The following is a 72,089-nucleotide window of genomic DNA, read 5'->3' as shown; positions in this document are numbered from 1 at the left end:
GTCCGATCATGCCCTCCTCACTCCTGTTTTAGCATCCCTGTGTGCTGTTGATGCTTAGCTGCCCGGCTAATTGAACTAGATCGCGCTAGATCACCAGGAACGCCTCGGTTTGTCCGTTGATCGTGCTGTCACTGTGGGCAGAGAAATTAGGAGCTAGAACCTTGAAAATGATTGAGGGGAAAGGGTCGTTATGGGTAGAATTGGGTGTCAGCCACACCGAAACCCTAGTCATTGCGCTTTCTGGCCGGTCTTGGCTCGTCGGAGCTCGACTTGTCGCCGTCCACCGTCGTGGACCCGGCGTTGTAAAGAAAACGAAAGGCAAGGGTCTCGGTGTAAATGTCAGTGACACAAGTAAATAGTGCGCAAGACTCTTTACGGGTTTTTCAAATCACCAGGGTCCCTGTGAAAATCTGACACTGCGGGCACGCGCGGGCGCGTTTTGCCTGGGTATGGGCTGTATCGGACTGGTTTCAGCCCGTTACTATTCATACTTTCTCTTTTTCTTTTCCTGTTAGGCTTAAGAAATTCATAAGAAATCATAGAAAAACGTGTGACACCCTAGTGTCACCTAGGGTTTCTTCTTAGAGCTGACTCAAAACCATTATCACATGTGAACCAAATTGAGGAATGAACATCAAAAATTAAGAACAAAGGTTTAAGTAAGTCTTTTTCATCTTAAGAAATTCTCCTTAATCATGCCATGCACCTCAAGGTAAGAAGAACTCACAAACCCTAAATAATCCTAAGTGGGCCATTTAAGCACATAAAGGGAATTGGAGAAAAGACTTTGGAAAAATACAATATTTTAATATGAACCAAATATCAAAGTTCTAGTGCACTAAATAACCTACAAAATATAGTAACGAAGTTTGGCCATTTGAATTTTCCAAAATCCCCAAATCAGCCCATGAACTAAGGCACTATGGGAAAATTCAGAAATCAAAAATCTGAATTTCAGAAACCTTTCCCAAGTTCAGATGTGTTCCCTGTCTTCCAGAGCTCGAATCCATAAAGTCCAAATATCAAAGTGGCGCCAAATTTCCTTGAACATGCTCAGGCAAAGTTTGAACTCAAACAAAAACCGTTTGACACAATTTTGGCGCAGTTTGTCATTGGCACTCGGCTGTCTGACACTGGCGACTTGGTGATGTTACTGTGGCGGAACTGCCCGATTTATTCCAACTTAAGTGCCTAAGTCCCGCCTTAGAGGCTAGACCACACTTAAATAGGAATAACCTGTCAATCCCTCGGATCTAGTCCGACGAGGCCACTGACAGGATCAAGTACCACAGTCTCACTCGTTGGTGAGTCACAGAGCAAATACAATAAAGCATAAAACCATACATTAAAGAGTATTAAACTTATTACATCATCATCGGGGTTTTAGCAAAAGTAGTCATCATTGTTCGAAGTGCAGCGGAATAAAACTAACGATAATTAGACAGAGAGATGGGGAAGCATGTCCCATCACTCCTCATGCTCCTCCTCAGCCGAGGCAGGGTCCCACTCGACAGTCCAACCCGGTGGCAAGATGGACGGCCAAGTCACTCCAGCAACCATGTCCTCTAGAGAACCTGTAAAATTATGCCACAAGCAAGGCTGAGTATACTAATACTCAGCTAGACTTACCCGGTGTGAGGAGTCTACTCCTCTACCTCTAGACATGCAGCTGTTTGGCTGTGGGTTTGGTTGCCAAAAGCACTAGCTGAGTTTATAAATCAAGTTTTAGCTTTGTCAAGTTTTAGTGTGACTCTCTTAAGACTAGATGTGTACTATCTACTCATTCATGGTAGCAACAAATTTAGCAATCAACATCTTTTGTCACATCATCACATTTCCACTTGTTACTCAATGTAGCAGCATGGATCAAGCAGTCTCATTAGCTGCGAGAAGCAGACGATTTGAATTGAGTTTTTAAACCTTGCAAGGTAAACCTAAACACACGACGTGGCGAGGCACTCCGTCCCCACACACATCAACCGTCCCCATCGATTCCCTAGCAACAGAAAGGGGCTCACCGCCTTGGCGTACAATGCCTCACTGACCCCGACTTCCGTCGTGCAGTGACCACACTTGTACCCACCATAACCGGAATGGGAGACCACGTCTCAGGTCGCGTGAGGAGGGCAATCTGTGGGCAGGTTCACTCAGGTACTAGGCTTACCAATTTACCATATTTCTCGGCATGTGCTTAGTACGTTCAAACGCTTGACACACGGTACCATACCTTAATCCTTATTCCAATTTTCATCTCGTGGACAACCAATCCCCATGGATTGTTGTCCACAAACCAACATCATTATGATATGAAAGTGGGTACAACCAATTCCTGACCTCGCGCGAGTGCTAGAAAAATCACTCGACTTCTACCAAGATCCCTAATTAGTAAAGCAGCTACTCGACCTAGCATACTAGTATTCATCACAAAAGGATTCATGAGATCATGCATCTAGGGTTTCAAACAACTCCTACACTTAAGTGCACATTCAATCCTACAATCATTAAGTGTAGAAAAATAGCATAATAAACAGGTTATGCATAAAACCGGGGCTTGCCTTCCAAAGCTGGGGTAGGCAGATCCTCTGGGACAGGCTCTGGTGCTGGATCCGGGGCTACCTCCTGAGCAGCTCCTTGCTCAGGCACGAGGACATACTCTCCGTCAGCGAGGTTGCAATCTATCGAATGCAATGAATAAGAATATGTATGCCATGATTATGCAGGATTTAGCAAACATTATGCTAAGTGAAAGAAAACTAAGTTAGTTTAGTAACTTAGGGTTTCTTAGTCATACGTGGCTCTTAGTGGTGTATGCTCATCAATTTAGGTTTGGGTTTTGTTAGGGATAAGCATAGTGGATTGTATTTCCCTTAGATATTTTAGTGGGCAATAAAAGGGGTTTAGCTGGTTGGGTTAGGGTGACATTAATCTCCATTATTAATTTCCCTTTTCTTTTTCTATTTATGCTTTTAGGGTGGGTTTGAACTACAACTGTGATTTAAATTTTTCTAAAACTTCTGTAAAAATTACAGTGGGTTACTATTGATCACTGTAGTCTGTCCTGTAAACTTGGGGTCCAGAAAAATTAGAATATGCCCAGGACAAAAATAACAAAATCTGGGGCAAAGGGGTCACTTTGCACTACCACTCTTATCTAGGGGTGGGTTCTATACTAAGAGTCATTTTTGCCGGTATCTATAGTTAATAACATGCTTCTGTGCCAAAAATCACAAAAGGTTACTTAGTGGTTATTTAGTTATGATTTTCTAAAGTTTAATGCTAAAAAAGCACTTACTATTATCTTGCTATTTGAAAAATGTCAAACAACAGATTTTATATTTTTCCTATGTTCTTAATAACAAAACATAAGTTATCCCAAGGTTTGGGGTGTTTTCTCTTTGGGGTTATCTTTCTAGGGTTTTTCTATGTTCTCCTTGTTTTCCTAAAATAAAATGTATCTCATTTATTTTATACTAAACAAGGGTATAATCAATTTTTCTAGTGAACTATACTGAATAAGTAAACTAACAAAAATGTGGGTGCTCTCTGGTTCTTTATTTAAACTACCTTTACTATTTTCTCTAACTTTAGGCTAAAAATGATTTAAATGGTAAACTCTACCTTAACTTGGTGTACAGAGGGGTTTATTATTTTTCAACAGGTTAGGAAGTGATTAAGTATTTCTCTGAATTTTCTTAACCCCAGTCAAATAGTGTAGCTATTTTTCTTTATTTCTTTTAGCTTTTGACCAGTTAATCATTTAAATCAAAACTTGAAAGTATTCTGTAACACTTAGGGGTTTTATATTTTTTCTAAGTAGTTTACATTATTTAGGATCTGGCAAAATTGGTTTGACTCGATTTGGGTAAACCAAACTGAAGTTATGAATTTTCCAAGTTCTATTTGGAGTTAATTTAGAATAATTTAAAAGGTTTCCTGGAAAACTACTTTGCACCGAAGACCCTGGGTTCTTCCTGAACTAATCCTCTCAGTTATACCCCTGCGCTACTATTCCCCTGAGTCACTGACAGCGCACAAAACCCCCTGACCTTTCCTTCTTCTTCCCCGAGGTCCCTCCCCTTATGCAAACAGTACCCGCGTGAAAGAAAAGAGCGGCGCGGCTTACCAGCGGTGAGAGAGGTCTGGCGAGGGGCAGGGTTGGCTTCTGGAGGTCCTGGCGGTCACAGCGAGGTACGGCTCGACGGCGGTGGTGGCCGGAATCGGCCGGTCCACGTGCGCAGGCGGGTGATCTCGTCGGCGGCGAGCGCTCCGGCTTAACCACGGCGATCTAGTTCAATTAAATGGCACGATGAGCTCCACGGGATGATGTAGAGGCTATGTGCACAAGGAATCAAAGAATGGGGCAGAGATTTACCCGGTCTACGTTCACCGGCGGTCAGGTGAAGTCCGGCGACCATGGACTGGCTTCTCCGGTGAAGCAAAGTCCGATTCCTTGCTCAGGGAGCTTCACCGAGGCATGCACGGTCTCTTCCGAGGGTCGGGCGTGGCTGGGAAGGGCTCTGCTGGCCGGTCTACGGTGGCGGGGGATCGGGTGGCCGCGGGCACGCCGTTTGCAGGGCAACGCCGGTGGTTTCTGGCTCCGGTGAGGTCGAGCGTGCGCGGAGGAGTACGGTCGACGCCTGAGGGGGCTTTATAGGCGCGGGCGCTGGCAGGGGACACAGGCACGGCTCGGCGCGGGGCGCGCGGGGTTGGGCGCGGGCGTGCTCTGGCGCGCTCAGAGCGTGTCGAACACGTGGAAGTGTTCTCCTGCCCGTGTTCAACAGCTCGCCGAGATCGCAAGCGTGCGAATCTTGGCAAAAATCCGGTGCAGGCCTCCTTCTGGCACCTAGGGCTGTCTCTTGTATGTGAGTCCCCATGGCAGATATGCCCTAGGTAGGGAGATATGCGGACGCCAAATCTGGCTTGTCCCTCTGCCCACCTCGCGACAAAAGCCATGCCAAATCATGTCAAACATCTTGGGCTCGGTTTCAACTTTTTCCAGTGGGTGCCTTAGGTGGTATGACACATTTTTGGTATACAACTAAAGTGGTTTTGGTGCCATTTACTAAGTGAACACGGTGGATCTTTAGATTAGGTTCAAAATTTGACTTAGAAAGAATTAAAGAGCTCTAGCTCTCTCTCCACTTAATGAATGGATTTGGGGTTCTTTAAGGGGTCTTTTTGCAATGTTTTCTCTCTGTATTTTGTAGATTATAATGTTACTTAAACTTTGGCTAAATGTTAACTCATGATTTGCACATTTGCTTAACCTTCCCCCCTTTACCAGGGTTTTGGGAGTTAAGAGCTTAAGAAGGGTCTAGGGTTTATTCTTCTCTTACCCAAGGTGATAATTGCATAAATGCTTGGGTAGTGCTTTTGGTCATTAACATTCTTGGTTAATACATGGTTCCCAAGGTGTTATGCTCTTCTTCTCAAGTCTCTCCCACATGTGATCACAATCATTAGTTCATAAATGTGCCATGGCCATGGTAACACCTGGGGTGTTACAGCCCTCCCCCCTTAAAGGAATCTCGCCCCGAGATTTTAGGTAGAGTCCTCTGGAGGGGTGCCATGAAGGCGTGTTGGTGCGTTGTTCCTTCTTTTATTCATGTTTCTCTAGTTAACTGCTCTTCGAATGTCATTCTCTTTGCGACTTCAGAAGGAAGTCCTTTTTAAGTCATTTCTAAAGCTTACACTACCTTTAACATCTAAGTTTTTCTTATATTTAGATTCAAAGGGCAGGTGGGGGTGGGGTTTTGGGTTACGTACCGACTCCTTTGGGTAGAAAGTCGGGGAAGCGAGAGCGTAGAAAATCCTCAGTCTCCCATGTAGCTTCTTCTACTGAATGGTGACTCCACTGAACCTTATACATTCTGATCGACCTTGCCCGCGTTGATCTCTCCTTTTGGTCCAATACCTTTACGGGGTGCTCTTGATAAGACAAGTCTGGTTCTATCTCAATTTCTGGTTCAGGTAGCACTTTAGCGGGTAAGCGGACACATTTCCGCATCTGAGATACATGGAACACATCATGAACAACTGACATGTGTGGTGGCAACTTCAATTGATATGCTACTGGTCCACAAGTTTCCTTGATCTCGTAGGGTCCAATGTAGCGAGGAGCTAACTTACCCTTGATTCCAAATCTCTGAACACCTTTAGTGGGTGACACCTTAAGATAAACATGATCTCCCACTTCAAACTGCAGGGGCTTCCTTCTCTTATCATGATAGCTCTTTTGCCTGGCCTAGGCAGCTTCTAGGTTATTCTTAATAACTCTGACCTTTTCCTCTGCTTCAAGTACCAAGTCTGGTCCAAATATTTCTCTCTCTCCAGCTTGAGACCAATTTAGCGGGGTCCTACACCTTCTCCCATACAAGGCTTCAAAAGGTGCCATTTTCAAACTGGACTTGTAGCTGTTATTATAGGAGAATTCTGCCAATGAAAGACACTTGTCCCAATCCTTTCCATAGTGTAACACACAGGCTCTCAACATGTCTTCCAAAATTTGATTTACCCTTTCTGTCTGGCCATCTGTTTGAGGATGGTATGCTGAGCTTCTTATTACATGGGTCCCAAGTGATTCCTGCAATTGCTCCCAAAATCGTGCCACGAAGGGTGCTCCTCTGTCCGATACTATAGTCCTTGGTATTCCATGCAAACGAACTATCTGGTCGATGTAGATTTCTGCATACTTCTCCGTCCTGTGGGTGGTGTGTACCGGCAAGAAATGAGTTGTCTTGGTCAATCTGTCCACAATGACCCAAATGGAATCATGGTGCCGGGAGGTATTGGGCAATCCCACGATAAAATCCATGCAAATGTCCTCCCATTTCCAAGAGGGTATGGGAAGGTGTTGCAAAGGGCCTGCTACCTTCAAATGACTGGCCTTGATTCTCTGGCAGGTGTCACATTTGGATATGTACTTGGCAATTTCCCTCTTCATTCTGGTCCACCAGTATAAGGATCTGAGATCATGATACATCTTGTTACTGCCAGGGTGCATGGAGAATTTTGAAAGGTGAGCTTCATCTAATATCTTCTTTCTGAGCTCAGGGTCCTTGGGAACAACCAATCGATCTCCAAACCATAGGATTCCTTTGCTGTCCTGCCGGAAGCATTTGTATTTTTCTGCTTTCTGCTTGATCATTTCCTTAATGACTTGAACACCCTTGTCTTCAATCTATGCCCTGACTATTTGCTCTTGTAATGTGGGCTCCACCGAGATATAATTTAAAGCACCTGAAGAAACAACTTCTAGGTTCAGCTTGCACAACTCATCACACAGGGTGGTGACTTTTGCATCCATGCTCATACAATTGCACTGGGCCTTTCTGCTCAAGGCATCTGCCACAACATTGGCTTTGCCAAGATGGTAATGCACCTCCAAGTCATAGTCCTTGATTAGCTCTAACCATCTCCTCTACCTCTTATTAAGATCCGCTTGAGTGAAAATGTATTTGAGGCTCTTATGGCGTGTAAATGTTATAGTGAGCTCCCATCAGGTAATGTCTCCATATCTTGAGAGCATGAACCACAGCTGCAAACTCCAGATCATGCGTGGGGTAGTTCTGCTCATGGGGTCTGAGTGCTCGGGAGGCATAAGCAATTACTCTGTTGTCTTGCATTAAGACACATCCCAATCCAGTACCAGAAGCATCGCAATACACTTCAAAGGGCTTGGTGTTATCAAGTTGAGCTAGCACTGGTGCTGTTGTCAAATGTTGCCTTAGTGTATGAAAGGCATCCTCACACTTCTGGCTCCAATCATACTTGACTCCCTTCTTCAACAGTTCGGTCATTGGTTTAGCAATTCTGGAGAAATCCGGAATGAATCGTCGATAATACCCTGCCAATCCCAGAAAACTCTGAATCTGTCTCACTGTGGTAGGAGGTTTCCAATCCATTACTTCTTGTACCTTCTCAGGATCAACTGATATCCCATCCTGAGAAATTGTGTGACCCAAGAATTTAATTTCCCTCAGCCAGAATTCACACTTAGACAACATAGCATACAACTGATGGTCACGCAGTCTCTGAAGTACAGTATGCAAATGTTTAGTGTGCTCAGCTTCATTCTTGGAATAAACCAGAATATCATCAATGAAAACCACCACGAATTTGTCGAGCTCTAGCATGAATACTGAGTTCATCAGGTACATGAAATAAGCCGGGGCATTGGTCAGCCCAAAAGACATCACCAAGAATTCATAGAGCCCATATCTGGTAGAAAAAGTTGTCTTGGGAATATCGTTGGCACGGATCTTGATCTGATGGTAGCCCGAGCAAAGGTCTATCTTGGAGAACACTTTGGCTCCTACCAACTGATCAAACAAAACATCAATGCGGGGCAGCGAGTATTTGTTCTTGATGGTCACCACATTGAGAGGGCGGTAATCAACACACATTCTCAAACTCTCATCCTTTTTCTTCACAAATAAGGCCGAACATCCCCACAGTGAAGTACTTGGGTGAATGAACCCCTTGTCCAACAACTCTTGCAGTTGCTTCTTCAATTCTGCCAATTTCGCTGGAGGCATCCTATAGGGTCTCTTGGATATAGGAGTAGTTCCGGGTTGCAATTCAATTGCGAACTCAATGTCTCTATCAGGTGGCATCCCTGGCAATTCGTCAGGAAAGTCATTTGGGTAGTCACAGACTACTGGGATTCTTTCAACCGGTGACTCTATCAGAGTGAATGCACAAGAACGGGTACAACCCTGATTAGGCAAATATAAAGTAGTCTCGCCATAAGCAGGGGAGTGAATCTCAATGGCCCTTGCTGCAATATCCAATACTGCCTAATGCCTGGATAACCAATCAGTTCCCAATATGATGTCCACGCTATCCAATCCTAAGATGAGAAGGGTGGTTCTAATCACAAGACTACCCAATTTTATAGGCACTTGCCGGTTGATTTGATAGGTGGCAACCCTGCCTCCTGGTGTTGAAATTGTAATACCCCCATCGGTGTTGTGAAAAGGTAATTGGCACTTGGCACTAAATTTGGCACTGATAAAACTGTGTGATGCACCAGAATAAAAAAGAATAATAGCACGATAATTCAAAACAGAAAAGATACCAGTCATGACGGGTGCTCCCTCTGGAATGTCAGCCATGGTGGTGAAGTTCAATCTGCCTTGCCTCACTTGCACCTTCTGTCTTTTGCCTTGATTCTGGTTGGCATTCTGTCCCTGCCTCTGCTGGTTTCTGGGGCAATTCTTAGCATAATGCCCGGTGTTACCACAAGTGAAACACTTGTTGTCATTGGCCTGGCGGTATTGCTGCTGCTGTTGATTGTTCCTCTGAGTTGGAAACTGGGTGCGATTGGGTGCCTGCTGCTGCTGTTGATTGTTCCTCTGAGTTGGAAACTGGGTGCGATTGGGTGCCTGCTGCTGCTGCTGCTGTGGTCGGATCACCCAACGTCCTTGCTGCTGCTAGGGTCCTCTGTTCTGAGTGTCAGACATGATCCTGAAGCGCTGTGGCTGAGCTGAGGGTCCTGCCACAGGGGTCTTCCTCTTCTTTTCTGCCTGACGAGCTGTGATACAGTCCTCCTGAGAAATGGCCATGTTGACTAACTCATTATAGCTGTTGGCCCTGACTGTGTTGAGACGGTCATGGAGCTTAGTGCTGAGCCCCCTCCTGAACCTGTCCCTCTTCTTCTCGTTGGTGTCTGCATGATATCCTGCATACTGGCACAGGTCATTGAAGGCCTGAGCATACTGTAACACTGTCCGGTTCCCTTGAGTGAGTGCCAAAAACTCGTTGAGCTTGGGGTCCATAATGCCCGCTGGTATATGGTGCCCCTGAAAGCTGCCTTGAACTCTCTCCATTCCACCTCTCGGTCATCTGGTTGCATAGCAAGAAAATGGTCCCACCATGTCCGCGCGGGTCTGCGAAGCTGCTGGGTGGCGAACCTGACCTTAGTCACCTCTGAACAAACTCCATGGAGTAGCGGGAATTTGGATTCCACTACTCTCAACCATACATCAGCATCAAGGGGGTCCTCTGCCCTGGTGAACAATGGTGGCTGGGTACTGAGGAACTCCTGATAAGTGGCTGCTGCGGGGTGATGCTGATGATCACCACCACCATAGTGCTGAGGTGGTGGCTGACACTGAGCTAGCTGTCTCAAGATCTCGTTCTGCTGAGCCATCAGCTCCTACGGAGTAGGAGGCGGTGGCGGTGGTGGAGGAACACGCTCATTTTGACCACGACACGCTCTTCCTGCCATCTGAAAAATCATATATATATTTTCAATATCACAATTCTGAGGTTCAAGGTTCAATTGTGGTGAAAGAGTCAAAAGGGCGAAACCAATATATTTTTGCATAATTATAAAAGATTCCACATTGTCCAAACTTTCCCCCTTAAATTAAGATTGACAGCATTCACCAACCATGCTTCCAAAAGAGTTTATCACGATTACATCAATAGCCCAAAAGACTCAACTCTATCTAGCCTAGTACCCCAAGGGTGCAAAAGCTAAGCTAGCTTCGAGGAGTCCTACCCTCACAGACTTCTAACTCTATCCTTGCGACCTAGTGAGCAAACGAGGCAACACTCGACTCGGGGGAAGGTGGTCTCCCTAAGCCAGCAGTGTCCAAACTGGAGGCAGGCTCCTCGCCTCCCTCGATGTCGACATCCTCGTTGGCCTCCATGTCTTGGATCTCCTGGTGGTGCATATCCAGGTGCTGGTTAGCCTCTGCAAGCTGTTGTTGGGTGTTGACCAACTGATCCTCGAGAACCTCGATGGTGTTCTCCCTCGTTCCCACTAGTTCCTCAAGCTCTTGGATCCCATTTGATAGTTGCTCCACTTGTAAGTCCTTTTCCACCATCTCAGTGGACAAGTCAACCACAAGTTCCTCTCTGTTATCCAAAGTGATCTTGGTCGCCTCCAACAATGCCATCAAATGGGACATTGCCTCACCACGCATCACTTGCAGACGATACAGGGCATTCATGCACCGCACCGTTAAGTGAGCAGTCTGACCTGGGTAGATAGCCCATATATCCTTGGCATGCTCCACTCGATCCTTCCACATTGGGTCATCCTCCTTTTCCGCAGGGAACAAACCAATGGGGTGAGTGGACAGCTCCAAGGGGTGGAATCCGCAGAAGGTGGTCAGTCCGTGAAGAGCAATCGCCTCGATAGTATCCTCAGCCCGGTATCCAAAGGCCTCAGAGTCCAGCGAACGCCAGCCTGGCTGCAGGGGATGAGGTTCTAGGGTCATCCTCACCCTACAGCGGGGCACTCGGTGCTTCTCGAACAACTGCACCGCGTACTGAGGAGGCGTCGTGTAACCAGCTCCCTGAAGTACCTCCAACAAAATACGGGGGAAACCCTCTCGTGCAAGTCCGTCAGTGTGGGACTGTGCATTCCCTTCATCCGAGGATCCGTGAGAAGTCATCTGTGTACGGTTAAGCGTAAGTAAAAGAAAAAGAATTAAAGAAAGAAAAAGGGATCACAACTCAGCCTCTCTATAACTATGACAATGGTACTGGGTACTTAGTTTGCCATCCTTTTGCATCAAAGTTCCTACCCAATTATCCATTAGTTTAATTAAGGATGCATGCATGCTCGTCCTGAACGACCTCACATCAACTTAAAGGGAATAGGGAAGAACTCCCATCCCTTATAGTAGCCGATAGGGCTTACTCAAATAGCCACCTAGCTACCCCTCTATTGTCCTAAGGCTTCACGTCCTAGGTCTATCCTTATCGTCCTGATGATCTATCCAACATTTGTTTCTAATCAGTTTTACCTTGAAAAAGGATGGTGTTTATAGTTTATTGATTCCTCTGTGGTGGTACGAGCTCCGATACCAGCTGTGGCGGAACTGCCCGAATTATTCCAACTTAAGTGCCTAAGTCCCGCCTTAGAGGCTAGACCACACTTAAATGGGAATAACTCGTCAATCCCTCGGATCTAGTCCGACGAGGCCACTGACAGGATCAAGTACCACAATCTCACTCGATGGTGAGTCACAGAGCAAATACAATAAAGCATAAAACCATACATTAAAGAGTATTAAACTTATTACATCATCATCAGGGTTTTAGCAAAAGTAGTCATCATTGTTCGAAGTTCAGCGGAATAAAACTAACGATAATTAGATAGAGAGATGGGGAAGCCTGTCCCATCACTCCTCATGCTCCTCCTCAGCCGAGGCAAGGTCCCACTCGACAGTCCAACCCGGTGGCAAGATGGACGACCAAGTCACTCCAGCAACCATGTCCTCCAGAGAACCTGTAAAATTATGCCACAAGCAAGGCTGAGTATACTAATACTCAGCTAGACTTACCCGGTGTGAGGAGTCTACTCCTCTACCTCTAGACATGCAGCTGTTTGGCTGTGGGTTTGGTTGCCAAAAGCACTAGCTGAGTTTATAAATCAAGTTTTAGATTTGTCAAGTTTTAGTGTGACTCTCTTAAGACTAGATGTGTACTATCTACTCATTCATGGTAGCAACAAATTTAGCAATCAACATCTTTTGTCACATCATCACATTTCCACTTGTTACTCAATGTAGCAGCATGGATCAAGCAGTCTCATTAGCTGCGAGAAGCAGACGATTCTAATCGAGTTTTTAAACCTTACAAGGTAAACCTAAACACACGACGTGGCGAGGCACTCCGTCCCCACACACATCAACCGTCCCCATCGATTCCCTGGCAACAGAAAGGGGCTCACCGCCTTGGTGTACAATGCCTCACTGACCCCGACTGCCGTCGTGCAGTGACCGCACTTGTACCCACCATAACCGGAATGGGAGACCATGTCTCAGGTCACGTGACGAGGGCAATCTACGGGCAGGTTCACTCAGGTACTAGGATTACCAATTTACCATATTTCTCGGCATGTGCTTAGTAGGTTCAAACGCTTGACACACGGTACCACACCTTAATCCTTATTCCAATTTTCATCTCGTGGACAACCAATCCCCATGGATTGTTGTTCACAAACCAACATCATTATGATATGAAAGTGGGTACAACCAATTCCTGACCTCGCGCGAGTGCTAGAAAAATCACTCAACTTCTACCGAGATCCCTAATTAGTAAAGCAGCTACTCGACCTAGCATACTAGTATTCATCACAAAAGGATTCCTGAGATCATGCATCTAGGGTTTCAAACAACTCCTACACTTAAGTGCACATTCAATCCTACAATCATTAAGTGTAGAAAAATAGCATAATAAATAGGTTATGCATAAAACCGGGGCTTGCCTTCCAAAGCTGGGGCAGGCAGATCCTCTGGGACAGGCTCTGGTGCTGGATCCGGGGCTACCTCCTGAGCAGCTCCTTGCTCCGGCACGAGGACGTACTCTCCATCAGCGAGGTTGCAATCTATCGAATGCAATGAATAAGAATATGTATGCCATGATTATGCAGTATTTAGCAAACATTATGCTAAGTGAAAGAAAACTAAGTTAGTTTAGTAACTTAGGGTTTCTTGATCATACGTGGTTGTTAGTGGTGTATGCTCATCAATTTAGGTTTGGGTTTTGTTAGGGATAAGCATAGTGGATTGTATTTCCCTTAGATATTTTAGTGGGCAATAAAAGGGGTTTAGCTGGTTGGGTTAGGGTGACATTAATCTCCATTATTAATTTCCCTTTTCTTTTTCTATTTATGCTTTTAGGGTGGGTTTGAACTACAACTGTGATTTAAATTTTTCTAAAACTTCTGTAAAAATTACAGTGGGTTACTATTCATCACTGTAGTCTGTCCTGTAAATTTGGGGTCCAGAAAAATTAGAATATGCCCTGGACAAAAATAACAAAATCTGGGGCAAAGGGGTCACTTTGCACTACCACTCTTATCTAGGTGTGGGTTCTATACTAAGAGTAATTTTTGCTGGTATCTATAGGTAATAACATGCTTCTGTGCCAAAAATCACAGAAGGTTACTTAGTGCTTATTTAGTTATGATTTTCTAAAGTTTAATGCTAAAAAGGCACTTACTATTATCTTGCTATTTGAAAAATGTCAAACAACAAATTTTATATTTTTCCTATGTTCTTAATAACAAAGCATAAGTTATCCCAAGGTTTGGGGTGTTTTCTCCTTGGGGTTATCTTTCTAGGGTTTTTCTAAGTTCTCCTTGTTTTCCTAAAACAAAATGTATCTCATTTATTTTATACTAAACAAGGGTATAATCAATTTTTCTAGTAAACTATACTGAATAAGTAAACTAACAAAAATGTGGGTGCTCCCTGGTTCTTTACTTAAACTACCATTACTATTTTCTCTAACTTTAGGCTAAAAATGATTTAAATGGTAAACTCTACCTTAACTTGGTGTACAGAGGGGTTTATTATTTTTAAATAGGTTAGGAAGTGATTAAGTATTTCTCTGAATTTTCTTAACCCCAGTCAAATAGTGTAGCTATTTTTCCTTATTTCTTTTAGCTTTTGAACAGTTAATCATTTAAATCAAAACTTGAAAGTATTCTGTAACACTTAGGGGTTTTATATTTTTCCTAAGTAGTTTACATTATTTAGGATCTGGCAAAATTGGTTTGACTCGATTTGGGTAAACCAAACTGAAGTTATGAATTTTCCAAGTTCTATTTGGAGTTAATTCAGAATTATTTAAAAGGTTTCCTGGAAAACTACTTTGCACCGAAGACCCTAGGTTCTTCCTAAACTAATCCTTTCAGTTATACCCCTGCGCTACTATTCCCCTGAGTCACTTACAGCGCACAAAACCCCCTGACCTTTCCTTCTTCTTCTCCGAGGTCCCTCCCCTTGTGCAAACAGTACCCGCGGGAAAGAAAAGGGCGGCGCGGCTTACCGGTGGTGAGAGAGGTCCGGCGAGGGGCGGGGTTGGCTCTGGAGGTCCTGGAGGTCACAGCGAGGTACGGCTCGATAGCGGTGGTGGCCGGAATCGGCCGGTCCACGTGCGCAGGCGGGTGATCTCATCGGCGGCGAGTGCTCCGGCTTAACCACGGCGATCTAGTTCAATTAAACAGCACGATGAGCTCCACGGGATGACGTAGAGGCTATGTGCACAAGGAATCGAAGAATGGGGCAGAGATTTACCCGGTCTACGTTCACCGGTGGTCGGGTGAAGTCCAGCGACCGTGGACTGGCTTCTCCGACGAAGCAAAGTCCGATTCCTTGCTCGGGGAGCTTCACCGAGGCATGCACGGTCTCTTCCGAGGGTCGGGCGTGGCTGGGAAGGGCTCTGCTGGCCGGTCTACGGTGGCGGGGGATTGGGTGGCTGCGGGCACGTCGTTTGCAGGGCAATGCCGGTGGTTTCTGGCTCCGGTGAGGTCGAGCGTGCACGGAGGAGTACGGTCGACACCTGAGGGGGCTTTATAGGTGCGGGCTCTGGTAGGGGACTCGAGCACGGCTCGGCGCGGCGCGGGGCGCGCGGGGTCGGGCGCGGGCGTGCTCTGGCGCGCTTAGAGCGCGTCGAACACGTGGAAGTGTTCTCCTGCCCGTGTTCAACAGCTCGCCGAGATCGCAAGCGTGCGAATTTTGGCAAAAATCCGGCGTAGGCCTCCTCCTGGCACCTAGGGCTGTCTCTTGTATGTGAGTCCCCATGGCAGATATGCCCTAGGTAGGGAGATATGCGGACGCCAAATCTGGCTTGTCCCTCTGTCCACCTCGCGACAAAAGCCATGCCAAATCATGTCAAACGTCTTGGGCTCGGTTTCAACTTTTTCCAGTGGGTGCCTTAGGTGGTATGACACATTTTTGGTATACAACTCAAGTGGTTTTGGTTCCATTTACTAAGTGAACACGGTGGATCTTTAGATTAGGTTCAAAATTTGACTTAGAAAGAATTAGAGAGCTCTAGCTCTCTCTCCACTTAAGGAATGGATATGGGGTTCTTTAAGGGGTCTTTTTGCAATGTTACCTCTCTGTATTTTGTAAATTATAATGTTACTTAAACTTTGGCTAAAGGTTAACTCATGATTTGCGCATTTGCTTAACCTTCCCCCCTTTACCAGGGTTTTGGGAGTTAAGAGCTTAAGAAGGGTCTAGGGTTTATTCTTCTCTTGCCCAAGGTGATAATTGCATAAATGCTTGGGTAGTGCTTTTGGTCATTAACATTCTTGGTTAATACATGGTTCCCAAGGTGTTATGCTCTTCTTCTCAAGTCTCTCCCACATGTGATCACAGTCATTAGTTCATAAATGTGACATGGCCATGGTAACACCTAGGGTGTTACAGTTACAAAGCCCTGTCCCTAGCCTAAAATCGCGCAACATCCACACACAAACGACAAAGCACAGTTAGGGGAACTAATCCTTCACAGCGATCTTGCCCAAATTCGCAAAGATCTGCGCCCAATCGGCGTTAGAACACGGGCAGAAGCAACGGCTCCACGTGTTCGACCACGGCGGACATGCCCGGTTCACGCCAGTTCGCGCACCAGCGCCCAGCCGTGCACGCCCGCTCGCTCTCGCCGGTCCACGCCCGCCCGTGCACCACGTTGTGCCTATAAAGCAGCCCAAGGCCTCGGTCGTACCTCCCCGCGCGCTCTCGGTCCTATCCAAGCCGGAGTTCACCGAACCTCGCCTCGAGCACGCCGCGCCACCGCCTGCCAAGCCACCCGAGCCTCGGCCACCGTGGCTAGCTCAGTCCAGCCACCCCCGGGCTGCGCCAGTCGCTCCGTTAGCTTCGCCAGTGGCCCGTGAAGCTTCCCAAGTCCTCGTACCAGGCAAAGCCTCACTGGAGACCCCGGATCACCCTCGCCGGACTTCGGTCACCCGCCGCCGCGCGTGAACCAAGCTAACCAGTAAGCCATTTTCCAATTCCTCGCACCCACGTCTTCCCTAGCATCCAGTGAAGCTCTCTGACCCGTTCAATTGGACTATCGTGCCGTGAGCAGGCCGGATTCCTCACCGCCGACGAGCTCCCCCGCCTGCGCGAGTGGACCGACCTACTCCGACCACCACCGCCGACGATCCGCACCTCGACGTGATCGCCAGAGACCCCCGGACCTCGCCCGACCCTTCACCGGAGCAATGTCACCGCCGGTAAGCCCCTCCGACCTTTTCTTCCGCCGCGGTCACTGTTCCATTGGGGGAAGGATCGCGGGTTCGATTTATCAGAAACCTAGGGGGTTTTCTACAGAGTCATAGACTCAGGTCAATAGTAAACCAAGGACCTATCTGTAATACACGTAGAACCTTTCGCCAGGGACCCAGATGCAAAACCATTTTCCTTTAAACCATTTCTGTTTATTCTTTTTAAATTAAGCAGAGAACTTAGGAAATTTGTATCTTGAGAAATGTTCAACCAAATTTAGTCAAACCAATTTTACTGGATTTAAAATATTATTAACTATCAAATAAAAATACTGAACTCTGTGCTTTCTGTTTTAAGTTTTAGAGTTTGGAATTAAATAAGGAAACTGCCCAAACCTTATTAAAATAAAGAAAAATAGTTATGCTTCTGTGCTGGACTTAATAAAATTTGTAGAAGTTCAACCCCAACTTAGACACTGTTTAAAAATATTAAGCACCCCAATATTAAAGATTTAATCAGGGTTATCTATTAAAAGCCATGAATGCTCAAAACTTAGGAAAATGAGAAAGGCACTAGAAAATAATGAACAGTGGATGGAAATATTTTTCCTAGTTCACTTAAGTAATGAAGAATCTAGGAAAAATAAAAGGAACCCTAGTCCAGAACAAATTCAAGGTGAAATGTTTTATTAGGCACTAATAAAACTAGAAAGGCCATTATAAAAATATAAGAACAATTCCAAAATTGGTAAGAAAAATTCAGTAGACTCCTAACCACTAGGACACCACTACAAAAATGATAAACACCCCAGTCCATCATCTTAAGTGGGTTGAACAAATAAAACTTGATATTGAGCCATATACTAATTAAATCATAAGTAAGCAAAAAGATGTGCAAAAATGAGCAAATAAATTTTTACCAGATTGTTAATGAAGTAGGCCACCAGAAAAAAATGCAAAACATATTCAAAACTACAAAATAACACCCATTACCCCTACTTCATGAAAAAGGCCAGTTAATTCAAGAAATTCCTACCACCCTTCCCTTAAGCAAAAAGTTACCAAATTCTAGAATAATTGCTCTTGCGCAAAGAAGAAGATAGGAAAAATTAGAAATCCGTTGTTTGATATTTTTTGAAGTATAGTGGTAGTAGAAAGCACCCCTTTGGCTAGAAACTTTAGAAACTCATAGTAAAATAACTAATAAGTATTAGTGGCTGAAAATTTGTACAAATCCATGTTATTACATCTAGATGCCAACAAAAATAAGTCTTACAAAATAACCCACTGTTAAAGGAAGTTGTAGTTCAAAACACCCCCTTTTCCCTAACACTTGATAATTTTGTACAGAGAGAACCCATCACTTTATAAACCCCAAATTTTAAGAGAGAGAGAGTTATACACCAGTGGGAAGCCACTGTAATTTTTGCAAAATTTATGGAAATTTATTAAGCTATCTTGTAGTTCAAACCCACCTTAAAGGCATGAAGGAAAAAGGAAAAGAAGAGATAAATTAGAAGGAATAATGAATCTCACCCCAATGAATTCAGCTAGGAATCTTAATAAACTTTCACTAAGGCATTAAAAGGAAATCAGTGGAACAGTAAAATAAACTTACCAATTAGCTTAACCAAACTTGACCCTAAATTGCTAAGTGTATCACAAAAATATCCAGTAGTAAGATTAAGCTCTACCTTGTTAAATTGATCATCCACCATCAAATTTTAATTGCTAAATTGCATATCATGCCATGGATATATCTTACTCAGTGCATTCATTAGATTGCAATCTCGCTGACGGAGAGTACGTGCTCATCCCTGAGCAAGGAGCTGTCCACGAGGAAGACCAGGAGCAAGCTCCCGAGACTGCCATCAAGGATCTCCCCGCAGCCCCAACATTTGAAGGCAAGCCCCGGTTTTATGCATAACCAAGTTATATATATGCTACTTTACTACACTTAATGTTTGTAGGCTTGTAATGTGCACTTAAGTGTAGGAGTTGCTTGAAACCCTTAGTTGCATGAATTCAGGATTCTTTTTCGAGATGGATACTAGTATGCTAGGTCGAGTAGCTGCTTTGCTAATTAGGATCTCGGTAGAAGTCAAGTGATTTTTCTAGCACTCGCGCGAGATTAGGAATTGATTGTATTCATCTTGATAACGGGATCTATGATGGTCTATGGACTTGGATCCAGGGAGGATGCCTTGTCCTTGAGAAGGGAAAAGGAATTAAGGATTATTGTCTGGATACCTGAGTCAAGCGTTTGAATGTACTAAACACATGTCGGGAAATATGGTAACCAGTAAACCTAGTACCTGAGTGAAGTCGGGCGCGGACTTTACCCCTCACACGACTTGAGACTAGTTCTCCCATGCTAGCTATGGTGGGTACAAGTGCGGTCACTGCACGACAGCAGCCAGGGTCAGTGGAGCATTGTATGCCAAGGCGGTGAGGCCTGGCCGCGAACAGGATATCGATGGGGACGGTTGACATGTGTAGGGACGGAGTGCCCCTACATGTCGTGTGTTTAGGTTTACCTTGCAAGGTTAAAACTCGATTCGGATCGTCTACTTCTTGCAGCTAATGAGACTGCTTGACCCCTTGTACTACATCGAGTAAGAAGTGAAATGAGGCTTTACATGAGATAACTTGTTGATTGTATTAAATGACGGTTACCATGTATGCTTAGAAAGAGCAAACTTAGCTAAAATAATGATACTAGAAATGGAAAAGCTAAAAGTTGACCTTAGATACAGCTAGTGATTTTGGCAAACCAAACCCCTCAGCCAAATAGTTACATGGTCTAGAGGTAGAGGAGTAGATTCCTCACACCGGGTAAGTTTAGCTGAGTATTAGCATACTCAGCCTTGCTTGTGGCATAATTTTTGCAGGTACGCTTCAGGACATGGTTGATGGTGTGACTTGGCCTACCACCCTGCCACCGGGTTGGATGGTCGAGTGGGATGCTGCTCCAGCAGGAGAGGAGCAGGAGGAGTAGTGGGCTAGGCCTTGCACTATTCCTCACTTTCGATGATATCGATTATCCGCTGCAATCTATCTTATGAACTTATTTCAGTTTACTTGAGAAACTCCAATTTATGTAATAACTCCAGTACTTTAATTTGAGGTTTCATGTTTTATTGTATTACCTCTTTGACTCACCTTCGAGTGGGTTAGTGGTATTTGATCCTGGATAAGTGGCTTTATCAGACTAGATCTGAGGGACTGACGGGTTATTCCGATTTAAGTGTGTTGCGGCCTTTAAGGCGTGACATGGGCACTTAAGATGGAATAATTCAGGTGGTTCTGCCACAGCTGGTATCAGAGTAAATACCACCACAAAGAAGAGCAATAAACCATGAATGCCAACTTTCAAAAATCTAAAACTTGCTTAGAAACTAGTGTGAATCGGCAGGACTAGAACGCTAGACCTAGGACGAAAGGCCTTAGGAATAGTGGGAGAAATAGGTGGCTAATTAAGCAGACCCTGTGGGCCAGTCCTTAGATTTTTAAAAGGATGCCCTAAGAGCACCCTTTTATTCGGATAGGAGACGTTATTTTCAGCAAACATGCATTATAAAAAACTAAAAGGATTAGAACCTAAAGAAGTAAAAATTTGAGCTAACCCGCTTCCTTTTAAACCACCTAGGCTCTTTTATTTTCTTTTTTCCACCATAATCTTTACATCTGATACCCTTCCACAGATGACTTCACCTACCCCCGCCAATGGAGGAGACACTCGTTTCAGCTCTGATTTCCTTTCTCACGATGGTTTTCCTTCCATCTTGTGGGAAGTGCTTAACTCCACCGGTTACCCTAGGCCCCCTTTGTACACAGTGTAGTTGTACGAGGAGCATCGGGTACCACGTTGCCGAGTCTGGCTGACTCTGGAGGCTTATCCCCTTCAGCCGGGTTGGCGTTCCCTTGACTCCGAGACGATTGGATTCAGGACGGACGACACCACCGAAGCGGCAACTATGAAGACCATCACATGTTTTTGTGGCTACCATCCCATGGAGATGGTGATGCACCCACTGGGACTCTTCCCTGCTGAGAAGAAGGATGACCCCATGTGGTGCAACCGTGTGAGCCATGTAAAGGACGTATGGGCCATGTATCCTGACTTGGTTGGGAGGGTCACTGTCCAGTGCATGAGCGCACTGTACCGCCTTCAGGCCCTACAGAGCAACGCTATGGCACATCTTGCTAACCTCGCTCAAACCACCAAGCTCACCCTTGACAGTCGAGAAGACTTCATGGTCGACTTGTCCTCAGAGTTGGTGGAGAAGGACCTACAGGTGGAACGATTGAGCCAGCGCATCACCACCTTGGAGCAGCAGGTGGAGATCCAGGACAACACCATTTATGTCTTGGAAAAACAGCTCCACGATGTGCAGCAGGAGCTCGAGGAAGCTAATGACCACCTGGACATGCACCACCTAGAGATGGAGGCCAATGAGGCCGGAAGCGAGGGAGAAGAGGATCCCGAGGAGTTAGGACCAGCCCTTGGTGCCAATGTGACTACCTCCGAGATGCCCCCTTCACCCGTATCCAGTGTCGCTTCCACTACTCAGGGTTGATGAGTCGTTTTGACATTTTAGGAGGATAGAAACCTACGCGAGCTTAGTTAATGCCAGATTTTGGACTAGGCTTACGGGTACTTTCCCCTAATTGATGTAACCCATGAGAACTTTTGAGATCCGTGGAATGTTTATAACCATGTTATCCTCGTTCGAAATTAATGTTCTGATTATGGAAATTTCCTTCCATATGAGATAATAGCATGTTGTTCGAAATTGTGATGTGGGATAACAATGGCAGCAATCTCTTTTTTAGATGGCAGCCAGGCAGCGCCGCGGGTGTAACGAGCAAGTTCCCCCGCCGCCTCCCCCAGCTCCCACGGTGCAAGAACTGATGGCTCAGCAGAACGAAATTCTGCGACAGCTCTTGCAGCGCCAGCCCCACCCTCAGCAGTATGGTGGAGGCCAGCCACAGCGACCTCCGGCCGCGGAAACCTACCAGGAGTTCCTGAGTACGCAGCCGCCCTTGTTCACCAAGGTAGAGGATCCGTTGGACGCTGACGTGTGGTTACGCGTCGTGGAGTCCAAGTTTCCCCTCCTCATGAGAGACTGCCCTGATGACACCAAGGCTCGCTTCGCCGCGCAGCAGCTTCGCATACCTACTCGGACTTGGTGGGACCAAGTCCACGCCATGCTACCTACTGATCATGAAGTTTCTTGGGAGGAATTCAAGACTGGTTTCAGAGGGCACCACATCCCAGCTGGAATTCTTGATCGCAAGCTGAATGAATTCCTAGCACTTAATCAAGGAACCCACATTGTATTGCAGTATGCTTAGGCCTTCAACGACCTGTGCCAGTACGCAGGTTATCATGTTGATTCCGATGAGAAGAAGAGAGACCGCTTCCGTAGGGGTCTCAACACCAAGTTGCGTGAGCGTCTCAACACTCTCCGGGCTGATAGCTTCAATGAGTTGGTCAACCTGGCCATCTCCCAGGAGGATTGTATCGTAGCTCACCGGGTAGAGAAGAAGAGGAAGGCACCAATGGCAGCACCCTCCGCTCAGACCCAGAGGTTCAGGATTGTTTCCCACAATCAGAGCAAGGGATTTCAACAGTAGGCAGGCAGATGGGTGATCAGGCCACCTCAGCAGCAGCAGTCAGCACCCACTCGTTTTCCAGCTCCCGCTCCAAGGAACAATCAACCTCCGCAGCAGCAGCAGTTCCACCAGGGAAATGGGAACAAGTGCTTCACTTGTGGCAATGTGGGCCACTATGCCAAAAATTGCCCAAGAAATCAGCAGAGGCAAATGCCAGCACCAAATCAAGACAAGGGGAGAAAGCAGAAGGTGCAAGTCAGGCAAGGGAAGCTCAACTTCACTACTCTGGAAGAGTTACCTGAAGGAGCCCCCATCATGACTGGTATCTTTTTAGTTTATAATCAACCTGCATTAATTTTGTTTGATTTTGGTGCATCTCATAGTTTCATTAGCCAAAAGTTCAGTGCTAAGTGTCAACTGCCTTTCTATCATACAAAAGGGTCCTTCATGATAGCCACACCTGGGGGTAAAATTGCAACCAACCAATTAAGTCAAAGTGTGCCTATTCAACTGGGAAGCCACATTATCAAAACCACCCTCCTTGTTCTAGGATTGGAGAATGTGGATATTATTCTGGGAGCCAAATGGATGACTCGACACCAAGTAGTGCTTGATGTAGCTAGCCGCATCGTCGAAATCAAATCCCCAATCTGTGGGAGTTTCACCTTACTTCTACCCAGCCAATATTCTACACAATCATGTGCTTTTTCTATGATGGAGTTACCCCTAAGAAGATTCCATTAGTCTATGAGTATGCGGATGTTTTCCTGGATGAATTACGAGGAATGCCACTAGACCGGGATATTGAATTCGCCATCGAGTTGCAACCGGGAATGGCACCTATTTCCAAGAGGCCTTACTGGATGCCACCCGCTGAGTTGGCAGAATTGAAGAAGCAATTGCAAGAATTTCTGGACAAAGGTTTTATCCGCCCAAGTACTTCGCCTTGGGGATGTCCAGCCTTGTTTGTGAAGAAGAAAGATGAAAGCTTGATGTTGTGCATAGATTACCGCCCACTTAATGCGGTGACTATCAAGAACAAGTATCCTTTGCCTCATATTGATGTTCTTTTCGATCAGTTGGTCGGAGCCAAAGTGTTTTCCAAGATAGACCTTCGCTCTAGCTATCATCAGATCAAGATACGAGCAAGTGATATTCCAAAGACTGCCTTCTCAACCAGATATGGGCTATATGAATTTTTGGTGATGTCATTTGGCTAACTAATGCACCAGCATACTTCATGTATCTGATGAATTCTGTTTTCATGCCTGAACTGGACAAGTTCGTAGTGGTTTTCATCGATGATATCTTGGTGTACTCAAAGAACGAAGAAGAGCATGTCGGTCATTGCATGTAGTGCTTCAACGTCTGCGAGAGCACCGTCTTTATGCCAAATTGTCAAAATGTGATTTTTGGCTAAAGGAAATCAAATTCTTGGGTCACACTATCTCTCAGGCAGGCATAGCTGTTGATCCCGATAAGGTGCAAGAGGTGATGAACTGGAAGCCGCCAATGACTGTCCATCAGATTCGAAGTTTTCTAGGATTGGCTGGTTATTATCGAAGATTCATTCCAGATTTCTCTCAAATTGTGAAACCCATAACTGAATTGTTGAAGAAAGAAGCCAAGTTTGTTTGGGGTCAGAAGTGCGAAGATGCCTTCCATACATTGAGGCAACATCTGACCACAGCACCGGTGTTAGCGCAACCCGATAGCAGCAAGCCATTTGATGTGTACTATGATACCTCTAGCACTAGACTAGGTTGTGTTTTGATGCAAGACAACCGAGTCATTGCTTACGCATCAAGAGCACTCAGACCTCATGAGCAAAATTATCCCACTCATGACTTGGAGTTAGCAGCCGTGGTCCATGCATTGAAAATGTGGAGACACTATTTGATGGAACCCACTGCAACATCTTCACAGATCATAAGAGCCTTAGGTACATCTTTACTCAGGCTGATCTCAACATGAGGCAGAGAAGATGGCTAGAGCTGATCAAGGACTATGACCTGGAGGTACATTATCAACTAGGGAAAGCTAATGTGGTAGCAGATGCCTTGAGTCGGAAGTTGCAATGCAACTATGTTATGATGGATTCTCACATCAACACCCTATGTGATGAGTTGAGTAAAATGAAGATTGAAGTGATTCCTTCTGGTGCTTTGTCTCACATTTCTGTTGAGCCAACTTTGCAAGACCAGATCATTATGGCCCAACTCAGTGACAAGGGAGTGCAAATTATTAAGGAGAACCTCCATCAGAAGACAGAGAAGTATAAATGTTTCCGTCAAGATGGAAAGGGTATATTGTGGTTTGAAAGCAGATTGGTAGTTCCTAAAAATAAGGATCTCAAGAAGAAAATCTTGGATGAGGCCCATATCTCCAAATTCTCCATGCATCCAGGAAGCACCAAAATGTACCATGATCTGAAGCCCTTGTATTGGTGGACCAGAATGAAGAGGGAGATAGCCCAATATGTATGAAAATGTGACACATGTCAGAGGATAAAGGCAAGCCACTTGAAATCAGCTGGAGCCTTGCAACCCCTATCTATACCTTCATAGAAATGGGATGACATCAGCATGGATTTTATTGTGGGTCTGCCCAACACCTCTTGTTATCATGATTCAATTTGGGTCATTGTGGACCGATTGACGAAAGTGGCACATTTTCTCCAAGTGCACACCACTGATAAGGCTCAGAAGTATGCAGAGTTGTACATTGACCGAATCGTGTGTTTGCACGGATTGCCCCAGACTATTGTCTCTGACCGAGGAGCCCAATTTGTTGCCAGATTCTCGGAACAACTGCAAGAGTCTTTGGGAACCAAGCTAATCAGAAGTTCAGCTTACCACCCGCAAACTGATGGTCAGACCTAGAGGGTAAATCAAATCCTGGAAGATATGCTAAGGGCTTGTGCGATCGATTGTGGCAAGAACTGGGATAAACACCTCTCCTAGGCAGAGTTTGCTTATAACAACAGTTATCAATCCAGCCTAAAGATGGCACCTTTCGAAGCCCTATATGGGAGAAGGTGTCGGACACCCCTCAATTTGTCTCAGCCTGGAGAAAGCGAAATTTTTGGACCTGACTCAGTTACTGAAGCCGAAAGGAAGGTCAAACTAATCAGGAAGAATCTAGAGGCTGCTCAGGCCAGGCAGAAGAGTTACCATGATAAGAGAATGAAAACTCTCCAGTTCGAGGTGGGAGATTTCGTATATTTGAAAGTATCACCCACCAAGGGAGTGCATAGGTTTGGGATCAAAGGCAAGTTAGCCCCTCGTTACATTGAACCTTATGAGATCATAGAAGCATGTGCTATGACATACAAATTGAAGTTAACTCCAAAAATGTCTGCCATCCACAATGTATTTCATGTATCCCAACTGAAGAAGTGTGTTCGATTGTCGACTGAGATCATAGCAAAACCAGAATTGGAGATAGCACCAGATCTATCATACCAAGAGTACCCTTCCAAGGTTCTGGATTGCAAAGAAAGATCAACTCGGGCTAAATCCATCAAGATGTATAAGATCTAATGGAGTAATCACTCAGAAGAAGAGGCTACTTGGGAGACTGAGGAATTTCTACGTTCCAACTTCCCCGATTGTCTACCTAAGGAAATTGGTACGTAACTATGCCCAACCCCTCCCCCTGCCCTTTGAATCAAAACATAAGAAAAATGATCTTAATATAGAAAGAGTTAATTATAAGACTAAAGTTAAAAGGACTTCCTTCTGAAGTTGCAAAGAGGATGACATTCGAAGAGCAGTTTGCCAAGAAGAACCTTAATGAATAAACCACCCACTTCAAGCAAGCCTTAACCTTCACTTCACCCCGGGAGGAATCTGACCCGAATCTCGGGACGAGATTCCTTTAAGGGAGGAAGGCTATGACACCCCAGTGTCACCTAGGGTTTCTTCTTAGAGCTGACTCAAAACCATTATCACATGTGAACCAAATTGAGGAATGAACATAAAAAATTAAGAACAAAGGTTTAAGTAAATCTTTTTCATCTTAAGAAATTCACCTTAATCATGCCATGCACCTCAAGGTAAGAAGAACTCACAAACCCTAAATAATCCTAAGTGGGCCATTTAAACACATAAAGGGAATTGGAGAAAAGACTTGGGAAAAATACAATATTTTGATATGAACCAAATAACAAAGTTCTAGTGCACTAAATAACCTACAAAATATAGTAAGGAAGTGTGGCCATTTGAATTTTCCAAAATCCCCAAATCAGCCCATGAACTAAGGCCCTATGGGAAAATTGAGAAATCAGAAATCTGAATTTCAGAACCCTTTCCCAAGTTCAGATGTATTCCCTATCTTCCAGAGCTCGAATCCATAAAGTACAAATATCAAAGTGGTGCCAAATTTCCTTGAACATGCTCTGGTTAAGTTTGAACTCCAACAAAAACTGTTTGACATGATTTTGGTGTTGTTTGTTCTCGGGACTCGGCTGTCTGACACTAGTGACTTGGCGACGTTACAACTCCCTGTCCCTAGCCTAAAACCGCGCAACATCCACACACAAACGACAAAGCACAGTCAGGGGAACAAATCCTTCACAGTGATCTTGCCCAAATTCGCAAAGATCTGTGCCCAATCGGCGTTAGAACACGGGCAGAAGCAATGGCTCCACGTGTTCGACCGCGGCTGACACGCCTGGTTCACGCCAGTTCGCGCACCCGCGCCCACCCGTGCACGCCCGCGTGCCCTCGCCGGTCCACGCCCGCCCGTGCACCGTGCCGTGCCTATAAAGCATCCCAAGGCCTCGGTCGTACCTCCCCGCGCGCTCTCGGTCCTACCCAAGCCGGAGTTCACTGGACCTCGCCTCGAGCACGCCGCGCCACCGCCCGCCAAGCCACCCGAGCCTCGGCAACCACGACCAGCTCACTCCAGCCACCCTCGGGCTACGCCAATCGCTCGGTTAGCTTCGCAAGAGGCCCGTGAAGCTTCCCAAGTCCTCGTACCCGGCAAAGCCTCACCGGAGATCCCAGATCACCCTCGCCGGACTTCAGTCACCCGGCGCCGCGCGTGAACCAAGCTAACCAGTAAGCAATTTTCCAATTCCTCGCATCCACTTCTTCCCTAGCATCCAGTGAAGCTCTCTGACCCATTCAATTGGACTATCACGCCGTGAGCAGGCTGGATTCCTCGCTCCCGACGAGCTCCCCCGCCTGCGCGCGTGGATCAACCTACTCCGACCACCACCGCCGACGATCCGCACCTCGACGTGATCGCCAGAGACCCCCGGACCTCGCCCGACCCTTCACCGAAGCAACCTCACCGCCGGTAAGCCCCTCCGCCCTTTTTTTCCGCCGCGGTCACTATTCCATTAGGGGAAGGATCACGGGTTCGATTTATCAGAAACCTAGGGGGTTTTCTGCAGAGTCATAGACTCAGGTGAATAGTAAACTGAGGACCTGTCTGTAATGCACTTAGAACCTTTCGCCAGGGACCCAGATGCAAAACCATTTTCCTTAAAACCATTTCTCTTTATTCTTTTTAAATTAAGCAGAGAACTTAAAAAATTTGTATCTTGAGAAATGTTCAACCAAATTTAGTCAAACCAATTTTACTGGATTCAAAATATTATGAACTATCAAATAAAAATACAGAACCTTGTGTTTTCTGTTTTAAATTTTAGAGTTTCGAATTAAATAAGGAAACTGCCCAAACCTTATTAAAATGAAGAAAAATAGTTATGCTTCTGTGCTAGACTTAAGAAAATTTTTAGAAGTCCAAACCCAACTTAGACACTATTTAAAAATATTAAGCACCCTAGTATTAAAGATTTAATCAGGGTTATTTATTAAAAGCCATAATTGCTTAAAACTTAGGAAAATGAGAAAGGCACTAGAAAATAATAAACAGTGGATGAAAATATTTTTCCTAGTTCACTTAATTAATGAAGAATCTAGGAAAAATAAAAGGAACCCTAGTCTAGAACAAATTCAAGGTGAAATGTTTTATTAGGCACTAATAAAACTAGAAAGGCCATTATTAAAAATATAACAATAATTCCAAAATTGGTAAAAAAAATTCAGTAGACTCCTAACCACTAGGTCACCACTACAAAAATGATAAACACCCCAGCCCATCATCTTAAGTGGGTTGAACAAATAAAACTTGATATTGAGCCATATTTTAATTAAATCATAAGTAAGCAAAAATATGTGCAATAATGGGCAAATAAATTTTTACCAGATTATTAATGAAGTAGGCCACCAGAGAAAAATGCAAAACCTATTCAAAACTACAAAACAACACCCATTACCCCTAGTTCATGAAAAAGGCTATTTAATTCAAGAAATTCCTACCACTCTTTCCTTAAGCAAAAAGTTACCAAATTCTAGAATGATTGCTCTTGCGCAAAGAAGAAGATAGAAAAAATTAGAAATTTGTTGTTTGATATTTTTCAACTATAATAGTAGTAGAAAGCACCCCTTTGGCTAGAAACTTTAGAAAATCATAGTAAAGTAACTAATAATTATTAGTGAATGAAAATTTGTACAAAATCATGTTATTACATCTAGATGCCCGCAAAAATAAGTCTTAGAGAATAACCCACTGTTAAAGGAAGTTGTAGTTCAAAACACCCCCTTTGCCCTAACACTTGATAATTTTGTACAGAGAGAACCCCTCACCTTGTAAACCCCAAATTTTAAGACTGAGAGTTATACACCAGTGAGAAGCCACTATAATATTTGCAGAATTTTTGGAAATTTATTAAGCTATCCTGTAGTTCAAACCCACCTTAAAGGCATAAAGGAAAAAGGAAAAGAAGAGATAAATTAGAAGGAATAATGAATCTCACCCCAATGAATTCAGCTAGGAATCTTAATAAACTTTCACTAAGGCATTAAAAGGAAATCAGTGGAACACTAAAATAAACTTACCAATTAGCTTACCAAGCTTGACCCTAAATTGCTAAGTGTACCACAAAAATATCCAGTAGTAAGATTAAGCTCTACCTTATTAAATTGATCATCCACCATCAAATTTTAATTGCTAAATTGCATATCATGCCATGCATATATATTACTTAGTGGATTCATTAGATTGCAATCTCGCTGACGGAGAGTGCGTGCTCATCCCTGAGCAAGGAGCTGTCCACGAGGAAGACCAAGAGGAAGCTCTCGAGACTGCCATCGAGGATCTCCCCGTAGCCCCAGCATTTGAAGGCAAGCCCCAGTTTTATGCATAACCAAGTTATATATATATATATATATATATATATATATATATATATATATATATATATATATATATATATATATGCTACTTTACTACACTTAATGTTTGTAGGCTTGTAATGTGCACTTAGTGTAGGAGTTGCTTGAAACCCTTAGTTGCATGAATTCAGGATTCCTTTTTGAGATTGATACTAGTATGCTAGGTCGAGTAGCTGCTTTGCTAATTAGGATCTCGGTAGAAGTCGAGTTATTTTCTAGCACTCGCGCGAGATCAGGAATTGATTGTATTCATCTTGATAACGAGATCTATGATGGTCTATGGACTTGGATCCAGGGAGGATGCCTTGTCCATGAGACGAAAAAAGGAATTAGGGATTAATGTGTGGATACCTGAGTCAAGCGTTTGAATGTACTAAACACATATCGGGAAATATGATAACCGGTAAACCTAGTACCTGAGTGAAGCTGGGCACATACTTTACCCCTCATGCGACCTGAGACTGGGTCTCCCATGCTAGCTAAGGTGGGTACAAGTGCGGTCATTGCACAGCAGTAGCCGGGGTCACTGGAGCATTGTATGCCAAGGAGGTGAGGCCTGGCCGCGAACGAGGAATTGATGGGGACGGTTGACATGTGTGGGGATGGAGTGCCCCTACATGTCGTGTGTTTAGGTTTACCTTGCAAGGTTAAAACTCGACTCGAATCGTCTGCTTCTCGCAGCTAATGAGACTGTTTGACCCCTTGTACTACATCGAGTAAGAAGTGAAATGAGGCTTTACATGAGATAACTTGTTGGTTGTATTAAATGACTGTTACCATGTATGCTTAGAAAGAGCAAACTTAGCTAAAATAATGATACCAGAAATGGAAAAGCTAAAAGTTGACCATAGATACAGCTAGTGCTTTTGGCAAACCAAACCCCTCAGCCAAACAGCTGCGTGGTCTAGAGGTAGAGGAGTAGATTCCTCACACCGGTTAAGTCTAGCTGAGTATTAGCATACTCAGCCTTGCTTGTGGCATAATTTTTGCAGGTACGCTTCAGGACATAGTTGATGGTATGACTTGGCCTACCACCCTGCCACCGGGTTGGACGGTCGAGTGGGATGCTGCTCCAGCAGGAGAGGAGCAGGAGGAGTAGTGGGCTAGGCCTTGCCCTATTCGTCACTTTCGACGATATCGATTATTCGCTGCAATCTATCTTATGAACTTATTTCAGTTTACTTGAGAAACTCCGATTTATGTAATAACTCCAGTACTTTAATTTGAGGTTTACTGTTTTATTGTATTTCCTCTGTGACTCACCTTCGAGTGGGTTAGTGGTATTTGATCCTGGATAAGTGGCTTTACCAGACTAGATCTAAGGGACTGACGAGATATTCCGATTTAAGTGTGTTGCGACCTTTAAGGCGTGACTTGGGCACTTAAGCTGAAATAATTCGGGCGGTTCTGCCACAAAACGATAAAAATATGAGACCAATTTTATTGGATTCCTAAATTTCTTTAGTATTTAATAAAAATAGTTCTAGGATTTTTAGTCCAAACAAGGAATTATTTAGTATTTAAAAGAAGTTTAAACCTATACCTTTGGAATTTTAGAAATTATTTGGAGACTCCAAAAATCACCAAACTTTTAGGATGAGCCTAATTGGGTAATTAGATCCCATGAGTGAAGTTTGACTTGATTTGGGCATTGTTTGATTCCTAAACCCAACCTTAGCTCCTCAGGGTAAAAATGTCTAACCCTACTAGGGTACTGACCTAGAAAAAACATAGTTACCCTAGTGCATTGTGAAGGAAAGTTGTATTCGAGATACAACTTGATACATCTTTTCTATTATTGCATTTTCATAAGCATTACATGAGCATTCATGGTTATATATGGTTATGTATAGAGAGCGAGGAAGAAATAATTGTTGAAGTGGAAGAGACTACTCCATCAACAGAAAATCCACCTGCTGGGAATTGTTTTTACTTTGACATCTGTGGAACAAAGCCCGACTCTCCTACAACACAAGGCAAGCCCCGATGCATTTGCCACCTCCTTGTTGTTTTAAAATCTTTATCATCTTGTTGGATGCATTTGGTGATAAGAGTTGTGTGCTAAACAATTGATGCATTTCCATTCCTTGAAAATTAAATACCCTTCCTTGATACCCTTTTATGAAAAGAATTTTTATAAGGCTTAGCCTTGCTTTAGAAAAACAAAATGTTTTGTTTTAAAACAAAAGGTGATGCTTCACAGTGGATGGGAATGTTTTCAAAAATAAAAATTGATGGTGGATCCATCAGGGCCATGATGGGTTCAACATCTGAAAAGATGTACCTCTGCCAGGTACCAAACTTTCGGTTTTAAATGATAAAGCTGAGACCGGGCGGGTGACTTGCACGAGAAGAGAGTCTCGGTGTAGTGTCTCCGTCTAAGTCAATTAAGGACCTTGTCGATGTAGGCCTGATGACTGAGGACCCTTTAATTGGTCACATGCCTCGTCATGGGTAAGCTTTGCCTCGGGAAGACTAATACCAGAAAGGCCAACACGCAATGGGAGTGGAGAGATGGCGAGAGTAGCGTGTACCCTCCATGGCAAGAGGCTGGACGATGGTGTATCTGTGCTCTCGGTTGGCGTGAACCCAGTATGGTCTTAAGAAACCCGGTGGTGAGTTGACATATGCAGGGGGTTAAGTGCTACATATGTCGTGTGATTGGAGATCCTCAACTGAGTATTAATTGATTCGGATCACCGTTACTTCTCGGACATGAAGACTTGGTCACTGACTTACACGTAGCATTCCAGTAAACAAAAAGGGGTTGATAAAAGGATGGCTAGTATAGGCCAAGTGCTTGAACTAGGGTAGAAAGAACCCTAGTGATAGGTAATGACTTAACTTGCTAATAAAACTAGATTTTTAAGGATCCACTATTAGTAAGCATTTTTGCTAACAGAGTCTTGATTCTTGATTAAGCCTTACCTTGACTCCCTTAAAGCCAGCATATCCTTGAGAGTCTTTTATTTTGACGGGTAAGACTTGCGAAAGTACGCTTCGCACTCAGGGTTTTCGAACCCATGTTGTTGTAGGTGAGGAAACAACAGACTTTTGTTGTTTTTGCATTAAGGTGGTGCCCAAGGACGAACCTCAACAGTAACGTGGTTGCGGGAGGACGTTGGCCTCCCTTTTGAAAAACAATATACTTTTATGTGGTAAGGGTTTTTGCCCCCAGGTTTGTAATAATAATACTTATGCACTCTTATGACCTGGTGATGTAATAATAACAGTCTTTCTATATTTTAATGAATGTAAATTAAGTTATTGTAATTCGCTTCCGCTTATTCGTTCCTCCGATATGTTGTAATATCTGCGTGATGGGTGAAACGCTCTTGGGCGAGGAAAAGTATACAGATATCGAACTTGTCGAGTGATTATGTGCATCTACAGGGTTGTCCAAGGTCCGTTGGACAAGGACAACTGTAGGTGGGCCTAATGACTTGGGAGGTTCCATCACAAGTGCCACATGTAGGTAGGACTTAAATCATTAGACCGAGGCCTTTTAGCACTAATATTACAGATAGGTGCATCATCAAGATTTAAAATGAATAACCCATTCATAATGGATGCAAAAGGCATAAACATTCCATTCTTAGAGATCACACAACCATTGTTTTCACTCGCAAATGAATAACCATCCTTCATCAAACATGAAGGAGTCAAGATGTTTTGATTCATACTAGGAACTAGATAACAATTATTTAATTCCAAAATAAATCCTGATGGAAGGTGGAGTTGCATCGTCCTGACGGTCAACGCAGCAACTCTTGCATTATTGCCTACTGAGAAATCAACTTCTCCTCTTTTCACGCTTCTACTTCTTATCATTCCCTGCATCGAATTGAAAATATGGGCAACCGATCCGGTATCAAATGTGATAGCCCTCCCAAGTTATCAAGCCCACATGCACCAATCCTGGCCTTACTGGCCTCAAATGGCTGTGCACGTGTACCGAGTAACTTAACAAGGCTATCGAGTTCACCAACTGGAACACATCATCCCAAGGATCTCCCACATAACAGGTTTATTACAGTAATCACATTTGATACACACACATTGGAGATAGAGCGGAAGACTTTTACAAAGTACACTTTACATTCCAGAACTCAAGTTTTACATGGTAGAATGAGATGTATTTATTACAAGTCCTGATAGTACTCGAAGTGCATAACTTATTACAATAATTGGAAAGGTGAAACCTTTCCATAAGAGATATATAAAAACATTCTAAGCTTCAAGTCCTCCACATGAAGTAACTAACCCAAAGATAAGGGAATAAAACTTCTCCTACAAAAACAACAAGGGATAAAACCCTGAGTAGGCAATTACTCAGCAAGACTTACCCGACTAAGGAAAAGACTCAAGGATATGCTGGCTTAAAGGGATTCAAGGTAAAGCTCATCAAGTTTCAAAGACTCTTTTTGCAGAAAAGCTTACTAGAAGTGGGTCCTTAAGCAAAGTTTTATTTCACAAGTTAGTTTATTACCTGAATCTTCTAGCCTGAATCTAGTGTTTGCCTAATCTGGATCATTCACTTGGCCTACACTAGGTTGCTTTTAATCAAAACATTGTTATACTTGTTAACTATGTTGTAGGTCGAAGATCTAGTCTTCATAACCGAGAAGTAACGACGATCCGAATCGATTAATACCCAGCTAGGGATCTCCAACCACACGACATATGCTTCCCTTAACTCTTTTGCACATGACTACCATTCCCACAGATTCTTCATCACATGAACAGGTCCGCGCCACCCGAGAGCACACCACCCCTTTTAGGTGGTCCTTTGCCAGGAGGGTACGTGCCACTCTCGCCATCTCTCCACTCCCAGTGCGCGATTGTCTTTTCATGTATGGAATATTCGGGTTCAGGCTTACCCATGATGAGGTATGTGGCCAGATAAAAGGTCCTAGATCAGCAGGCCAACAAACGTTATGGTCCTTAATCGACACAGACGAGCGACTTTTCCTGCTCAACGTTTGGTCCCATTTTAAACTATTTCAAAATTTTGGCGCCTGGCAGAGGGGCCATGCCTGGATAATGAATTTATCAACGTCTTGATTCCTTCATTATCCCAAGCCCATTTTCTTTTTTTGAAAAAACATGAGTCATAGATCAAAAACAGTTTTCTTAGTCTATCAGCATGACTAAGCATCTCTAGCTTTTATAAAACGGGTGACAAGGTATGGTAATGAATCTTTTCAAGGAATGGTAATGCATCAAGTGTTTAATCAATCAACTCTTATCACCTAATGCATCATATAAGTGATAAAATTTTATAAATACAAGGAAGGTGGCAAATGCACCGGGGCTTGCCTTATTGTAGGAGAAGGTCCCAAAATTATTCTACTCTGGTAAGTAGTTAGATGAAACTCCACCACTGGATCAACAGGCACTGAAGTGAACTCCTTCTTCAAACATCACTTCTTCTATGTGTTCTACAAGTCCATTACATGTAGATGAATGCTTGCTATGGTATGGAAATGCATTTCATAAAGAAGGTAACAAACAATACATCATGAGTACACTTTGCTACAAAGTGCACGAAACTAGCCAAAACACTAGAGGATTTCCAAGGACACTTCAAGGCATCTTCGCTTACAAATCTCCAGGGAACTAATCCATGTTAGACTAAATCCAAAACTCAAACCTTCTTAAGCAACTTCATTGCCTGATTACCCAAGGGTAAAATCCTCTTCCTTTTTGGGCAACAATCTGTTTACTGAGCAAATCACTTCTAAACAAATTCAAACTTGAACCAAGTGCTCAACTGGTCAATACAAGGTTGCCCAAAATTTTTTATAATTTTTGGAACACAACTTTTATTTCTAAAAATCAAATAGTCCTTTAAGAGCATCTATTATTCCCTGAAATTTGGTGTATGCTGTAAAAACCCTAAATCCATTTTTAAAAGGAAGTATATGATTTTACACACCTTGATCGGGGAACCACGACGAGACCGGTCGATGGAGAACTGCGATGCGACGATGTTCACTGGCAGCGAGCCCTCCGTTCCAATAACCATATAAAAGTTTGGCCGCGGTGAGGAGGAGAATTGGTCGGCATGGTCATCACTATTGTCAATACCATGGTGACGCCGTGACGACGGCCTGGCACGGTCGAGCGATGAGTCGACGGCGCGGCTTAACAAGTGGTGCATACAGCGATGCGAGGTTGGACGAGGGATCGATGGTCGACGACTAATGACAAGTGTGCAGCGACACACACTACAGACCGGGAAGAACCGGAGATAACGTGTGTGAACCCCAGGGGGATTCGCGGCGTGGACTACAGGCCAGGGCGAGGTCCGAGAACGCCGACGAAATTCTGGACGTCGAGAACGGTGGATCAGGGACGAGCGCCGGGGAGCTCACGCGTGTGGCTGACCGGGAGCTTAGACAAGCGCGTGTGAAGCTCGATGCCAAGCTGCTGCTGTTCTAGCGTCAAGAGGCGAGGCGATGGAGAGTGAGGGATGGATGAACGCGAGCGACGGTGATGAAGACCTTAGCGTCAGTGAGGTGACAGGAGTTGGTACATAGTGTTGAATAATTAGACAAATTCCAGATTAAATTCCGAATATATATCATGACCAAATCAGAAGAACTGAAGTAAAAAGCCAAAACAAATGATGTGTACTGATTAGACTTACTGATAGATGGCGCGCGTCAGAATCAGCAGGGTCGACGACGTCGAAGCAGCGAAATTAGCAGGGTCGACGAGGTCAGAAGATCATGAGCAGTCGCGTGAAGACGCTTCCCAAAAACCTTATTCGACCTCTCCTGGTGCAGGATCTAGAAGACGAAGGGTTCCGGAGACCTGCTCTCCTGATCGCAGATGCACCTCTGCGGTTGGGATGAAGAGAACTAGAAGGCGGCTCAGCTGTGAAGAGAGGCGAAAGCGAACTGGGATTATTTGGAGGCTGGCTGCCGGGCTCCTTTTATAGGGCCGAGTCCGTGACCCCCAATCTTATCCACCCACAAAAATCTCGCGATCAGTTGAGTTTTTATAGCGATCGGTTAGGATAAACGTAACAGCCAAGAAACCAAAAAATCAAACGGCAAAAGGTAGCCGCGCCCCCGCAAGGCGAGGGGCCGGATTTTGGCGGACCATTCACGCGCATGTCGTGCGCCCGCGCCCTTCGCCCCGGCCAGGCGAGGCGAGGCGAGGCGAGCGAGCGAGCGCGCGTGCGCGTGTTGCTCTCCACACTCTTTCCTCTCATCCATGACTTGGTGAGTGAGTGTGGCTTCCATATTTTAGCTAGCTCTACTCCACTAGAACTAGCAATATGGTGCTATTGGTTCCACCAATTCCCTAGCCATCCACTTGTTTGGGCTTTTGAGATTTTCCTGGGATTTATTAGAATTTATTAACTGGGCCAAGCCCATAAATCCTAACAATCCCCCACCAGATCTCAAATGCCCATCTACAGTTTTCGCCACTGTTTACTACTGTTTAATATACTAGTTTTTCAGCAGAGACTGTTAAGTTGAACTTCCGCCTAGAACTCCAAGCTACACCAACCCACAACTTGGACAATGGACTATGCCTTGAATTGCAAGTTTTGCGTGAATGGGTTTCACTTGAAGTCATGACCAGTACTTGGCTACCAGTAGTCCCCTTCTCGGGTGGAGCATATACGTCGTACTCCAAGGTCTCTTCATGAGTTTACTAGAGATCACCCAAATCTCATAGACTGCGACGTTAGACAGTCTAACTCATATAGGTGTGTTCTTTCAAAGAATGTTCTGCAGGACAACATCTTCGCTAATACAAGCCAACAGAACACATTAAGGCACAAAGCCAACCTGCCTTACAGCATTTGAGAGTATTGCATCTTTACTTAGAGAGGGTCAAAGGTTACTCTCCTTAGTTCACCAATGGCTTGTTCTTCCTAGGACCTAATTCACGGGATCTCCGATCACATAGACTGGGTTTCCACCATGGCAACTTTATTCGGTTCTCATACCCATCTCTCTCGATGCGATTTCTATCACATTACGTGGTAGTCCCTTGGTAAAAGGATCTGCCAGATTTTTATCTGTTGAAATATAAGTCACACTTATAACTCCGGAGTTTCTCAACTTTCTGACAGACTTCAATCGTCTTTTGACATGTCTTGATGACTTTCCATTATCCTTAGAACTCGTCACTTTAGCAATCACTGTCTGATTGTCACAGTTCATAAGGATAGCTGGTATTGGTTTCTCAACCACCGGCAAGTCCATCAAGAGTTCACGCAACCATTCTGCCTCAACGGTTGTTGTGTCAAGTGCAGCTAGCTCGACTTCCATGGTTGACCTCGTCAAAATGGTCTGCTTGCATGACCTCCATGATACCGCACCTCCACCAATAGTAAAGACATAACCACTGGTGGCATAAAGCTCGTCTGCATCAGATATCCAGTTCGAATCACTATATCTTTCAAGTACTGCATGCTGACCAGAATAGTGAATTCCATAACTCATTGTACCTTGCAGGTAGCGCATAACCTGCTCAAGTGCATGCCAATGATCAGTCCCGGGGTTTGACATGAACCTGCTCAATTTGCTCACAGCAAACGAGATATCGGGCCTTGTTGCACCAGCAAGATACATGAGTGAACCGACAATCTGAGAGTATCTCAATTGGTCTAAACCAATTCTCTTGTTCTTTCGCAGTGTCACACTGGGATCATAAGGTGTTGGAGAAGGTTTGCACTCAGAGAAGCCAAATCGCTTCAAAACCTTTTCAACATAGTGAGATTGCGAGAGAGTAATCCCACCATCTGCCTTAATCATCTTGATGTTTAGAATCACATCAGCTTCTCCCAGATCTTTCATATCAAAACTCTTTGATAGAAAAGACTTGACTTCATTGATCACATCAATGTTTGTGCCAAATATCAATATATCATCAACATATAAGCACAATATAACTCCTTCGCCCCCACCACAGCGATAATATACACACCTGTCTGCCTCATTAATGGCAAAGCCTGCAGACGTTAGAGTAGTGTCAAACTTCTCATGCCACTGCTTTGGTGCTTGCTTCAGACCATATAGAGATTTCAATAACTTGCACACCTTGCTTTCTTGACCCTTTACTACAAATCCATCAGGCTGTTCCATATAGATTTCCTCGTCCAGCTCTCCATTAAGAAAAGCTGTCTTTACATCCATCTGATGAACAAGGAGACCATATGAGGCAGCCAAAGAAAGAAGTACTCGAATACTGGTCATTCTAGCAACAGGTGAGTAAGTATCAAAGAAGTCTTCTCCTTCTTTCTGAGTATAGCCTTTAGCCACAAGCCTAGCCTTGTACTTTTCAATTGTACCATCAGGCTTGAGCTTCTTTTTAAACACCCACTTACAACCCACAGGTTTGCATACATAGGGTCGATCAGTGACTTCCCACGTACCATTTGAAAGAATGGAGTCCATCTCATTATGAACTGCTTCTTTCCAATCATCTGCATCTGGAGATGCAAATGCTTCTGCAATGGTAGTAGGAGTATCGTCCACAAGGTACACAATGAAATCATCACCAAAGGATTTTTCAACCCTTTGTCTCTTGCTCCTTTTAGGAGCATCATTGTCATCCTCCTCTAGGACAATTTCATGTGGCTGTTCAAAACTCTCAATAGGTGTACTATGTTCAGGAGTTATCTCAGAAGAGTATCTAGAATTGCTATGAATGTCTTTCATTGGAAATATATGTTCAAAGAAAGTAGCATCACGTGATTCCATAATAGTATCAACATATACATCAGGAACTTCAGATTTAACTACTAAAAATCTATATGCTATGCTACACGAAGCATATCCAAGAAAGACACAATCCACTGTCCTTGGACCAAGCTTGCGCTTTTTATTAATTGGTACATTGACTTTCGCCATGCACCCCCAAGTGCGCAAGTATGAAAGTGATGGTTTTCTCCCAACCCACTTCTCATAAGGGGTTTTCTCTTCTTTGCCCATAGGAATTCTATTCAGAACATGACATGAAGTCAGGACTGCCTCCCCCCACCATGCCTTAGATAAACCACAAGTGTCTAACATGGCATTCACCAGGTCAGTCAACGTACGGTTTTTCCTTTCAGCAATCCCGTTTGACTCGGGTGAATAGGGAGGAGTCATCTCATGAATAATGCCATGTTGTGCATAGAAATCGTCAAAGACTTTGGGAAAGAACTCGCCACCACGATCTGATCTAAGACGTTTGATCTTTCTCTCTAGTTGGTTTTCATCTTCAGCCTTATAGATTTTAAAGTAGTCTAAAGCCTCATCTTTAGTTTTTAGCAAGTATACATAACAAAATCTAGACGCATCATCAATCAATGTCATGAAGTATCTCTTACCACCCTTTGTCAACACACCATTCATCTCACAAAGATCAGAATGTATGAGTTCTAGAGGTGCCAGGTGTCTCTCCTCAGCAGCCTTGTGAGGCTTTCGAGGTTGCTTCGACTGCACACAACTATGGCACTTAGAACCTTTGACTATGGTGATATTCGGAATTAAACTCATGGTTGCAATCCGAGACATAGAGCCAAAATTAATATGACACAAACGAGAATGCCAAATACTCGTAGATCATCAACATTAGCGCAAATATAGTTCACAGACTTATTATTGAAATCTAACAGAGAAAAGCGGAACAAGCCTCCACAGTCATAGCCTTTACCAGTAAATTGTTCAGACTTAGACACAACTAATTTATTGGACTCCAAAACTACCTTGAACCCATCTCTACACAGAAGGGTTCGGCTAACGAGATTCTTGTGTATAGAAGGGACATGATGCACGTTCTTCAGCTGCACGATCTTTCCCGAAGTAAACATCAGATCCACCGTGCCAGTGCCATGAACAGAAGCATGTGACCCATTCCCCATTAGGACGGAAGAATCCCGGGCACCCTGATAAGAAGAGAACAAGTTAATGTCAGAACACACATGAACATTAGCACCAATATCAAGCCACCAACTAGGTGATTGAAATACTGAGAAGATAAAAGGTAGATTACCATACCCTTTGTCTTCCTCATTGCTAGCGATCACTGTGTTGACATTGCCCTTTTTGCCATGGCGATCCGCTCGATCGGGACAATCCTTGGCAAAATGACCCGCCTCGCCACATGCGAAACATGTCAATTCAGCCTTGTTCTTCTTCTTCTTGAAGTTGGTAGTTTTGTTGGGCTTGTTAGATTTTGGCTTTCCTTTCCCCTTGTTATGGTTCCTTTGAACCATGTTGGCGCTGGAGTGGCCCTCGCCTCCTTTAGATCCCGTGTCCTTATCCCGAGCTTTCTCCTCAACATCCAGAGACGCTATCAGATTTTCAACTGATATCTCCTGTTTCTTATGTTTCAGAGATGTGGCAAAGTTCCTCCATATAGAAGGCAACTTTGCAATAATGCACCCAGCCACAAATCGGTCAGGAAGGAGTATCTTAAGGTGGTCGAGCTCCTTGGCTATACATTGTATTTCATGAGCTTGCTCTACAATAGAGCAATTATCAACCATCTTATAATCATGAAAGCTCTCCATGATATACAGGTCACTGCCAGCATCTGATGCACCATACTTAGTAGTAAGTGCATCCCACAACTCTTTTCCGTCTGTGTACTGAATATTCGCATTAACCAGATGGTCAACAAGGGCGCTAAGAACGGCTCCCGTAAAGATAGTATTGGCATGGTCATACTCTTTCTCCTGTTCAGGAGTCAGTAGACCCTCAGGTCTGCCTTTACTAACATGGAAGACATTCATAGCAGTAAGCCAGAGCGTGGCCTTGACTTGCCATCTCTTAAAGTGCATACCATTAAACTTTTCTGGCTTCAGCGCGTCGGCAAAAGCAGCCATAGAAAAACTAGGAAATTGTCTACAATAAGGTTTTGGATTGTTGAATAATTAGACAAATTCCAGATTAAATTCCGAATATAAATCATGACCAAATCAGAAGAACTGAAGTAAAAAGCCAAATCAGATGATGCGTATTGATTAGACTTACTGATAGATGGCGCGCGTCGGAATCAGCAGAGTCCACGACGTCGAAGCAGCGAAATCAGCAGGGTCGACGAGGTCAGAAGATCACGAGCAGTCGCGTGAAGACGCTTCCCAAAAACCTTATTCGGCCTCTCCTGGTGCAGGATCTAGAAGACGAAGGGTTCCGGAGACCTGCTCTCCTAATCACAGATCTTATCCACCCACAAAAATCTCGCAATCAGTTGAGTTTTTATAGCGATCGGTTATGATAAACGTAACAGCCAAGAAACCAAAAAATCAAACGGCAAAAGGTAGTCACGCCCCCGCAAGGCGAGGGGCCGGATTTTGGCGGACCATTCACGCGCATGTCGTGCGCCCGCGCCCTTCGCCCAGGCCAGGCCAGGCGAGCGAGCGCGCGCGCGTGTGGCTCTCCACACTCTCTCCTCTCATCCATGATTTGGTGAGTGAGTGTGTCTTCCATATTTAAGCTAGCTCTACTCCACTAGAACTAGCAATATGGTGTTATTGGTTCCACTAATTCCCTAGCCATCCACTTGTATGGGCTTTTGAGATTTTTCTGTGATTTATTAGAATTTCTTAACTGGGCCAAGCCCATAAATCCTAACACACAGGGCCTGGCAGGTTGGAGATAACAACGATCCCTTCCTTTCCCCCTCCGGCTGCTCTTTATATGGACACAGAAAAGCTCCAGCAGTGGCTGGTTTCAGGGAATAAACAGCGAAGGATACTTAGGAGATGTGGGCAACTGCATGGGCGTGAGTGCGTGGCGAAGTTTCAAGGATCCACGCCCAACTCTGAAGTACAACAAAGCAATGACCAAGGCAGATTTTTACCACACAAGGGATATAGATAAGGCTGTCTAGATAGATGCTCTCCAGTTCACCTGGGATATTTCAGTGTTGGCTAAAGTCCTAAACACCCCTGCAATTCATCCCATCTCTATCTCCACTTCAAACCAAAATAAGATACGGCAAGGAGAAGAAAATCAGTGGTAGATATTTCTGATCAATAGGATCTACAACACTCGACTGACTCCTCCCTGTTCAGCCACTCTTTTCTCTTTACCTTGATTAAGAACATATCAGTCTCTATTAACAAAACTTGTTCACTAATCAAAGATCTTCAAAGTCACTATAGGGTTCTGGGACTCAAACTTCACAGTTCCAAAGTTACGGTGTCCAGAAATCAACCAAATTTTATTAGCAACTTGCTGCTGGTCTGAATTTCGAGTTCAGATCACCCCCTCCTCCTTCTTTTCTGCTTGAGGCAGTTTGAGCCTCCCTTTTCTCCCAAACCAACATGGTGTCAAGCCAAACCTTCATAATAAAATTTGTTCATTGATATACGGTCTCCAACTTTACTACAAACTTCTTGGTCCAATCACACAAGAATCACAAGTTATGATACTCCGGAGTTGGTCACAATTTACTGAAATTCGTTTTTAGCTTTTGAATCACTTGCAGTTCACAACACCAGTTGGCAGTGAATGTTTGAGGGCATTTAACTCAGGTTTCTATACAGTACCAGACCCAAACCATCTCAAGAGAGTTGTTCACCTTTCTACGGTTTACCAATTCACTATAGACACCATGGTCCAACACTTTATGGATTAGACACAAAAGAGCTCTGAAGTTCAGCAAATTGCACTGAAATTAGTTTTCATTGGACTGAATGAAATTCAGTTTGTGTGACTGACAGTCCCACTTTGGGCAGTATTTACACCACTTTTTGTGTAAGGTCACGCCCAACACACTCAAAGGAACTTATTCACTAACATATGGTCTTCAAACTTTCCACAATAACTTCAGTCCAAAACCATATAGATCAAGCACCACAAAGCTCCAAAGTTTAACCAGACACACATATTTCAGACTTAGGCTACTGCACAACAGTCAATACTCTTTTATCTGACAACACAACTTTGTGCAGTGTTTTCTCTCATTTCTAAGAAGTTTCAAGGGTATGTCCCTCACTAGGGATTACTCCCCCAACATTGGTATCCAAGTTTGCTACAGAAACTACAGCCTAAAAACAAAGAGATTGACTACCAAGGAGCTCCAAACTTGACACTTTTATCTGAAATTCAGGTCTCAATCAGCCATAGACTAAGTCTGAAATAAAACCTGTCAGTCCCACTTTGAACCACTTTTTATCCTTGTTTCATGCGGATTTAGGGCCAGTACACTAAATACAAGTTGTTCTCCTACAGTTACTCTACAAGTTTGTTATAGAACCTTGTTACCAAAAGTCTACAGACTAAAAGATACAGGGGTCCAAAAACAGCTAAATGAAACTGTTTTCAGCCAAATCCAAACTGAAACCAATCTAAACTTTTACAAATTACTCCAAATTTCTCTACACAACATGCAAATCTCTTAATATGAAAGGTGTTCAACTTTCCAAAATATACAACTTTGATATATGGACCTCTAACAAATTCTCTCTAGATTGAAAACTCCACTTTTGGGCTAGTTTAAGGTTTCAATTGAGATTGTTTTTCTCCAACAATCTCACAACTTTGGTGTTGAGGACTTATTCTCAAATGCTATGAATCAAGAACAAGGCAACACAAAATGTTAAATATCAAAACCCTTCGTCCTTTTGAATCATTATTTCCCTTCGGATATAATGGACTTCGGACGAAGGTCATGAAGGACAAACCTTCATGATCATGATAAAAGATAAAGAACATTCAAACACAGAATACAGAAAATAACATAATCTCTGTAAACATTGTTATTGATTTATTTTTACTTATATTACTTATGTAAACAACGGTAAATTACAAATGTACCTTCGGCTTGAAGGAATGTGAATACAGGTGTGATGCAAAAGCAAATGCCAAATCAGCGTGAACAGTACAAGAATACTGTTAACATATTTATAGGCACGGGTCGCAGCCCATGCAAAATTACATTAATACCCATTGCACTTAACAATAACTCTATAGTAATTCTTCAAGGTCTAATTTGGCTTTTCATCTTTAAGTCGGTTCCCCTTTTCTGTCGTTATGCCGAAGCTTTTCTGCACATAGCTTCGTGATCGTCTTATCCTTCGTCGTGATCGCCTTTCGTCCCAGTTAAGCTTCGTCTTTAACCATGCTTTTGTATACCCGCAATCTAACTTCGAAGGTACCTGTTTACATATTTCTCTTGGAAAACATTGTCAAATCATGTTTTTGAGGACCTTCGGAAGCCGAAGGCCCCCAACATTTGGGTTCACCACTTAAGAGTAGATTTACTCCTTAACCTAAGATCCAACTTTGGTGTATAGAGCTCATGTCCAAAATGACACTGGTTTAAAAGTGGTGTACTTAAACTTGATTTCAAATAGGGTTTTTAATCTTCTCTGCTTCCCAACAACACACCACACCACATTTGAGTTGAATTTTTGACCTAGTAAAATGCATTCTAGGGATATCAAGCAAGATGATGCGGATGCATATGATGTCATGCCAAAGTTTTAGCTCTCGTGACACCAGGGGTGTTAGATCAAATACCCAAGAATTTATATAAGAATCGGCAAAAAAATCTGTAATGTGAATAGCAAGTGTACCTGTTGCGGTTGTACCCTTACCGCCGCGATCCTTAATAGAGGACAAGTACTATTTGCAATTCCTATTCCAGTGACCAAGTTCTTTGCAGTAAAAGCACTCTACATTTGTAGCTTGTCCAGCCTTGGGCCTTTGGTTTGGCTTGGATACTGTATCCTTTGCCATGCCCTTCTTCTTTTGAGGTTTACCCTTCTTCTTAAAGTTGGGTTTGTTTTGGACCGCCATCACACGGCCGTTGCTGGTAGCGCATTTCTTTATGTCACCCTCTGCTATTTTTAGCATGCCACATAGTTCATTGAGGCCCTTCTCTGTCCCATGCATATGGTAGTTCATAATGAAGTTTCCATAGCTAGGCGGAAAGAGATGCCAAAATGCAGTCAGTAGCCAACTCTTGGCTTACTAGGTAGCCTAGCTTCTCCAACCTCTAACTGTAACCAACCATTTTGATTACATGTGGCCCAACTGTTGCGCCTTCTGCTAGCTTACATTCCAGAAAGGCATTAGACACATTGAACCTTTCAGTCCTAGCCTGAGTATGGAACATATTCTTGAGCACCACGATCATATCATACGCCTCATGGTTTGTCTCAAACTGGACCTGTAGCTCAGTCTCTATGCAAGCAAGCATCAGGCAACTCAATTCAAGATTAGAATCCATTACTTTCTAGTAAGTGGTTTTAGCTGCAGCAGTTGCATTTTCACCAGGATCCTCTGGTAGTGGGGTGTCTAGAACGTCTTCCTTTTTTGCAGCCCTGAGAATAATTCTCAGATTACGGATCCAATCCATATAGTTTGTTCCATTTAACTTATCCTTTTCAAGAATTGATCGCAAAGTAAATGTTGGTGTGCTAGGTGCCATTTATCTACAACAAAATAATGCAAAACACTAAGACAAAAATATCCATGACAGAGTAAATCATATTAAACATTTAATAGAATCTACTCCCACTAAAATCAATATCCCTCGATTGATACTTAGTGATTCAGAACCCACAACTAACAAGTCTACTAGTGAGCTTTAGCATCACCGCTAGAAGACAAGGTAGATTGGTAAGCAACTCTTTGCTAATCATATCATATATGACTTCTGTTGTTGGGTGACATCTCTGTCTCGGCTCCCAACCTTATGCCTCAAAGTCCTTAACCGTTGAGCTAATTTTGTTTAAGTTAACCAACCCTTTGTGTTGTTCATATCCGATACAAACCTATCTAGTCAAGGAAAACTGGTGGCACCCTAATTTCATAGACCCACCACTAATTGTTCAAGACCTATGATAGTGAAAGGTTTGGAGAGGCATTTGAGCTTAAACATTTATGAGGGATTGTCCTACTTATATCATCTCACGCAAAGAACATACACGCAACATGAACAACTAGAACATTAAGAATGGCATTCACATAATAGTTGTGATTCAGTATGGCTTGTTGTCACATGGTGATCTCTATCTCCAATAATCTGTCCATCATGATGATCTCCATCTCCATGATATTGGTATTCTATCCTTTAGGTGATGAGTCCTTCAAGACCAAATTACATATACGCTTTGAATCATCACATGTTAACACATAGGTCATTACATCAAATTTGGACAATACATATGGCTCTAGCCGTATTGCCCAAGCCATGACACGTAGGTCATGGATAATTCATTAATATGCATCATATACACACAACAGCCATACCGATCCCAAGATGTCCTGCAAAAACAGGTTAGACAAACACGTTTCTATATGTTCGCCACTACAGCAGATAGCCACGCCAGTCCATGCATCGTATGTATGGAAATTCCATTAAAAATCTCATGCGATTGATCAAATCAACCCAAATCCGAGACATTCGACCCAAAGAAGATTACAACCATGACATTGATCTATTACGTAAATCTACTAGTTGTGCATGCAGTTAGCCCCGATGATGATTTCTAGCCAGTAGGGGCAAGCCGCGAACATAACAGAGAAGGACGAACTGATCTTTTCGATCATATCTGAGGCAATCTACTTCAAACCATTATAACAAATTCATCTAATCAAACTGTGCAACAAGTAGATCCATCTCATAAACCTAGATCCAAACCTAAAACTATGCAGAACCTGGCTCCGATACTGTCACACCCGGTTTTAAGGAACAAAGCCGGGTGCATCTCATACATGCGCCAAAGAAGACAACATATATAATAACAGAGTGTATAGAGATAAATGTCACAATATAATCAGAGTACTTATTACATAGCAGAAGTCTTACAAAATAAAAGATAAATAGAACAGGATCTAAAATCCATCCTTGGCGCCAGAAAGCTTACTAGGAGACGCCACCTAGATCAAGTCGAAAGCCTCAGTGTTAGGCTGCTCGTCTTCTACCACTTGTTCTTCTCCTGTGGGGGGGTGTGAGACAGCAAGAGTGAGCTCACACATGTTTATCGCTCAACAAGTTGTGGGGAATAATGTGTCATGAACTCACCAAAGGTGGGAGTTCATGTGAAGTGTAAGGTTGATCAATGAAATAAAGGCTGAAGCTGAACATTGCTTTTATAAGTTGGTCAAAATTTTATTAGCAGTTACTAAGTGTAAGTAAATACCAAACCTTAATAATAATAAATAAAGTAATAGTAAAATAATCCCAAATGCAATGAAATGACAAATTGAATTTAAGTTCCATAAATTAATCATGTGAGTGTCCGAGCCGCTCATGACCGTGAGCACGGCTAGTATACCAGTTTTACACTCTGCAGAGGTTGCGCATCTTTACCCACAAGTCGTGTTACCCATTTGCCACGGAGTTGATCAGACCCCATTAACCTCTACCAAGGAAGCGAGGCAGGGTACCACTATGAGGCCTTTACAAAGTTTCACTAGCTTCAGAAAACCCGCTACAGTTTATAGGAAGCTCTAGTGCAGGAATCCCTCGCCTGACCGCCATCGCAGCAAAATCAACCCAAGGACCTCCCTACACTGACCACTCCCCTACTGCCCTTGCCCATTTCGGGTAAGGTAGTCATCCACTACCTTTCCTAGTTAATCAGCCAAGGGCGTCCCATTAAACCCTTGTGGTAGCACTATTTTCCCGGGTGGTTCTCCATGTTCCCATTAACATAATGATCTTATCATGAACAGTAATAATAAAAAGATAAAAAAAGTATAACAATGAGTGATGAATATCTCTATACCCAAAGCCACATAAAGCAATAGCATGTGCTACCCAAAAATTTAGTAGTATAACCAGTGGTGAAACAAGGTATATATAAAGATATTCAAAGTCTAGGGTAACCTATTGGGTCCCGTCAAAATTAACCTATGGAGATCATTATGATTAATAAGAACATGAATGGGTAAAAGAAGTGATCAAGGGTACAACTTGCCTTCAATGAGCTCCTGCTCAGCTACTTCTACTTGCTGAACCTCAGAATCCACAGTGACTTGCTCGTCTACTCGCATCAGTACAAACATACATAGTATAAAGGAGAAATTAACATCACACCAAACATGTGAATAAAATGCACAATAAAAATTTACACAATAAAATAAGATCCTAGGAACAGGAATCGTTAATTTTGGAGTTATAGGTTTTAAGATATGAATTTCTGAAGATTTTATGTATTTGATATATGATTAAATATTAGATAAATTTTAAAGTGTCTTTCATGTCAAAAAAGTGGCACTGAAATAGTTCAATTTGGAGTTAAAATGAATTTAATATGAATTATACAAGTTTCTGGCATTATTTTTGTATTAAAAATCAATTTCAAGAATTAATTCTCTATTTGCATTATTTTTCTGGATTGGGTGCCAATTTCGGAAGAGTACAGGGGCCGATCTACAAATATTTCCCACACTCAACAACATCCCGAGTTGGATTGCGGGTTCTATTTCTGTTTTAGTCAGGGGCTCATATGAAAATGCGTACCCGCGAAGGGGTACGCACCGATTTGGATCGTCTGATTGAAAACCGACGCATCAGATTAGATTGCCGTTTATAAAATAAGTAACTCGCCACGACCGTCCGATCTACATTCAAGCGCCAGGATCGGTCATCGCTTAAACGAATTGCTACACGATCGCGTCCACTAGATCGACCATCTACGGCCCGCAACAGCCCCGCACCCAGACCCGATCCTAGCCGTGCGCTACCCGATCGAGGGTGCAGGTTCTTCTTCCCCAACGCAACGCGCAGGTGACCGATCCCGCCAGCCGACAGCGAGCTCGCCGCCGACGGCGAACAACCCAAACCGCACCCAGCTCACGCCTAACTACAACCTCTCACTATCCCTATACCGCTACGAAGGAGGAACCAAATCATACCGCCAATCCAGATGAAGGCGAGGTTGATGCACAGACACCCGAGCCCGCAACGCGATGGAAGCACCAGGATTCCAGACGCCGTGTCGCCAAGTCGCCACCGCACCAGGAAGCCATGTCGCGCCCGGACTCTTCACGGCCACACGAACTGAAGGCAAGCGGATGCCCACGACCGGCGATGTGCACTCACTCTCTCTCTCCTCTGCGTGTTCTCTGTACTGGGACCGTGTTTGTTGCTGCAGCCTGGGATTGATCACGAGTGGAGAAAGGAGCACGCGCACTGCTTTTAACCACGAAGTCGTGGACTCCCGAGTCGAACGCCGAGGTCTCCGCGATTACGGTTGAATCCCACCGCGCATAGAGTCCGCGATGCCCGCCGTCAGCTACGGGAAGAAGACCCCTTCTCTGCCCCTGGTAAACCGGACCCACCAGTCATCCACGTCGAGCGCGCAAGAGGAAAGGAAAGTAGCGACTCGGCGGGGCCACATGACAGCGACGCAAGGAGAACGACACTCTGTTAGGTGCCCGACACGTGGTCCACCAGGTCAGTGGCCAAGCGCCCACGGCGAGGCAAACTCGAGCCGGTCAGGGGAAATGGCTGCGGACGGTTGGTTAGTGGGCCGACCCAGGAAAAGCCAGCCCAAACGAGATTTTAGTCTTTTTTCTTTAATATTTTCTTTTCTCCCTTTTCAATTTCAATTTGTATTCGAATTTAATTCTATCTCTTGTGGCCCATTATTACAATTTATACTTGTAACATTTAGAGATACTAATTCTGGAGGTATTTATTTACATATATTATTTATTTATTTATATCCTTTATCTCTTTCTCTTCTCCACATTTCTAGAATTCCCTTTAAATCTTAAATTCCCACTTAGGTACTAATATATTTCTCTTTATTTTATTTTTGTATTGCCATAAAATGCACATAAAATAAAGTCCAGCATGATGCACAATTTAGTGACACTTCTTTTATTATTTATTGTTTTTTTAATATAATGTTCACATATGATGGTAAATAGATGCATCACACACATATAAATAAAGGAAAAAATAATTTTTCTCTCCTTTTATATTATCTCTTACAAATTGGGTATTACAAATCCTACCCCCTTAACAAGAATCTCATCCTCGAGATTTAGGAAGGACTAGGGAAAAGATGGGGAAAATCTATGTGAAGCTCTTCTTCTCTTCCTATGTAGCTTCGTCTTCTCCGTGGTGACTCCATTGAACTTTGCACATCTTTATCAATTTATTCCTTGTAACTCGAGTCAATGTATCAAGAATCTTGATAGGATACTCCGTGTAAGTCAAATCACCCTAGACACTGAGCTCATCCATTGGTAACTGTTCCTCAGGGACACGGAGACACTTCTTTAGTTGTGACACGTGGAACACATTGTGCACATCAGATAGACTATTAGGTAACTCAAGTTGATAGGACATCTCTCCAACTCGCCTAAAAACTCTGAATGGTCCAATAAAGCGAGGGGACAATTTGTCCTTGACTTTAAATCTCCTCATTCCACGAAGTGGTGACACCTTGAGGTACACATGATCACCTTCCTCAAACTCCAGTGGTCTTCGCCTATTATCAACGTAGCTCTTTTGCCTGGTCTGAGCTACCCCCAAGTTCTCCGTGATTATACAGACTTGTTCTTCTCCATCTTGAATAAGTTCAGGTCCAAAGAAATGTCTTCCTCCAGTCTGGTCCCAATATAGAGGAGTCCTACATTTTCTGCCATATAGAGCCTCAAACGGTGACATCTTCAAACTGGCCTGATAGCTATTATTATAAGAGAACTCCGCATATGGTAAGCTCTTATCCCAACTTCCATCATGTTTAAGAGCACAAGCTCTTAACATATCCTCCAGCACTTGGTTAGTCCTCTCGGTCTGCCCATCAGTTTGGGGATGGTAGGCTGAACTAAAATTCAACTTTGTATCCAAGCTCTCATGCAACTTCATCCAAAACCGAGAAGTAAACTATGATCCTCTATCTGAAACGATCTTCTTCGGTACAATATGTAGAGACACAATCCGAGCCATATATACTCTCCCATTTGAGATCCCTTGTAAGTAGTCTTTTGACTGGAATGAAATGAGCCACTTTGGTCAGTCTATCCAAAATAACTTATATAGAATCATATCCTTTCGAGGTGCGAGGCAATCCAGTAATGAAGTCCATACCAATCTCTTCCCACTTCCACTCGGGTATCTTTAGTGGATGCAGTAGTCCAGTTGGCCTCTAGTGTTCAGCCTTAACTCTTTGACACACATCGCACATAGCCACATGTGCAGCCACATCTCTCTTCAATCCATACCACCAGTATTTCTGCTTCAAATCCTGATACATCTTGGTACTACAAGGATGGATAGAGTAATCAAAATCATGGGCTTCTTTCAATATAGTCTCACAAAGGCTATCAATCTCCGGAACACATATCCGATCCTTGAACCATATAGTACCTTGCTCATCCTCCATGAATTCCGGACCTCTACCCTCAGTAATAAGATCCTTAATCTCTTGAATTTTTGCATCACCCACTTGACCTTTACGAATTTCTTGCTCCAAGATAGGTTCCAATTCAATGGTGACTCCTTCAGTGTGAGCAACTATCCCCAGGTTAAGTCTTCTGAAATCCTCAACAATCTCATCGGGTAGCTGGGCAACAACAGCTGAATGAACGTGCTCCTTTCGACTGAAGGCATCTGCAACCAAATTCGCCTTGCCCAGGTGATAGTGAATCTCCAAATCATAATCCTTAATGAGCTCCAACCAACGACGTTGCCTAAGGTTGAGATCCTTCTGAGTGAATATATACTTCGAACTCTTATGATCCGTGTACACTTGGCACTTAGTTCCCATAATGTAATGTCTCCAAATCTTAAGCGCATGCACAACGATAGCCAGTTCCAAATCATGAGTGGGGTAGTTCAAATCGTGTTTTCGCAACTGAAGAGACGCATAGGCGATCACATGTCCTTCTTGCATGAGCACACATCTCAATCCTTGGCCACATTCATCACAATAAATTTCAAATCCCTTATGTAGATCTGGCATAACCAACACTGGTGGTGACATCAATCTTTTCTTTAATTGATCAAAACTTTCTTGGCACTTCTCGTCCGACTTAAACTCTCTTCCTTTCTACAGAAGTGAGGTCATAGGCTTAGCAATCTTAGAAAATCCTTCAATAAATCTCCGATAATATCTTGCACGTCCCAAGAAACTCCAAATCTCAGTGACGGTGGTGGGAATGGTCCATTCCATTATCTCCTTCACTTTAGCAGGATCCACTGCTATTCCTTCATTAGAAATAATATGTCCAAGGAATGGCACCTTGTCAATCCAAAACTCGCATTTGCTAGACTTCGCGTAGAGTTGATTATCTCGTAGTTTCTGTAGCACCAATCTCAGATGTCCCTCGTGGTCACTTTCACTCTTAGAATAGATAAGAATATCGTCGATGAACACCACAACGAATTTGACCAAATACTCCATAAACACCTTATTCATCAAATTCATAAAATAAGCTGGTGCATTGGTTAATCCAAACGACATAACAGTGAACTCATATAATCCATATCGGGTTGAGAAAGCCGTCTTAGGAATATCCGATGGTCTAATCTTCATTTGATGGTATCCCAATCGGAGGTCAATCTTTGAGAGTACCCTAGCACCTCTCATCTGATCAAATAAATTCTCAATACGGGGTAATGGATACTTGTTCTTCACAGTAACATCATTAAGTGATCTATAATCCACATACATCCGCTGTGATTCATCCTTCTTCTGTGCAAACAGTACCGATGCTCCCCAAGGTGAGGAACTTGGACGAATGTACCCAGCCTCTTGTAACTCCGTTAACTGCTTCTTCAGTTCCTTTAATTCTTCTACAGACATCCTGTATGGACGTTTGAAAGTAGGGGCAGTCCCAGGTAAGAGATCAATGACAAACTCAACTTCCCTCTCCGGTGGCATCCTTGGTAACTCCTCTGGAAAGACATCCAAATCTCCAATCCGCACGGATGTTGTCACCAACAAACTTCTCATCTACTAAGAATGCTGCTAGTCTAATGGTGGTAGTTACTGCAATTTCAACTTCAAATCTTTCTCCTTTGGAATTGGTGAGTTCTATGGTTCCTTTAGCTCAGTGTATAAACTACCTTTGCCTTTCTTAACCATGACATACCAAGGATTACGTCTATAGTGCTCTCTTCTAACACTATAGGGGTAGCCCATCTGGGTTAGAAACATAGGGTAAGAAAGAAAGGATTGTAGACAAGGCAAGATTTATGAAGCATGTTACTTTGGGGGATTTATTAGCTAAGTGTGTCACCTACTAAAGATAATACATTACCTTATGGTGGTACATGCTAAGATGCCCATCTATACTATTTCAATCTACCAAAGAAGCAAATCAGGCATTGATCATCAGAACAATCAACCAACATTTTTAAATAAAGAAAATAATTTTGGTTTTTTTGTCTTAGGCCTCCTATCTCTTAAAAAGGTCATAAATGTAGGATTCCAAGGTGTGAAGTCCATCTTGTCTTAGAATAGAAAAGATAAGAATGGTCAGAGTAGAACAGTAGAAGGTGAGACATGATCAAGATAAGTGTAGAAAGAATTAGAGTAAGGTAAGTAGGTAAGGGTTTTTCCATCTCTATCTAGGTTTCGTCCTACAGTCAACATTTCCTCTGATACCACTTCTGTCACACCCGGTTTTAAGGAACAAAGCCGAGTGCATCTCATACATGCGCCAAAGAAGACAACATATATAATAACAGAGTGCATAGAGATAAATGTCACAATATAATCAGAGTACTTATTACATAGCAGAAGTCTTACAAAATAAATGATAAATAGAACAGGATCTAAAATCTATCCTTGGCGCCAGAAAGCTGACTGGGAGACGCCACCTAGATCAAGTCGAAAGCCTCAGTGTTAAGTTGCTCCTCTTCTACCACCTGTTCTTCTCCTGTGGGGGGTTGTGAGACAGCAAGAGTGAGCTCACACATGTTCATCGCTCAACAAGTTGTGGGGAATAATGTGTCATGAACTCACCAAAGTTGGAGTTCATGTGAAGTGTAAGGTTGATCAATGAAATAAAGGCTGAAGCTGAGCATTGCTTTTATAAGTTGGTCAAAATTTTATTAGCAGTTACTAAGTGTAAGTAAATACCAAACCTTAATAATAATAAATAAAGTAATAGTAAAATAATCCCAAATGCAATGAAATGACAAATTGAATTTAAGTTCCATAAATTAATCATTTGAGTGACCGAGCCGCCCATGACCGTGAGCACGGCTAGTATACCAGTTTTACACTCTGTAGAGGTTGCGCATCTTTACCCACAAGTCGTGTTACCCATTTGCCACGAAGTTGATCAGACCCCAGACACCTCTACCAAGGAAGCGAGGCAGGGTACCACTATGAGGCCTTTACAAAGTTCCACTAGCTTCAGAAAACCCACTACAGTTTATAGGAAGCTCCAGTGCAGGAATCCCTCGCCTGACCGCCATCGCAGCAAAATCAACCCAAGGACCTCCCTACACTGACCACTCCCGTACTGCCCTTGCCCCTTTCGGGTAAGGTAGTCATCCACTAGCTTTCCTAGTTAATCAGCCAAGGGCGTCCCATTAAACCCTTGTGGTAGCACTGTTTTCCCAGGTGGTTCTCCATGTTCCCATTAACATAATGATCTTATCATGAACAGTAATAATAAACAGATAAAAAAAGTATAATAATGAGTGATGAATATCTCTATACTCAAAGCCACATAAAGCAATAGCATGTGCTACCAAAAAATTTAGTAGTATAACCAGTGGTGAAACAAGGTATATATAAAGATAGTCAAAGTCTAGGGTAACCTATTGGGTCCCATCAAAATTAACCTATGCAGATCATTATGATTAATAAGAACATGAATGGGTAAAAGAAGTGATCAAGGGCACAACTTGCCTTCAATGAGCTCCTGCTCAGCTACTTCTACTTGCTGAACCTCAGAATCCACAGTGACTTGCTCGTCTACTCGCATCAGTACAAACATACATAGTATAAAGGAGAAATTAACATCACACCAAACATGTGAATAAAATGCACAATAAAAATTTACACAATAAAATAACATCCTAGGAACAGGAATCGTTAATTTTGGAGTTATAGGTTTTAAGATATGAATTTCTGAAGATTTTATGTATTTGATATATGATTAAATATTAGATAAATTTTAAAGTGTCTTTCATGTCAAAAAAGTGGCACTAATGGTTAAACAATAATATTACAAAACATTAGGAACTGAAATAGATCAATTTGGAGTTAAAATGAATTTAATATGAATTATACAAGTTTCTGGCATTATTTTTGTATTAAAAATCAATTTCCAGAATTAATTCTCTATTTTCATTATTTTTCTGGATTGGGCGCCAATTTTGGAAGAGTACAGGGGCCGATCTACAAATATTTCCCACACTCAGCAACATCCCGAGTTGGATTGCGGGTTCTATTTCTGTTTTAGTCAGGGGCTCATATGAAAATGCGTACCCGCGAAGGGGTATGCGCTGATTTGGATCGTCTGATTGAAAACCGACGCATCGGATTAGATTGCCGTTTATAAAATAAGTAACTCGCCACGACCGTTCGATCTACATTCAAGCGCCAGGATTGGTCATCGCTTAAACGAATTGCTACGCGATCGCGTCCACTGGATCAACCATCTACGGCCCGCAACAGCCCCGCACCCAGACCCGATCCTAGCGGTGCGCTACCCGATCGAGGGTGCAGGTTCTTCTTCCCCAGCGCAACGCGCAGGTGACCGATCCCGCCAGCCGACAGCGAGCTTGCCGCCGACGGCGAACAACCCAAACCGCACCCAGCTCACGCCTAACTACAACCTCTCACTATCCCTATACCGCTACGAAGGAGGAACCAGATCATACCGCCAATCCAGATGAAGGCGAGGTTGATGCACAGACACCTGAGCCCGCGACGCGATGGAAGCACCGGGATTCCAGACGCAGTGTCGCCAAGTCGCCACCGCACCAGGAAGCCACGTCGCGCCTGGACTCTTCACGGCCACACGAATCGAAGGCGAGCGGATGCCCACGACCGGCGATGTGCACTCACGCTCTCTCTCCTCTCCGCGTTCTCTGTACTGGGGCCGTGTTTGTTGCTGCAGCATGGGATTGATCGCGAGTGGAGAAAGGAGCACGCGCACCGCTTTTAACCACGGAGTCGTGGACTCCCGAGTCGAACGCCGAGGTCTCCGCGATTACGGTTGAATCCCACCGCGCACAGAGTCCGCGATGCCCACCGTCAGCTATGGGAAGAAGACCCCTTCTCTGCCCCTGGTAAACCGGACCCACCAGTCATCCACGTCGAGCGCGCAAGAGGAAAGGAATGTACCGACTCAGGCGGGGCCACATGAAAGTGACGCAAGGAGGACGACACTCTGTTAGGTGCACGACACGTGGTCCACCAGGTCAGTGGCCAAGCGCCCACGGCGAGGCAAACTCGAGCCGGTCAGGGGAAATGGCTGCGGACGGTTGGTTAGTGGGCCGACCCAGGAAAAGCCAGCCCAAACGAGATTTTAGTCTTTTTTCTTTAATATTTTCTTTTCTCCCTTTTCAATTTCAATTTGTATTCGAATTTAATTCAATCTCTTGTGGCCCATTATTACAATTTATACTTGTAACATTTAGAGATACTAATTCTGGAGGTATTTATTTACATATATTATTTATTTATTCATATCCTTTATCTCTTTCTCTTCTCCACATTTCTAGAATTCCCTTTAAATCTTAAATTCCCACTTAGGTACTAATATATTTCTTTTTATTTTATTTTTGTATTGCCACAAAATGCACATAAAATAAAGTCCAGCATGATGCACAATTTAGTGACACTTCTTTTATTATTTATTGTATTTTTAATATAGTGTTCACATATGATGGTAAATAGATGCATCACACACATATAAATAAAGGAAAAATAATTTTTCTCTCCTTTTATATTAACTCTTACAAATTGGGTATTACAAATCCTACCCCCTTAACAAGAATCTCATCCTCGAGATTTAGGAAGGACTAGGGAAAAGATGGGGAAAATCTATGTGAAGCTCTTCTTCTCTTCCTATGTAGCTTTGTCTTCTCCGTGGTGACTCCATTGAACTTTGCACATCTTTATCAATTTATTCCTTGTAACTCGAGTCAATGTATCAAGAATCTTGATAGGATACTCCGTGTAAGTCAAATCACCCTAGACATTGAGCTCATCCATTGGTAACTGTTCCTCAGGGACACGGAGACACTTCTTTAGTTGTGACACGTGGAACACATTGTGCACATCAGATAGACTATCACGTAACTCGAGTCGATAGGCCATCTCTCCAACTCGCCTAAAAACTCTAAATGGTCCAATAAAGCGAGGGGACAATTTGTCCTTGACTTTAAATCTCCTCATTCCACGAAGTGGTGACACCTTGAGGTACACATGATCATCTTCCTCAAACTCCAGTGGTCTTCGCCTATTATCAGCGTAGCTCTTTTGCCTGGTCTGAGCTACCCCCAAGTTCTCCGTGATTATACAGACTTGTTCTTCTGCATCTTGAATAAGTTCAGGTCCAAAGAAATGTCTTCCTCCAGTCTGATCCCAATATAGAGGAGTCCTGCATTTTCTGCCATATAGAGCCTCAAACGGTGACATCTTCAAACTGGCCTGATAGCTATTATTATAAGAGAACTCCGCATATGGTAAGCTCTTATCCCAACTTCCATCATGTTTAAGAGCACAAGCTCTTAACATATCCTCCATCACTTGGTTAGTCCTCTCGGTCTGCCCATCAGTTTGGGGATGGTAGGCTGAACTAAAATTCAACTTTGTATCCAAGCTCTCATGCAACTTCTTCCAAAACCGAGAAGTAAACTATGATCCTCTATCCGAAACGATCTTCTTCGGTACACCGTGTAGAGACACAATCCGAGCCATATATACTCTCCCATTTGAGATCCCTTATAAGTAGTCTTGACTGGAATGAAATGAGCCACTTTGGTCAGTCTATCCAAAATAACTCATATAGAATCATATCCTTTCGAGGTGCGAGGCAATCCAGTAATGAAGTCCATACCAATCTCTTCCCACTTCCACTCGGGTATCTTTAGTGGATGCAATAGTCCAGTTGGCCTCTAGTGTTCAGCCTTAACTCTTTGACACACATCACACATAGCCACATGTGCAGCCACATCTCTCTTCAATCCATACCACCAGTATTTCTGCTTCAAATCCTGATACATCTTGGTACTACCAGGATGGATAGAGTAATCAAAATCATGGGCTTCTTTCAATATAGTCTCACAAAGGCTATCAATCTCCGGAACACATATCCGATCCTTGAACCATATAATACCTTGCTCATCCTCCATGAATTCCGGACCTCTACCCTCAGTAATAAGATCCTTAATCTCTTGAATTTTTGCATCACCCACTTGACCTTTACGAATTTCTTGCTCCAAGATAGGTTCCAATTCAATGGTGACTCCTTCAGTGTGAGCAACTATCCCCAGGTTAAGTCTTCTGAAATCCTCAACAATCTCATCGGGTAGCTGGGCAACAACAGCTGAATGAATGTGCTCCTTTCGACTGAAGGCATCTGCAACCAAATTCGCCTTGCCCATGTGATAGTGAATCTCCAAATCATAATCCTTAATGAGCTCCAACCAACGACGTTGCCTAAGGTTGAGATCCTTCTGAGTGAATATATACTTCGAACTCTTATGATCCGTGTACACTTGGCACTTAGTTCCCATAATGTAATGTCTCCAAATCTTAAGCGCATGCACAACGACAGCCAGTTCCAAATCATGAGTGGGGTAGTTCAATTCGTGTTTCCGCAACTGACGAGACACATAGGCGATCACATGTCCTTCTTGCATGAGCACACATCTCAATCCTTGGCCACATTCATCACAATAAATTTCAAATCCCTTCTGTAGATCTGGCATAACCAACACTGGTGGTGACATCAATCTTTTCTTTAATTGATCAAAACTTTCTTGGCACTTCTCGTCCGACTTAAACTCTCTTCCTTTCTACAGAAGTGAGGTCATAGGCTTAGCAATCTTAGAAAATCCTTCAATAAATCTTCGATAATATCTTGCACGTCCCAAGAAACTCCAAATCTCAGTGACAGTGGTGGGAATGGTCCATTCCATTATCTCCTTCACTTTAGCAGGATCCACTGATATTCCTTCATTAGAAATAATATGTCCAAGGAATGGCACCTTGTCAATCCAAAACTCGCATTTGCTAGACTTCACGTAGAGTTGATTATCTCGTAGTTTCTGTAGCACCAATCTCAGATGTCCCTCGTGGTCACTTTCACTCTTAGAATAGATAAGAATATCATCGATGAACACCACAACGAATTTGTCCAAATACTCCATAAACACCTTATTCATCAAATTCATAAAATAAGCTGGTGCATTGGTTAATCCAAATGACATAACAGTGAACTCATATAATCCATATCGGGTTGAGAAAGCCGTCTTAGGAATATCCGATGGTCTAATCTTCATTTGATGGTATCCCAATCGGAGGTCAATCTTCGAGAATACCCTATCACCTCTCATCTAATCAAATAAATTCTCAATACGGGGTAATGGATACTTGTTCTTCATAGTAACATCATTAAGTGATCTATAATCCACATACATCCGTTGTGATCCAACCTTCTTCTGTACAAACAGTACCGGTGCTCCCCAAGGTGAGGAACTCGGACGAATGTACCCAGCCTCTTGTAACTCCGTTAACTGCTTCTTCAGTTCCTTTAATTCTTCTATAGACATCCTGTATGGACATTTGAAAGTAGGGGCAGTCCCAAGTAAGAGATCAATGACAAACTCAACTTCCCTCTCCGGTGGCATCCTTGGTAATTCCTCTGGAAAGACATCCAAATCTCCAATCCGCACGGATGTTGTCACCAAAAAACTTCTCATCTACTAAGAATGCTGCTAGTCTAATGGTGGTAGTTACTACAATTTCAACTTCAAATCTTTCTCCTTTGGAATTGGTGAGTTCTATGGTTCCTTTAGCTCAGTGTATAAACTACCTTTGCCTTTCTTAACCATGACATACCAAGGATTACGTCTATAGTGCTCTCTTCTAACACTATAGGGGTAGCCCATCTGGGTTAGAAACATAGGGTAAGAAAGAAAGGATTGTAGACAAGGCAAGATTTATGAAGCATGTTACTTTGGGGGATTTATTAGCTAAGTGTGTCACCTACTAAAGATAATACATTACTTTATGGTGGTACATGCTAAGATGCCAGTCAATACTATTTCAATCAATCAAAGAAGCAAATCAGGCATTGATCTTCAGAACAATCAACCAACATTTTTAAATAAAGAAAATAATTTTGGTTTTTTTGTCTTAGGCCTCCTATCTCTTAAAAAGGTCATAAATGTAGGATTCCAAGGTGTGAAGTCCATCTTGTCTTAAAATAGAAAAGATAAGAATGGTCAGAGTAGAACAGTAGAAGGTGAGACATGATCAAGATAAGTGTAGAAAGAATTAGAGTAAGGTAAGTAGGTAAGGGTTTTTCCATCTCTATCTAGGTTTCGTCCTACAGTCAACATTTCCTCTGATACCACTTCTGTCACACCCGGTTTTAAGGAACAAAGCCGGGTGCATCTCATACATACGCCAAAGAAGACAACATATATAATAACAGAGTGCATAGAGATAAATGTCACAATATAATCAGAGTACTTATTACATAGCAGAAGTCTTACAAAATAAAAGATAAACAGAACAGGATCTAAAATCTATCCTTGGCGCCAGAAAGCTGACTGGGAGACGCCACCTAGATCAAGTCGAAAGCCTCAGTGTTAGGTTGCTCCTCTTCTACCACCTGTTCTTCTCCTGTGGGGGGTGTGAGACAGCAAGAGTGAGCTCACACATGTTCATCGCTCAACAAGTTGTGGGGAATAATGTGTCATGAACTCACCAAAGTTGGAGTTCATGTGAAGTGTAAGGTTGATCAATGAAATGAAGGCTGAAGCTGAGCATTGCTTTTATAAGTTGGTCAAAATTTTATTAGCAGTTACTAAGTGTAAGTAAATACCAAACCTTAATAATAATAAATAAAGTAATAGTAAAATAATCCCAAATGCAATGAAATGACAAATTGAATTTAAGTTCCATAAATTAATCATGTGAGTGTCCGAGCCGCTCATGACCGTGAGCACGGCTAGTATACCAGTTTTACACTCTACAGAGGTTGCGCATCTTTACCCACAAGTCGGGTTACCCATTTGCCACGGAGTTGATCAGACCCCATACACCTCTACCAAGGAAGCGAGGCAGGGTACCACTATGAGGCCTTTACAAAGTTCCACTAGCTTCAGAAAACCCGCTACAGTTTATAGGAAGCTCCAGTGCAGGAATCCCTCGCCTGACCACCATCGCAGCAAAATCAACCCAAGGACCTCCCTACACTGATCACTCCCCTACTGCCCTTGCCCCTTTCGGGTAAGGTAGTCATCCACTAGCTTTCCTAGTTAATCAGCCAAGGGCGTCCCATTAAACCCTTGTGGTAGCACTGTTTTCCCAGGTGGTTCTCCATGTTCCCATTAACATAATGATCTTATCATGAACAGTAATAATAAACAGATAAAAAAAGTATAACAATGAGTGATGAATATCTCTATACCCAAAGCCACATAAAGCAATAGCATGTGCTACCCAAAAATTTAGTAGTATAACCAGTGGTGAAACAAGGTATATATAAAGATAGTCAAAGTCTAGGGTAACCTATTGGGTCCCATCAAAATTAACCTATGCAGAACATTATGATTAATAAGAACATGAATGGGTAAAAGAAGTGATCAAGGGCACAACTTGCCTTCAATGAGCTCCTGCTCAGCTACTTCTACTTGCTGAACCTCAGAATCCACAGTGACTTGCTCGTCTACTCGCATCAGTACAAACATACATAGTATAAAGGAGAAATTAACATCACACCAAACATGTGAATAAAATGCACAATAAAAATTTACACAATAAAATAAGATCCTAGGAACATGAATCGTTAATTTTGGAGTTATAGGTTTTAAGATATGAATTTCTGAAGGTTTTATGTATTTGATATATGATTAAATATTAGATAAATTTTAAAGTGTATTTCATGTCAAAACAGTAGCACTAATGGTTAGACAATAATATTAAAAAAAATTAGGAACTGAAATAGATCAATTTGGAGTTAAAATGAATTTAATATGAATTATACAAGTTTCTGGCATTATTTTTGTATTAAAAATCAATTTCCAGAATTAATTCTCTATTTTCATTATTTTTCTGGATTGGGGGCCAATTTCTGAAGAGTACAGGGGCCGATCTACAAATATTTCCCAGACTCAGCAACATCCGAGTTGGATTGCGGGTTCTATTTCTATTTTAGTCAGGGGCTCATATGAAAATGCGTACCCGCGAAGGGGTACGCGCCGATTTGGATCGTCTGATTGAAAACCGACGCGTCGGATTAGATTGCCGTTTATAAAATAAGTAACTCGCCATGACCGTCCGATCTACATTCAAGCGCCAGTATCGGTCATCGCTTAAACGAATTGCTACGCGATCGCGTTCACTGGATCGACCATCTACGACCCGCAACAGCCCCGCACCCAGACCCGATCCTAGCCGTGCGCTACCCGATCGAGGGTGCAGGATCTTCTTCCCCACCGCAACGCGCAGGTGACCGATCCCGCCAGCCGACAGCGAGCTCGCCGCCGACGGCGAACAACCCAAATCGCACCCAGCTCACGCCTAACTACAACCTCTCACTATCCCTATACTACTATGAAGGAGGAACCAGATCATACCGCCAATCCAGATGAAGGCGAGGTTGATGCGCAGACACCCGAGCCCACAACGCGATGGAAGCACCGGGATTCCAGACGCTGTGTCGCCAAGTCGCCACCGCACCAGGAAGCCACGCCGTGCCCGGACTCTTCACGGCCACACGAACCGAAGGCGAGGTTGTGCGTTCTCTGTACTGGGGCCGTGTTTGTTGCTGCAGCTTGGGATTGATCGCGAGTGGAGAAAGGAGCACGGCGCACCGCTTTTAACCACGGAGTCATGGACTCCCGAGTCGAACGCCGAGGTCTCCACGATTACGGTTGAATCCCACCGCGCACAGAGTCCGCGATGCCCGTCGTCAGCTACGGGAAGAAGACCCCTTCTCTGCCCCTGGTAAACCGGACCCACCAGTCATCCACGTCGCGCGCGCAAGAGGAAAGGAAAGTACCGACTCGGTGGGGCCACATGACAGCGACGCAAGGAGAACGACACTCGGTTAGGTGCCCGACACGTGGGTCCACCAGTTCAGTGGCCAAGCGCCCACGGCGAGGCAAACACGAGCTGGTGAGTGGAAATGGCTGCGGACGGTTGGTTAGTGGGCCGACCCAGGAAAAGCCAGCCCAAACGAGATTTTAGTCTTTTTTCTTTATTATTTTCTTTTCTCCCTTTTCAATTTCAATTTGTATTCGAATTTAATTCAAACTCTTGTGGCCCATTATTACAATTTATACTTGTAACATTTAGAGATACTAATTCTGGAGGTATTTATTTACATATATTATTTATTTATTCATATCCTTTATCTCTTTCTCTTCTCCACATTTCTAGAATTCCCTTTAAATCTTAAATTCCCACTTAGGTACTAATATATTTCTCTTTATTTTATTTTTGTATTGCCACAAAATGCACATAAAATAAAGTCCAGCATGATGCACAATTTAGTGACACTTCTTTTATTATTTATTGTTTTTTAATATAGTGTTCACATATGATGGTAAATAGATGCATCACACACATATAAATAAAGGAAAAATAATTTTTCTCTCCTTTTATATTATCTCTTACAAATTGGGTATTACAGATACCGCTAATGGATTATGGGGAGGCTACACTAGCGCAAAACAAAATTTCCGACCCCATAAAACCAGAAACTACTACGGTTATAAATCATGGAATTACCACTACACGCGTAGTGCAGCCGAAGACGTCTCGATGTAGACCAACGGGTCGAGCAGTGTTGTGCCATCGCCGGAGACCTTCACGTCCTCTCGCGATTCGTCCTAGTGCTCCAAATGCAGCACCTCTGAGGTATCCACATGTACAGCGAGTAAGTGCCACGTTCCGAACTGCTAGGTTCGCGATATCGGCTAAGCGAGGGCGAGGGGCGGGCGGCTACTCGTTTTTGGTGGTGAGTTAGGGTTACCTTAACTGCGCCCCTGCTCCTCATTATATAGGCATTCTGGTGGGCTTCTAACTCTGAAGCCCATCAGTAACCCTAAAACCCCATCTAGTTTCGGATCTAATCCAAGTTAGGCTTCCTTCCCCTTAAGTGTGTGACCCTATAGGTACACGTACATATAGACATGGCCCAAGTACTCTTACTTTGCCCAATAATGGACAACAGCCTCTAGCAAGACATGTCAACTCCTATGTGTATGTAAAGATCATATCAGACAAACCATTGCAACATTCCGTACATGTTGTTCCCTTTGTCTCACGATATTTGGTCTGGCTCTAAGCTGACCTCTCTTTCTTGATACTATGAATTTGAATCCTTTCATTGGTTGACACTTAACCCTAGTACGACCATGCATTTCTTGATCCAATCACTCGAGGGGCCCAGAGATATCTCTCTCAAGAAGAGAGAGACAAATTCTATCTTGACTGACCATGCCTCACAGCATGCTTCCTAACAAACCCAAAACTACTTTTATAACTACCAAGTTACGGAGTAGCGTTTGATAGTCCCTAAGTAAGTCATTTCACATCTTGAGAACATGCGACAATCTCAGGTCTAAGGATACAATATACATGTTGCGAAAAGAGAATTATATTACAATATCTCACGTTGGGTCGGTCTAGCCTCATGTCATACATGCGCCCACATTATTAGTTTAACATCACCATGTCCATGACTTATGAAATGTAGTCATCAACTAATACATGTGCTAGTCATCGACTCTGACTAGGGACATCATTTAGAATAACCATACAAGTAAAGAATCTCACAAACAATTCACATAATTGCTAATCAATACAAGGTGCCTTTCATGGATATTCAATTAAGCAATATATATATATAATGAATACAAAGAAATATGCTCATCTCTATGATTACCTCTAGGGCATATTTCTAACAACCACTACTCTGGTTGGCGCAAGGGTAAGCGGGAGTACACCTCCTGTAAGCACAAGTCCAAGGGAGGATTCAACAAGAAGGCACTCAAGAAGAAGTACCTCCAGAAGACCAAGATCAAGGAGCGTGCCTTCCTCACCTCCATCAGCGACCCCGACCATGACTCCGACGACACATCATTTTCCTCGAGCGACGTGGAGTCTGACAGGTGAGTCAAGGACAAGCTGAACGGACTCTACTTCCTTGTGACACCAAAGGCGGTCCTTGCACCTTGGTGCTTGGTGATGATGCGGTGGACGGCGACGGCCAGGACATCGACGATGACATTACATCTAAGGTACTACCTTCCACCGATGACCTTGCCACTGAGGTAGAAGAGCTAAATGCTACATTAGAAAGTCTAGATAATTTGCTTAAGCAGGCTGCTTGTGAGAGGAGAGAGTTTAGATCTAAGTATCAGAGCACGCTTAGGGAACTTTAGTCTGCTCGAGCTTCAGTCGTGGTGTCCGACGAGACTGAATGTGATGAGTGTGCTCTTCACATGTCGAACATCACCACTTTGCAAACCAAGTATGCCACCTTGCTAGATGAGCGTGACTATTTGAGAGCGAGGTCTAGCTTGTTGGGTGTGTGTACTATTTGTCCTAGCTTGCAGATTGAGCTAGCAGAGAGAGACGCTAGGATAGCCTTGCTTGAGAAGGCTAGCTCAGTGAGTGCGCCTGCACTTGCGCAGTGTGAACTCTATGAGGGTTTACAGTCTGCTCTTGAGTCCTGCAGACATGACAAGACAAGAATTGACGAATAAAACACATACCTTCGATATATCTTGAGATGAGTGTCATGCAGTGAGCCCCAGTTGGGCATGATGGTCAGTCAGTTCAAGAAGGGAACTGGCGGACCGGGGTTAGGCTTTTCTACTAAGGATGGGAGTGTCACTTGCTTTGGAAAGGTTGGTGAGTGCAGTGGTTTGAGACCATCAAAGAAACCTACATCCACTCCCAAGCTTATCAAAATCACCCCACCTAAGCCTATCACACCTATGAGAGATAGTGTGAATGAGAAGCCCATGAGAGCCCCTCCTTAGAAACAAGCGTGGATTCAAAAACCTAACCATCTCGAACACACTTGACACCCTTCTCGACATCTCAAGTGATCCCCTTCCTTGAGCTCCTCAGCCACCAAAAAAGAAAGCCCCCTCCCACAAGCAAAATCCACCCAAGAGAGAGGTGAGGTTCTATTGTGTGTATTATGAGAGGGATGGGCATCTGACTTCTTTTGCTTTAGGAGGAAGAGAGATGAGCTGCAGGTTTCTGAGTCGAGCAGGAAGAACATGAACTGCCCTTCTCATGGGGTTCATGCTCAGCCTGTTCAGAGACGTCATGCGAGGCTTATAGGTGCTTTGCCTCTTGCTGCTATGCCTTAGGAGGAGAGACCACGTGGTGGTCGTGCCCAGCGGGTTGCTGGTTGTGTCATATGGTCAAGGACCCCATGGCAGTGGCTTTGGTTCTTACTTCCCAAGCGAACCATAGTTTCCTTTTTGTGGTGATCGCTATCCCCCATGGGACTGAGGATGATTGGTGTTTCTCCTAACACTTTTCATGGGCAAATGTCACAACACTGGTTTCCTTATGAATATCCTAACCCCAGTGTTGTACCATTTGCTCATCCCATGTCTTACTATTGATGCAGGACAGAGGCCTAGAGAACATATGGCTCATGAATTCTGGTTGTTCGCACCACATGACCGGAAGCAAAAAATGGTTCTCCAGTCTCGACCTTGTGATTAGTAAGGAATACATCACATTCGGGGATCAGTCGAGAGGTAAGGTAATCTCTCGTGGCTCCGTTCGAGTGAACGAGAGTTTTGTTCTCAAGGATGTTGCTTTGGTTTTGAATTTGCATTTCTATCTGCTTTCTGTTTTGCAACTTCTTGAGGATGACAACAAAGTGTGCTTTAAAAGGGGCTTGTCTCGGGTTTTGTCAGATTTCCCCTTTTGGTCGAGTTTTTAGTGCTGACTTTTCACACTCTTCTAGCCCTTTTCGGTGTTTGTTGGCAGGATCTTCTTCTTCACTCTATAAGTGGCATAGGAGGCTAGGTCACTTGAGCTTTGATCCTATGGGTAGACTGAGCTCACTTGACCTGATCCAAGGATTGCCCAAGTAGAAATTTGATAAGGATCTTGTCTATCACCCTTGTCATCATGACAAAATGGTTGCCGCTTCCCATTCCCCAGTCACCATGGTGATGACCTCGCATCCTGTCGAATTGCTTCATATGGACACTATTGGTTCATCCACGGTTTGCTCTTTTGGGGGAAGTGGTATGTGCTTGTGGTTGTTGATGATTTTTCTCGCTATTCTTGGGTGTTCTTTATGGTGACGAAGGATGAGGTTTTTACCCATGCTCAGGAGTTGATTCTACGGTTGAAGAATGAGTTTCCTAAGAATTTCATTAAAGCTATACGCAGTGAAAATGGCACAAATTCGAAAATACTCATTTTGAAACCTTTTGTTCTTCTTTGGGACTTGAGCATCAGTTTTCTTCTCCGTATGTGCCCCAGCAGAATGGCATTGTTGAACGCAAGAATCGGACCCTTATTGAGATGGCCAGGACAATGCTTGATGAGCATAGGACTGTCACACCCAGATTTCAGGGGTCCAAAGCCCAGGCGCGAACATAATCACCAGGTGTGCTGGGACCAAGTCTCACACATATGATGAATCATGGCACAGGATCGAATGTCACATCTTTACTACATAACAGGAGTTCTGTACAAAATAAATAAATAATTACATTATAAGGAGACAACGGTCCAGCAACCCAAAGTTGACTGGGAGACGACGACCTAGACCTCTCACGAACACATCGCAGCATCCTCCATGCGCCTCATCCTGCGGTACCTGTTCTTGACCTATGGGGGGGGTGTGAGATAGCAAGAGTGAGCTCACATACGTTCATCGCTCAACAAGTTGTGGGGAATAATGTGCATGAACTCGCCAAAGGTGGGAGCTCATGTGAAGTGTAAGGCTTACCAAAGAGGATGGTTGAAGCTGAGCATTGCTTTTAAAGTTGGTCAAAATTTTATTAGCAATTACTAAGTATAAGTAAATACCAGCCCAATTAAATAGTAGAACAAAAGTAACAACCTCACCTGCGATGCAATGCATATGACAAATTGAGTTTAAGTTCCATAATTTAATCATGTGAGTGTCCGAGCTGCTCATGACCGTGAGCACGGCTAGTATACCAGTTTTACACTCTGCAGAGGTTGCACATCTTTACCCACAAGTCATGTTACCCATCTGCCAAGGGATCGCGACTTCCCATACACCTCTACCGAGGAGGCGAGGCAGGGTAACACTACGAGGCCTTTACAAAGTTCCACTAGCTTCAGAAAACCCGCTACAGTTTATAGGAAGCTCCAATGCAGGAATCCCTTGCAGGACCGCCATCGCAGCAAAATCCTCCCGAGGGCCTCCCTACACTGACCACTCCCCTACTTCCCTTGCCCCTTTCGGGTAAGGTAGTCTTCCACTAGCTTTCCTAATTAACCGGCCAAGGGCGTCCCATTAAACCCTTGTGGTAGCACTGTTTTCCCGGGTGGTTCTCCATGTTCCAATTAACATAATGATCTTATCATGAATAGTAAATAGCAACTGATAACAAAAGTATGAATAATATGTATCTCAATGCCCAAATCCACATATAGCACTAGCAAGTACTACCCAGAAAGTTTAGTGGTAAACAAGGCATAAAGATAGACAAACTAGGGTAACCTATTAGGTCCCATCAAAATTAACCTATGCAGATCATTATGATTAATTAGAACATGAGTGGGTAAAAAGAAGTGATCAAGGGCACAACTTGCCTGGGACTTGAGATTTCAGGTACCAACTTGCTCTTCAGATGACTCGTGTCCTCACTGCTAAACGTAGCAATACAAACAAACATGGTATAGGCAAAATTAACATCACACCAAACATAGTCGTAAACTACATAATAATACTCTACGCGTTACTACGAGATCGTGGGATCGAGAACCACTAACATCGGAGTTACGATTAAGGAGTTAAAATGTCTTAAAAGATCTGTTTGATTAAAATATTAAACTATATTATAATTTGGTTAATATAAATCATATGAGAGGTCGTTCTATAAATAATTATCTTTAAGTTATAAATTTACAATAAATCATCTTCTATTGCATTAATAATCAGATTCACAAACTAATCAACATAAGTTAAATAAAGGTCTAATTATTAAAGAATGAGACATGGTATAATAAATGTTGTTATTGTATAGTAAATATTCATACGATACTAACGCAACTGGAACGGATCAAATCGGAGTTTTAGATTTTAAGTTATGAATTTCTAAAGATTATATGTGTCTTGCACAAGATTAAATAGGATCTAAATTTTAATGTGATTTTCATGTCCAAACAGAGACACTAGATGATAAACAATAATATTACAAAATTATAAAAACTGGAATGGATTAATTTGGACATCATATGAATTTTCTATGAATTAAACAAAATCTAGCATCTATTTTTACATTAAAATCATTTTCTAATTACTTTTACTGGGTTTTATAAATCTCTGGACTGGGGACACTAATATTAGGAGGTGCAGGGGCCCTGGCGCAAAGTGCACCAAGACACAGAGAACCCAGGCGATAACCGCGGGTTGAATAGCAAGTTTTCCGGGGTCTCTTATGCAAAAGATCTAGGTTGAATGGGCATGGAGAAATTCGGGCCGCACGATCTGATCCGGACGGCTCGGATTACAACGTGGTCATAACCGAACCGGTACGCAGCGTGGGGCATCAGATTAAGATCCTACGGCTAGGGTGTTATGAAGATGTGATCTAATCCCGGTCATCGAACTACCATCCTACGGCTCGGATCCGTTTGATGAAGGGGGTATGCTGATTCTAATCCTGACCGCCCATGCAGAGATCAACGTCCCGAAACAATCAGCTGCACAATTTAATCCCCACCATTGGATGAGGATCCAACACCAAGAACGTCATCTGCCACCCCAAGCGCTTGGACACGGCGGAGCATACCCCGCACGGCGGGCTTCACGCCGACGAGCAGCGCATCCAGGGTTACAGAGCCCAAATCCTAGAATAGATTGGCGCAAAACGTAGAGGGGCAGCTAGCGGAGTTATCCGGTGGACACATACCGGCGATTGAAGAGGTCGCGAGCCTGCCCACGGAGGAGAGCGGATCCGCGACGGAGATCGAACCACGGCGAGCAATTCGAGTCGCCCCAAGGCCACGCAGTTCAAATTGAAGGCGCGGACAGCTTCACGGGTCCCCGGAGAACGCCCCCACTCGCACGCGCGGACCCGTGCGAGAGCACAGAGGAGAATCACCGGCGGCGGCTGTTGGCGAGATGGTCTGCGCGGCGCGTTGCCGTGCATGATGGGGGAGGATGATGGCTCGACTAGGGAACCAGAGAGGTGAGGTAAGAGGTCGCGGCGGGTTTTATGCCCCCCGTAGGCGGAGTCCACCTTCCCCCAAGCACACGACAGAAAGGATGAGGATCTGGGCGAGCTTTTCGCTATTTCTGTTGAAACTAACCCCGAGGAGACGACACGGATGTCGCAGCAGACCGGGTCGAAGACCACCCTGACCGTGGGCCCCACACGGCAGAGATTCTCCCCGGGATAATCGACTTCGGGTGCGTGGGACTGGAGCTCAGCCATGGACTCGATCTACCCGCACGATCCCGAGCGACCCGCGTGGATTGAAGAAGACCGATCCGACAGGATGGTCCCACGATGCAGTGACACTGCGAGGACAGACCGGAGGACTAGGTACTGGCGAGTGGGCCTGGTTCCCCAGTGCCCAAACATGCAGGCGCAGCTACAGGGAAGAAGGTGGGCCGGTGCGGGTAAATGTGGAGTTGCTGGGCCGCGCGGGGGAAGAAGCAAGCTGGGCCAAGAGATAAGGTTTCAGCCCAGGCGCGATTTCTTCTTTATTTTATTCCATTTTCCTTGTATTTGAATCTCAAGTTATATTCAGATTTAAATTCAACTTTGTGGCTCTTCATTTATAAACTCTATTTGTGCAATTAAAAAAATACTAAGTTTGAAGATATTTTATTTATATGTTTTATTTATACTTTCATATCTCTTCCCTTTTCCTTATTTTCAAACCCTAATTTCAAATTTAGGGTTTA

This window comes from Zea mays, chromosome 7, assembly GCF_902167145.1.
Source record: "Zea mays cultivar B73 chromosome 7, Zm-B73-REFERENCE-NAM-5.0, whole genome shotgun sequence".
In the NCBI taxonomy this organism is placed as follows: Eukaryota; Viridiplantae; Streptophyta; class Magnoliopsida; order Poales; family Poaceae; genus Zea; species Zea mays.
This window is presented reverse-complemented; position numbering follows the sequence as displayed.